Source organism: Rhinoderma darwinii, chromosome 3 (assembly GCF_050947455.1).
Source record: "Rhinoderma darwinii isolate aRhiDar2 chromosome 3, aRhiDar2.hap1, whole genome shotgun sequence".
In the NCBI taxonomy this organism is placed as follows: Eukaryota; Metazoa; Chordata; class Amphibia; order Anura; family Rhinodermatidae; genus Rhinoderma; species Rhinoderma darwinii.
The window spans coordinates 29,578,014-29,650,102 of NC_134689.1; the positions used below are offsets into that span (position 1 = coordinate 29,578,014).

The 72,089-nt window shown below is 44.2% G+C and overlaps 1 protein-coding gene across 1 annotated transcript; it reads right to left on the reverse strand.

Moving 5' to 3' along the window:
- Positions 1-7,832: 7,832 nt before the first annotated feature.
- On the reverse strand, positions 7,833-53,283 carry CANX (calnexin). The gene is made up of 15 exons (XM_075856202.1): positions 53,175-53,283; positions 34,434-34,640; positions 33,366-33,439; positions 32,830-32,888; positions 23,077-23,218; positions 22,083-22,164; positions 21,737-21,929; positions 21,183-21,372; positions 17,381-17,494; positions 17,144-17,300; positions 14,413-14,628; positions 13,632-13,751; positions 13,312-13,462; positions 9,013-9,134; positions 7,833-8,643 (listed from the first exon to the last, which is right to left on the reverse strand). The coding sequence occupies exons 2-15, from the start codon at positions 34,635-34,637 to the stop codon at positions 8,590-8,592; spliced, it is 1,878 nt and encodes a 625-aa protein (XP_075712317.1). The 5' UTR covers positions 34,638-34,640; positions 53,175-53,283; the 3' UTR covers positions 7,833-8,589.
- Positions 53,284-72,089: the final 18,806 nt, after the last annotated feature.

Here is a 72,089-nt window from a genome sequence, read left to right on the forward strand (position 1 = left end):
GCTAGGAAATGTGGACCTAGGGCCGTCAAAAACTTTTTATAATATTGGATTATGAATCCATCTGGGCCAGGTGCCTTGCCTGCTCGGGAGTGCTTTAAAGCGTATGAGAGTTCTTGTGTAGTAAGTGGTTCTTCCAGGCTAGTAATGTTATCTTCCGATAGGGCGGGTAGACCAGAGTCTGCGATATATTTAGAGATATTAGACCTGAATTCCCGGGATGCCACAGATGGATTAGTAGAGTCCGTATTATACAGGGCAGCGTAGAAATCCCGGAATGCGGAGGCTATGTCCAACGGCAAACGAAATCGTGTTTGTAAGGGGGATACTATCGAGGGTATATAATTCTGGGTTTGTTGAGTCCGCAAGGCTCTAGCCAGGGACCTACTACTTTTGTTGCCATATTCGTAGTAGTGACGTTTACACTTAGAAAGCGTAGCCTTGGCTCGGGCCATTAATAAGGTTCGCAGTTCCTCTCTTTTGCGGAGGAGGGCGATCCTACATTCCGGGTCATGGGAATGTTTGTGTGAGATCTCAAGGATCTCAATTTCGGACAGCAAACGGGCCGTGGCCACCGCCCGTTCTCTCTTCAGGCGGGCTCCATGTTTGATAACTATACCCCTGATCACGCATTTATGAGCCCCCCAGATAATGCGAGGATTGATGGTCTCAGTGGCATTAGTTGCGAAGTAGTCAGCTATATTGCGTTGAATATCAGCAGTAACAACTGAATCCGAAAGAAGTGTTGGGTTCAGTTTCCACTGAGATTGGCGGTATAGAGGGGAATGTAGAGAGGGGGTCAAGGTGACTAAAGCATGGTCTGAAAAGGAAATCGAGTCAATATCAGCAGAGCGTATAGAATGTAGCGAGTGATGTTTGACGAAAAAAAGATAAATTCTGGAGTATTTGTCGTGTACTGCGGAGTAAAAGGAAAAGTCCCTATCTGCTGGGTGTAGGAGACGCCACGTGTCCACTAATTGGTGTTCGTGAAATGATTTCATAATGCGGCGCAGATGTGCCCTCGAGAATGATGAAGAACCTACGGAAGTGTCTAGTGTGGGATCTAGCGCTACGTTGAAGTCCCCTCCCAGAACAATGGTACCCTCCCCAAACTCCTCCAGAGAATTCAGAAAGCCAACCAGGGCTGTGCTTTGACCGGAGTTGGGTAGATAAAATGAGGCAAAGGTGTACACTTGAGAGTCAATAGCACCTTTGATCAAGAGCATCCGTCCCGATTCATCTGATCTGGAGATCAAAATGCTTGTCCCCCTGGATTTCGTGTCAGGAGAAAAACTATGATATGCATCGGGGAACCATGCGTTAGAGAGTTTGAAAGATTTTTGCTGGCATAGGTGCGTCTCTTGGAGGAACGCCACCTGTATATGTTTGCCTTTCAGCAAATTGAAAAGTATGGATCGTTTTCCAGGGCTGTGTAACCCCTTGACATTCAATGAGCCTATTATCAGGTCCGTTTGTGTGTGTTGCGTCATATCTGCCCTGGGATGCGATGGAGGGGGAGGGGAAGGCGAAGGAAAGGACAAAAAGAGGACAGGTGAGGAAAAAAAAAAGGTTGTTAAATTTGTGGGGACCTGGAAAACCACAGGGGGGGGGGGGCAGGGGAGCCCCGGACCACAAACATAATAATCAAACAGTAAACCATTTCTTCCATCGCCTACCAATGGGGAGGCGATGGAGGCACAAACAATGACAGAACCGACGTGCATCTCTCAGCTTCTAATAGCCTGGGGTAGGTTAACCTAAAACCTGCGCTAAGAGCCATGGCCTCTTATGAATAACCTATAGAGTTGCAGCACCCTTCTGGATAAGTATTAAAGGCTGCTATAACCGCATATCAGACATAAATCCGTCCTTGTAGCTGTTAAGAGGATTTGAAAAATTGACATGCAAATGATATATACCTGGCATACAACGCATTTTAAAATTACCTGAAATACAGGCTAGAAGAATCATATGAAATTCCCCATACCCACCGTCGCAATCAGTTGTCTAATATATTGAACCAGCAAGAGGGAGGGAATGAGGGAGGTAACAGTAGGCTAAGTGCCTCATGCGCTGCAGGTGATAACACGCCCTCTAAACATCTTCGGACACTAACCCCTTATTATGTCGGCCTGTAATTGACACTTAAACTACTACAGTATAAACAGCACGCATTTCCTGAGGGCTAAGTAGAGACCTATAGCAGCCATTATATCTATACAGGAAACCTGAACATCTTATGAAAAAGCTGGGCAAAACATTTGGTTGCAAGAGAACCTTGTTAGGTACCTAGCAAAGCATTATATGGACAAAATAACATTTGGCGACATTGAGTCCCTTGAACAACCATGCTGCAGGCGGCCTAGCAAAACATTGATAAGTAAAAGGATATTAGCGGGAATGTCCTCTTTAGGCCTCAGGCGGGACCCGGTGGGAGAGGTCGATTAACGGAAGATGTGGTGCTCCCGGAATGGATCTGCTTCGGATGGGCTGGCCAGGTCTGTTGGGGCGACGACGTTGAGGTTGTTCAATTCTGTCCTGGGCTAGCCAGTCCGGAACTGGGAACAGCTCGATCTGAAGAAAACGAAATAGGCCCTCAAGATCCAAGGAGTGGCGCAGGAGGTAGAAGCCAGAGTTGTTCTTCACGACAACATGGAACGGGTGTCCCCATCTATAAGTGGCGCCTGCGGACTTGATCTTTTCAAGCAGAGGATGCAAGAGCCGTCTCATAAAGTGTCCGTGGGGAGACATCAGGGTATATAGTAACCGTACTTCCTTCAACTGAGACCGGACCATGTGACCATGCCCCCCCGAATAATTGCATCTTTGTCGGTATAATAGTGAAGGCGACATAGTACGTCGCGAGGAGAAGACAAATCGAGCGGGCCTGGGCGCGAAACTCTGTGAATTCGATCTAGGAGAAAAGTCGCTTCTGGTGGCCGATTAGTGAGTTTGTTGAATATAATAGAAACTCTGGTCGCCAGCTCATCTCGTGGGCCAAGGTCTGAAAGGCCCTTCAAACGTACATTGTTTCTGCGTCCTCTGTTCTCCTGATCATCTAACTGAAGCGCCAAGGATTGTAAATGTGTTCTAGTGTCCGTGGCAGCTCTTTCCAAAGCAGTTACTCTGGAGTCAATGGCAGACACAGTATTTTCAGATGTAAGAGCCCTAGAGTCTAGTCTGATCACATCATGACGCAGGTCAGCTATATCTTGCTGATGTGCCTGCTCTACCCTGGACACCAGAGAGTCAAGGTCCTGCCGGGTGGGGAGGGCTTGTATCGTGTGCGTGTGTTATAATCTCTCACTGAGGACATGTTGAGGGAAGAGACAGCGCTTACCGCATCCTGGGTGTTGCAGCAGGGAGGAATCGTGTCGGCAGTCGGGACCGCATGTGCTGACTGTAGCCGGGGAGCAGGAGGAGAGGGAGCCAGACGGACTGTGGCGGCAATACGTCCGCCATTGCTGCTCGCTGGTCCGCGGCAGTTTGCGAGGAGGAGAGGAAGTGCTCCATGCTTTTACAGCAGCCAGAGTAGCGAGGTAAGAACCGGGAAGTTCCAGGGCAGGTTCCCCTACGTTTTCCTGGCATCGCCTGCCGGGTTTACCCGGGAAAGATGGCTGGTATTCAGCTGCTGGTGCAGCGCTCCCCCAGAACGCATGCTCACGGCTCCATAGCTAAGCCACGCCCCAGGTGTATTTTTTTTAATTTAACCTTACTTTATATTTTTACTTTATTTTTAAACTTGAATGTACTGGCGTAGATTTATATGCCAGTACATTAGCCTGTGTACGGATATTACACAGGCAGTTGTTAGTACATACCTAAGTATGCCCTGACAGGAAATATGGTAAGACAGCCCTGGGGTCCTTCAATGGACCCTGGGCTGTCTGCCCATATATGGTATGTCCCTCAATCACATCACAGGGATTCCTGTGATACGATCCAAGGGGCATCCCCCCTTCTCACTTTCCTCTTGAATGCTAGTCATCTTTGATCGCAGCATTCAGGAGAATAGCGGCAGAGAGGAGAGGTTTCTCTGATCTTCGCTGTTATAGAGTCGGGCTGCAGCTTTGTAATACAACCATTGCCCCGCTCCTGACATTAAGTGCGCGCGCGGTCAGCATGATGTGATGCAGCCGGCACTGCACTAATGAGCGGTAGTTCAAGCACTGAGGACAGAACATGGGGGTGTTTTGCAGTGCGCCCATGTTCTGTCTTCAGTGCCACCGCTCATTAGTGCAGCGATGACCCCATCCTGACCCCAAGCACTTGTCAGGACTCCGGAGCGGGGCAGTGGCTGTATTACACAGCCACACCACTGCTCGCATACATTCATGTGTTACAATACTGAGCTGTGCGGCCGCACAGCTAAGTAACGAAATACATGAAATAACGGTATCGAACCGTTTGGGGATGCAGGGTATCGAAGTTTTGATGCATCGTGCATCCCTAGAACACATACCAGTGAAGAAGACAGAACAGAGGCAAGAAGTGTAGCCTTGAGACCCTAGCGGTAACATGTTATTGGGGCATGTTCCTTCACGGTCAGCACTGATTTAACAGTATGAGACTGTGTAGGGACATTAGGTATTGACTAGGGGAATGGTAACACCTGTAACACGAGAGGAAAAACAGAGAAACCACATAGTGCAGAGTTCTAAGAAAAGATTCTCCAGAATTGTATAGAGAATACAAAAGTATTTGCTAAACCAGACACGCCAGGAGCACTAACAGTGCCTCAATAAGGATCTTTACCTCACGTGCCACGTTTAAAAAATAAAATAAAAAATAAAAATTGTGGATGCCTTTTTATATTTAAACAATAGTGCTGGAAGAGTACAAGGGCAAAGCTTATGTCCATGTCAAAAGTGTCATGTCCCAGGCATGGAGATAGAAGGCAGATATGACATGGAGTGAACCATTATACAAGAAAAAGCGCTGGTTCAAAGTCCATGACTGATGGAAATAGCCAAGCCCTGTACTCAGCTACCAGTCCTATACACTTTGCATGGAGCTGCAGCGCGCATGCACAACCACTGCGCCATTCAACCTACTCATCACCATGGTCCTGTAATGAAAAGTGGGGGGTTCAGGGACCGCTTTCTAATAAATGGTGGGGCCCCCAGTGGTCATACATTTATCACCTACCTTATGAATAGGTAATAAATGCGGATCTTAACTCCTTAAAAAAAAGTTGACAGTATACATTTCAGATGAGTGAATAGCTCCATGGAATGCAAATGGTTCATGAAGACAATTCCTATCAGAGTCCCCCCTCTATTAGCCAGAGCAGACAGCCTCTAAATACACAGTCGAGTCACATTATTATGACCCCCAGCTAATATCCAGAGTAACCTCTGTGTGCAGCACGGACAGCAGCTAGACGGGCTGGGAGTGACTCAATAAGGTGCTGGTCGGTGGTCTCTGATATCTGGAGCCATGCCGACTGCAGTGCATCCCACATTTGCTGGAGGATCCATAGAGCGAACAAGATGATCGACGTGATCCCACAGATGCTCAATTGGGTTTAAGTCTGGCAAATTAAGGGCCAGGGAAGTACTTGGAAGTCTTGGTCGTGCTCCTCCAACCACAGTCTGACATTTTTAGCCGTGTGACATGTCACATCGTCTTGCTGGAAGATTCCATCTGACGTGATCTGCAACGATGGGTTCATACACAAATCGGTTCAGAGTGCCTTCCACATGTGTGCCCAGAGAGTGCCATGAAAAAAAAATTCCCCAGACCGTAACACTGCCGCCACTAGATTGTGTTCTTCCAGCAATGGTTGCAGGGTGTTTGTTCTGTTTCTTGCCTGACATGCCAACGTCCATCCGTTCGATGAAGCAGAAAACATGACATCGGAGAAGGCAACCCTTTGCCAATCATCGGTGGTCCCATTCCGATACTGCTGTGCAAATTGAAGCCTTTTTTTTAGCATAAAAGTGACCATCCTGCTTCGGAGCCCCATACGCAGTTGGTTTCACTGAACTGCTGTTTTAGTCACATGTCTGCTAGCCCCCTGGTTTATTTTCACGGTGAGCTGCCCTACCGTAGCGTGTCGTTCAGTCCTCACGCACCATCATAGCCAACTTTCACCTCTCACATCAATGGCACGTTGTGCTCCGCAGTTTCCACATCGGTAATTCCCAATGGTGCCATTTGTCCACTCACAATACACTTTCACCACAGCAGCACGCGAACAGTTCACAAACTGCAGTTTGAGAAATACCGCCACCCTTGGCCCAAAAGCTAATAATCATCCCTTTTTTTCCATCTCTGATAAATCGCCCCTTTTACCCATGGCAACAACGAGAGATATGTGTTCAGACAGCCTATCGCACACCTTATATACCCATCAAGCCAGTCCACATCACTTCCTTTATGGACCACGCACTGCCGACATCTAAAGTAGGAGGTGGTCATAATAATGTGCCTCCACTGTAAGTGTGGCAGCCCCTACTCTTGTGGACTTCGCACCCAGCCATTATACTAGAATAGGATGTCAACGTTTGATTGTGGGGGGCAGAACCTTCGATGATACGCACAATAAAGGGTAACTGTCCCCTTTAGACAAAAGGAGGAAAGCCGTAATAAAACCATAAAAGGTATTATATATGTATATTTTTTTTATAAAAGCTTTATTTTGTGTTCAATCTCTGAATCCCTACATCAACAATATAATTTATGATGCAACTCCAACAAGAGCAAATGAGGGAAAAACAACAAAATAACATAACCACACACAAAACTTCACATGGTTACAGCAAGTCTGACTGAGCAAGATCTACCCTAAATATCTGCTATGTTACAGCAAGGTTAAAGATTTTCTCTGCCACTGCACCACCACTAATATTTATATGGCTGTAGCCAATCTCAAGGTGTTTAGAGCACAAAAGGTAATAAAAAGTCAGTTATCAAAAATTAAACTACTGTCTATTCAGCCAAAGCAATGCTACAACAACAGTCATGTTACCTATACAGTACTAAGTGTCAACGCCGCTGTGGTTTGTACAGTTTGAGAGTAGATAGCAAAAACAGTTGGCTTAAATACTCGTACGCAGATATTTAGATTAGAACCTTAAAAACCTGAAGCATTACAGTGTACTCATGTCAGTGGATGGAGACTGTGGGCTGAACCAACATTCATAAAAAACACACTATTTAAGTTAATTCCTAGCTAGAAGTTGGCTGAATAATGGTTCATCCCAAATGATGGCCACCTCCACTATGTGTAAGTCACTGGTAGGAAACAGACCCAACAGTATAACGGTCTAACACTGGAAGCAAGTCTGTGTTGCTTTAACTCAATCAGGACCCATTTCTCTTCAAAGAAACTCAAGTAACAAGTAAAATCGATGATTCAATTGTAGGTTCACTTAAAAAATGACTTTATATAAATATCCGAATCGCCTAAAAATAAAGAAACGTGTAATATACCTAGATGTGTTTTAGCTTGTCTGTCCAGAAGACCTTGCATGTAACAGTTGGAAGAAAAAAAATCAGCTAGTTTCTGCACAGCAATGTGGATATGTAGTCTGTACCTCCCCCTAATTGCCTTCTAAGGCTAGTAGGGGGCGGTCCAGACTACACAGCCAGACTGAAGCGCCGCAAGCAACATATTTTTTTTTTTACTTCAACATTGACCATGAAATGTCGCAAGAAACAATGATCAAAAGCAAATGAAAGTATATTACAAAAAGGTCTTCATTTTAAGTCGTAAGTAATTTTTTTATGTGAACCTATACTTTGAGAGCAGTGTAAATTCACTATAAAAAGTGATCATGAAAGTACTAAACGCTGGACAACATCAGAATTAAGAAAGCACACAAAGCAAATAATATACTGTATGTATATATTTATATTTACATATGCGCGCGCACACACACAAGTGAGGGACAAAATTTTGACTCTGCTTAAAGACAACTTCATGGGTTTGTGGGTTTCTTTGTTTTGGTCCATAAGGCCAACTTTTATCAGACAGTGCAAGCGGCTTAACAGAACCCAAAGGCAGCATGCATGGAATCAGGGTAGACACATGCCCTCTAGAGCCCAATTAGCATGTACTGCATGTTTAGGGAGTACTCATATTAAAGATAGGACGAGCAATAAAAAAAAATAAACAAAAACTCAAGGGGGGCTAGATATAACATTAGAGGATAGAGGAACAAACAAGCTCTTTACAAGGAAAGAACCCCTGCATTTAATGGCTAACAACATTTCCTAATGTTCTCCATGATTTCTTTTTCTAGGATTAATACATATTACACTGACATTTGGAAGAGTTTGGCAATACTATATTGTTCTTTTAAAAAGATCTTTAAAATCAAAGTAACAAGACCGTTATTTTATCATACACTGCATATCCCCACAGAGAAGTCAACTAAGGTTAAACACAGAAATCATGGACTGGTTTTGCCACCATTGTAGACACGCTGAGTTCGGCTGTGACAAGTGGGTGACAGATCTTGTGGCTTTAGCATATGGAGAACAAGGGTGGTCATTTTTTTTGCAACTCTGTAGTAACCTTTAGCTTTTTATATTAAATTTGCCAAATAATTCAAGTTCGTTGGTGGATTTGTTTCCCATATTTTATTAATCCCTCCTAGGTTTTCGATTTCTTGGGGATCTTCTCATTATATCATCCTCCTGAAAAAAATCAAATATATTTTTTTTTTTAAGACCAAAACAATTCTGCCATTGGACAAAAAAAACAAATGCACCCGTTATTGACAACTAATGAAGATGTATAGATACTGGCCCTATTTAAATCTATTAAACGGACACATGCACTGTTCATTCTTGCCTAGATTTGCTTAACTTCTACTCGTGGATAGAAGTTTGGCTTTTATTACTCTTTTAGAACATCTATGCGTTGCCATCATGATCACATAATCAAAAACCAAAAGGTGTAAAACTAATTCTGATCATTGTAAGGTTAAATACCTTATAGTTTGGTAACATCTGTATCAATTCCCTTCAAACTTTTATATAGTAGTTAAAATTGCTATGGCTTACCTGAGGTTTGCTTTCCTTCTCTTGACCTTCCTCTTCCTCCTCCTCCACCTCTTCCTCTTCTTCCTCCTCCTCCTCATCCTCGTTACTTCCATGTCCAGCATCTCCCTCCCCTTCTTCAGGTACTTTTTTAAAAAAAAAAAAAAAATAATAAAAATAAATGATCTTTCAGCAAACACACAATTTCAAAGCAATAAAATCACTTCGAAAAATTCAATGAAATAAATATTTTTTGGCATTATTAGGCTCCTGACACCTGAACAGAACAGAGATCAAATGCATTGCCGGGGAAAACCAAAATGCAACAAATGACAAAAAACACAGCAAGAGGAGGCGGCACACTGCCTTGATCTGGAAACTATTCAATAAGGCTCCGTTGCCTGTCAGTGTGAGCCTCCTTTTATGGTTATTAAAACCATGGAAACCTTGATGGAACCCCATTATAAGTTAATGAGGTACATCGTGTACGGTTTGTTCTGTGTCCTTTGTACGACTGAGCCAGAGTCATGGATTCTGATATAAGGACTCCTTCACAGACACTTAGCGTTTTAAAATGCATATAAAGACCACATGAGTTAAGCGTTTTAAATATAGGGAAGACTGCAAAAACAGGATTTTTGGAGTACTCCCTGTAAAATCCTTCTCTTGTTCAGTCCAATGGGCGACAAAGACCATGTGTATATGCTGTTGCCACCAGGAGGCATGATACTAATACATGACCGTGCTTGATGTATGATAGACGGACCATATGTCGGCCGCATTTGCTGGACCGAGCACAGATCAAGGAGCCGGAGTTCCTAGCATCATAGTGATGTACGATGCTAGGAGTCCCTGCCTCTCTCTGGAAATACTGACCCGTACTGTAATCATGTTTTTACTACAGGACAGTATTCCCAGAAGCAGACGCAACGAGATGTCCCAAAGAGGCTCAAATGGAGCCGACTGCATTAAGAGAAAAGACAGACGCCAAGACAGATTTAGGGGCCGATAGGGTATACAGAGAGGAAGTAGAGGAGAAGATGTCGATCCTTACACCACTGGGGTTATGTCCTCAAAGTCTGGCGATAAATGCGGGCTGAATTAGGCTTCCGGGCCTTCATAAAGGTTTGGATCACCCACTGCGAAAAGCCGCGAGTAGTCAGTACTGAGGCTTCAACTGCTACGGCGTTAAATATGGAGACTAAACAGGGGTGGAAGAAAGGGCCTTGAGAGAGGGCAGATCGCACCGAGGAGGTAAGTGCCAAGGTATGTTGGCTAGTAGAGCCACCATGTCCGCATACCAGCAACAGCATGGAATCCGGTGTGACCAGGATTGTTGGAATCCCCTCTGCCGTGATCTTCCTGAGGAGCTTGGGAAGAAGCGGCAGTGGGGGGGAAAATCAGGCTAAATTGACGCCACTGAACCATGAGAGCGGTGACCACAAACCGGTACATAAAGAGGGGAAATCTGGAGATTAGGCCAGAAAATCCACGCGCAGCGTTCCTCACCTGGAACAGATTTGTTCAAACACCTCATGATGAAGGGCTTACTCCCCAGGGTCAACCTGTTCGCAACTGAGCTAGTCCACAACCTAATTTTGACCCCAAGAATGCAGACTGCCAAAAAAGAATTGCCATGGTCTGTCTGGACTCTGATTGGATTATCAGCCAGGAGAGCCATATAGTGACAGAGGTTAAACACCTGTAGTTCCAGAATGTTGATGGGAAGACTTGCTGCCTGGAAGAACCAGGGCTATGTGATTCCGGGAGCCCCCCGCAACCAACAACTTGGGTCCGTGGAGAGTACTTTCCATTAGATAGGAAGGAAGGAGTGGCCCTCGCAGGTTGCCGGGGAGGAGAACCACCAAAGTTAAGATTGGCAGACGGTCAGGGAAAGCAGGTTTCGGTGGTCCAGAGGATCCAGGGATCTGTTCCACTGATAGAATTGCCCTCTGAGGAGCGTTGGGAGTTTCGATGGTGCTGAGCACCCTCATGCAGAGGCAGAGCGAGTGCCATGTTGTAGGGCACACATTCCCTGTTGCAGGGTGGCCAGTTACACAGAGGGTAGGACACCCGAGCAGAGTGTGTCAAAAACCATCCCCAGGAGGACTGAACTCCGACAAGGAGTCAGACAGAGCTTGAACTGGTTGACAATCCAGCGGAAGCGAGTCGGGGTATCTAAAGTCATCGGTAGACAAGTTAAATTGTCCTAACAGGACAAGGATTTCCCTTTGATGTTCTCCATGCATGGGACACCTGAGATCTCCTGTGCCATCACCACAAAGAGGAACTTGAATACCGGAAAGCCAAATGGGTGCAGCACAAATTGATCGTGATGGGGGGGGGGGGGGGGGGGGAGTCTGCAAAAAGCATGAAGCGTTGGTGGGACAGGCAAAAAGTGCCAAGTAGGTACTTGTCCACTGAGGAGAGGAAACCTCCCTGTTCTATGGAGGTGATCACAGACTTTGACAAAGGCAAGGCATAACATCAAAGTAGAATAAAATCTGGGAAATTCCCATTCTGGAGGAACTTGGGCGATAAACTCCTTGACTCAAGAGCGAGTATGTTGCCTGAAAAGGACAGCTGCCATGGCAGGTGAAGGAGCAGAAGAGGACTGGAAAACCCGGATAGGTGGAAGTTATACTTGAGGAGACGACTTAGATATTTGAGATGTGAGAGCCGTACGTCCTTAAAAGATTTCTACCTCCCAACAGTGGACTATGTAGTGGCGCTCTTTCAGGCAGAAGAGGTCTTCCCCGATGCAGGCTTAGAGGCCTGGGGGCAAGGGTGCCAAGAGAAACTTGGCTTGAAAGGACATCGGTTGTTTAAGCCCTGATGGAGTTGATGACTGTATGCCCAAGGAATGTGTGAAAGTGACAAAAGGCGAGTGCTTTTCCACCTGTTGCTTCTGACATGATCTTATCCAGACGGGCTCCAAAAAGATGGGAGCCAGAAGGGAAGGGCCATCAAGGAGCATTTTCAAGCAGAGGTGGAGCCTGCCATAGGAAGAATAGTTGTCTTGGCTAGACGGGAGACAAGAGGATCCACCACTAAAGATTTAGGCCATTTTGAAGAACTGTCTTATGAAAATGGCACACAAGGTCGAGGTGACAGGTTTGAGCGTATTTCTTTTGAGGATGTTCCCATTCCTTGGAGACCACCTCTTCCCCACTCCGATGGTAGAGGCTTGTGAGCTCGTCTGGGGCGGTGAAAAGTGACTGCCTCTGCAGAGGAATTGGGTCCACATTAGCAATATGTAAGGTGTGTGACTGCAGAGAGGAGACTGTCCACTGAAGAGAATAGCTTGGAAATTTGCTTCTCTTCCAGGAACAGAGCAGCACCCTGAAGGAGGAGGAAAAACTGATGAGGCAGGAGATACTGAGGATGGAGATGTCCACACAGATCTGACCCGTTAAGGGGTTTTGCCACAAGAAGAGATTGTCCCCAGAGGATTGATCGGCGCCTATCATGGACTAGGTAACGCTGAAGAGGTCACCGACTACCCTGGAGAGGAAGTTAGAGATCTGCAGTTCGGCTCAAGCACCAGGCGTCAGCATTTCTGCAGGTGTATCCACAGATGCTAAGCCAGGAGGTCGGCATGCATCGCAGAGGAGGCTGTACATCTGGTGTCTGACATGGCAGTACAGGGGTCACCATGTTTGGCAATTACCCTGGGAGTGCAGGTGACTATAGGTACACAATACTGCATGGCTGTGCTGCCCCTAGAAGGGCGCAATGGCCGCCTGAGGGTACCTAGTGACTTAGGTATCTGCTCCTCTACTGTCATGTGAGGAGGCATCCCCACTGTGTGCAGCAGGGAGCGGGAGGTTGAAGAAATGCATCCTCGTGCAGCTATTGGCAGTCACCTGACTGTCACCCACCAATTACCATCTAGAAGTAGGGGCACGCGAGTGCCACCCCTGCAAGGAGCCTAACTATGGTGACCCACAGTGATGAAAATGGCGGTGGGTGGCACGGGATGGCCGATCCTGAGGGGGGACGGGACAGTGTTCCTACTTCGGTATATCCGTGGGGAGGTGTTTGCAGTGGCGCTGTAGTGAGATCGCCCAGCGCAGGAGGGCTGGGCAGTACGATCATGTGCCAAGATAGCTCCCATTGTGTACCAAGAAGCGTACACCATTGGAAGGGGGAAGAGGAGAGATTCACTCACCTGTCCTGAAGATCCTTTGAAATCCATAACGGATGAGACAAGTAGTTAAGTCTCCCCTGTGTGCCAGCTGTTATGAGGTGGGACACTGATTGAGCCGACTGCACACTAACTATAGCTGTATTGCACCTAACAAAGCACACCAGATATCTTACCCGGTTCTTCAGCTTGCTCCTCTGCAACTTCATCTTCACCCTCATCTTCCCCCTCCTCTTTGGTCTCTTTTTCCTGCTCTTCCTCCTCCTCTTCCTTTACATCAGGCTGTGGAGCATCTGTCTTTTTGTGACTTGAATCTGATGTCTGCTTCTGCAAAAATAAAAAAAAATAAAAAAATTCAATGTAAGCAGCTGTCAATTATACGCAAAAAAAAAAAAAAGTTACCAGGTTATAGTACTAGAGCTCAAAAGTCTATAATTTAGGCTAAAAACAACCTATACATTACATATTTGCATAACTAACTTACACCAACACATACCTTGCCTGAACAGCAGAACAGAATGATCAGGAAGACTGGCAGGGCCACAGTCAGAATGTAGACTATCCAAAGCCACGGTCTTTCCTCTGCTGCAGCCATCATTTGGCCGACAACACTAGGCTGGAAATGTAAAAAAAAAAAAAATGTAAAATTAAAGTTCGTACACATACCCTGAAATGTAACAAGTGAAACCTAATTATAATTAATGCTTTGATACATCTACTATATTCTTTACTCAAATAGATTTTAGTGCACTGAAAGGATTTCTGATAATCAAACATAAAAATTCAGAAAAACATTTATTAAAATTAGATTGATGGGGGATTGGTGCTGAAACCCCCACTAATTGGTAGTTGACTGGTGGGAATTTTTGCATGCATGTAGCTGCTCCTTACAAACTGAACTGACAGAAAGCCCAACGAAAACTTCCAAACTATTTCTATAACTTCCTATGGACTGGTGGTGCAGATGCTTCATATAAACGCCACCACTGTACGGCTCCCCTTGTGATCAGTAGTCTCAGTGGTTAGAACCAACATCAATCTAACATTCTTAAACTATAGCGTTTTTGGCTAGAATACCCCTTTAAAAGTGATTTGAGTACATTTTAATCCGTTAACTATTTACAACGTTTTTCTTCAAAATACAAGCTTATTTTCAGTAGATATAGAAGATCAAAATACTAATACAGATCAAATGGCTCTTATGGTCCATCAATAAACCAAATAAAAAGGGGATAATTTTCAGCAGAATAAGTTTATCATTGAACGTAGCTCCTTACCTCAGCAGCGCCATCAGCTGCTTTCTTCAGACCCCATCCAGCATTTCCCCAGTCATCAGCCACAACTCTATCTGAGCATATAATGAAGTTGTCAAAGAAAATATCAGAAGTCATGGACCACAATTCCAGACCCATAGCAAAGAACGGAGTCATCTTGAATGGTTCTAGGTCCTCAAAGTAGTCTGGATTCTGTATTTTGCGTGGTTTCCAGATGCCCTGAAATGAAAGTTGACAACATTGGTCTGTGTTGCTCAGGCTTTCTAAGCTTTGAGGCGGAGGTTTATATGACCCTCAATACATGCTGTAAAGTTTGCAGTAACCAGTCAGAAGAGCAAAGGGTCTATAATGGACACACTGTGATAAAGGTACTGATTACTGTTGATTTTAGTAGAGTTCGGCTAGAGCTACACAGCGACTTGTCACGACAAAGATCACATTCATATCTAATGACTGCCAATGTGGTTGTTTTACAACACACAACATAACGCACCCATGACACGACTGTCACCATAACGCCAAACCTGCTGGAATTTTGGTTGCACATGACTTTGCGGTCATAGACCTCTATGTAAGTTGTGTGACTACTTGATTGCGAGCGATCTGCGATTTGGTTGCTTTTTACATCCAAACCGCAACTTAAGGAATTTTTTTGGGTTGCATGACTGGTCTGAAACGTGAAGTCTCAACGTCATGTAGCCCTAGCCTTAGTCAAACAAGGTATACTATTGTACAATTTGTCGCTAGAATGATTTCAAAACTGTAGAGTGAACACCGTTGCATCGCAGCAATAGGTTCCTGGATTCAAACACAATCACGGCAAAAAATTGCATAGAATTTATATGATCACCCATTTGTCCTAAAGGAACACTAAACAGAAAATTCTGAAAAAAAGAAAATATCCCAAACTTGCAATACTGAGAAATATATCAAGAAATCTTCTGCATGTGTCCCAAGAGTTCAGCCATTTCTGCCTCCTTCTCCTCATTGTTCCGAGTCTGGCTGCAAGATAACTAGCTGCAGCAAGAGCCACCCCTCCCTTGGCCCCTTCTGCAGATAGTTAAGCCACACCCCTTTTCTAAACCCCACCCCATCAGCCCAAAATTAACCCCTATGTTCTTTGCAGGATTTCTACAAGACTCTTTCGGGAACATGCAGAACACAGTGAGGGCAAGTTTATAATTAATTTCTAACTTTAGTGTTCGAAAAAGCCCCATAAATTTCGCCACTTTTCTGCGTCTTAGATTTACACCGTTTACTGTATGGTATAAATGACACAATAACTTTATTCAGTGGGTCATTAAGATTGTGGCGATACCAAATTATTAGTTTTTGTATGTTTTCCTACTTTTACACAGTAAAAACACTTTTTCAAAACTATTTGTTTTTATGTCGCCATGTTTTAAGAGCCATCATTTGTTATTTTTCCACCGATGCAGCTGTATGACGGCTTGTTTTTTGCGGGACGACTAGTTTTTATTGGTACCATTTTTGAGTACATGCAACTTTTTATCACTTTTTTTTGAAGGCAGGATGAACAGAAAATAGCAATTCTGGCATTGTTTTTTTATTTTATTTTTACAGCGTTCACCATGCGGGTTAAATAACGTAATAGTTTTATAGGTGGAGTTGTTATGGACGCAGCGATACCAAATACGTGTAATGTTTTTAAGAGTTTTTTTTCATATTAAAGTATTTCATAAGGGAAAAAGTGGGTCTTTCATTTTTTTTATTTGAGATTTTTATTTATTTATTAACTTTATTAAACTTTTTGATCACTTTATTTTCAGTCTCACTAGGGGACTTCACTATGCGATCTTTTCAGCACTTTTAGAATACACTGCAATACTTGACAGGCACCTGCTAGGTCATGCCGCAGGCATCCACTATAGGCAGACTTAAGTACCCTTAACAGCCGCCGTGAAAAGGCGTATTGGCGGTGGTTAATGTAGATAACTACGGTTTTTAAAAAACATTTTTGACCAAGTTATGAACATTTTAAGATTTATGCAAATGTGTTCTTAATGCAAAACTGGCCGACCAATCAACGCCATACACTTCTCTTCAATCCAGCCCAGCTTGAGCCACAGCACGATCTCGCGAGATCACGCTGTGACGTCACTTCATCCCGCGAGTCCTTCATTGGAACCATGGAAGACTGAACAGACATCGCCTCCAGCCACTGACGATTCGGATAAACGTCCTGGCACAGAAGGAGGCGATGTCTGTTCACTCTTCCGTCACTCCGATAAAGGACCTGCTGGATGAAGTGATGTCACAGCATGATCTCGTGAGATCACGCTGTGCTGGAATGAAGAAAAGTGTATGACGCCGATTGGTCAGCGTCATACACTTTTCTTTACAACGCACACTTGGTGAAAAGTTTAAAAAAAACGCCCAGATGGGCATTAAGAACAAATTTGCAAAAACTTGGTAACAAATATTTTTTTTAAAACCAGTAGTTATCTACATTAAAGCGCCTATTAGATTAGGTAGGAGATAGGGCAGTTATAAACTGGTGACCGAGCCTCTTTAAGGGCACTCTAGCTTCAACAGCATAACAATTCAGCAAATTTTGTGTGCCTGACTTGGGAAAAATAGATTTTGAGCCCCACTCTAGACCGGGCATTGAGTGATTATAAAGTGTATACAGCAAAACAGAATATAAGGGCTCTATCTTAAAAATAAATAACCTTAGAAATAAAGCTCCCATGTAAGATTTAAAATACCAAACCTGGTAACTGGGGTTATCAATCATTGGTGCCTTCCATTTTCCTTTGTAGTTAGGATTGTCAATTGTTGGTCTCTGCCAGGCACCACAACCAGGTGCAGGTGCGCATTTGGGGTTTGCAACCTGTGGTGCCTCCCATTCGCCATCCATATCTTCATCCCTATTAGAGGAAGTGTCAAGTGTCAAAAAATATATATAAATAAATAAAAATAAAGAATGAGCATGTTAATAGGCACATACCAGTCTTCAGGCTTCTCAGCATCAGGGTCAGCAATGTACTCTGGTTCATCATCCAGCCAACCTTCAGGTTTCACTGCATTTTCATCTGGGATCTTTGCAGGAGCATCCTCATCCCTGGATTAATGAATACAACAGTGGCAAAATTTTATTTAACCCCTTAACGACATGTCACATACTGGTACGTGGCAGCCGTTAAAGGGAAGTATGGAGCAGGCTCACGGGCTAAGCTCGCTCCATACTCAGCGGGTGACGGCTGTGTTTTACAGCAGACACCTCACTGCAACGGGCGGAATCAAAGATCACTTTGTTTCCGTGCGTTTAACACCTTAAATGCCGCGGTCAATCGCGACCACGACATTTAAATTGTTAGAATCAGGGGGGCGCCCCCTCAAACACGCCATCGAGGCCCCCCAGGGACGCGATTGGCCGGTAAAAATGGATGTCATGGCAGCCTAATGAAGGCCCCTCCAGGTCTGCCATCTTTGTACTCCTTTGAAGCCCTTCAGAGGAGACGGTCAGCGTTACGATACACTGCAATCAATTAGTATTGCAGTATATATATCATGCAAGCGATCCAACGATCGCTGCTTCAAGTGAACTAGGGGAACTAAAATCTTAAAAAAAGGAACAGTTAAATAAAGGTTTTTTTATGTTCCAAAAACAAAAAAGTATTAAAAGTTCAAAAAAAACCTTTTCCCATTCCCTGAAGCAATGTTAAAAAAAATCAACGTTAACACAACTGGTATCGCCGCGTCCGTAAAAGTCCAAACGATCACAATACAGCGTTGTTTAACCCGCACGGTGAACGCCGTAAAAAAAATATATATAAAAAACTGGAATAAAAAGTGATCAAAAAGTCACATGTACCCTAAAAATTGTATCGGTGAGAACTACAGCTCGCCCTGCAAAATTTACGCCCTCACACCGCTAAATTTATAGAAAACTAAAATAGTTATGGCTCTCATAATATGGCAACACAAAACATTTTTTTTAACAAATAGCTTTATTTTTTTAAAAGTGGTAAAAACATAACAAAATATAAATTTAATATTGTCGTAATCGTATCAACCCGTAGAATAAGGTGAATATGTAGTTTTTACCGCCTGATGGACGCTGTAAAAATAAAACCCACCCAAAAATATTTTTTGCCCATATCATGCCACAAATATTTTTTTTCAGCTTCCCAGTACATTATGTAGCACAATAAATGGTGCCACGAAAAACTACAACTTGTCCCGCAAAAAACAAGCCCTCATATAGCTATGTCGACAAAGAAATAAAAAGAAAAATTTATGGGTTTTGGAAGGCGGGGAGAAAAATATGAAAATGAAAAAAGTCAAATTGGCCGTGTCCTTAAGGGGTTAACAAGCACAGTTAAAGGTGTCATTGGACTGGTAGAGACTGTAACCTAACCGGGGGTTCTTTACCCCACTGGACAGAGACCAGCTGCAGCTGCCTTTAGTCTAAGGCCTCATGCACACAAACGTGCTTTTGCGGCCGCAATTCCCCTGAAATCCACGGGAGAATTGCGTCCACATTCATTCCTATGGGGCCATGCACACGACTGTGGTTTTCACGGTCCGTGCATGGCCCAGGAACCCGCACCGCAGAGAGAACGGGCATGCCTTATTACGGCCGTGTTCTGCGGTCGGGGCTCATTAAAAATAATTGCCACGGCCATGTTCACAGCCCGCGACTGTCACCCTGTGGCCGGCCGACCCGAAAATCACGGCCGTGCACATGGCTACGGTCGTGTGCATGAGGCCTAAATGGATACGACTTAAATGCTGTAAAAAAAGAAAAAAAGAAGCTAATGCATTGTTCCTATAAAACCATGCAAATTTACTCAAAGTTCACAATGCATAAAGCTTTGTACTTAATTCAGTGAATGTTGATGGCCATATGAGGTTTTTTATTCATGCATAAGTAGGAGATTACTGCTTCCATCTCACTCACATAACACTACCAAAAATAAAAGATGTCCATGTTCATTCAGATTGGGTGAATTTTAAGAAGGAAAGTTAGGATAAGGCATTGAAGTTTTGGGGGTCTGCCTGCTTAGGAACTTAAAGAGGCTCTGTCACCAGATTTTGCAACCCCTATCTCCTATTGCAGCAGATAGGCGCTGCAATGTAGATAAGAGTAACGTTTGTTTTTTTTAAAAAAACGAGCATTTTTGGCCAAGTTATGGCCATTTTTATATTTATGTAAATGAGGCTTTCTAAAGTACAACTGGGCGTGTTTACAGTAAAAGTCCAAGTGGGCGTGTATTATGTGCGTACATCGGGCGTTTTTACTTCTTTTACTAGCTGGGCGTTCTGACGAGAAGTATCATCCACTTCTGTTCGTTAACACCCAGCTTCTGGCAGTGCAGACACAGCGTGTTCTCGAGAGATCACGCTGTGTCGTCACTCACTTCCTGCCCCAGGTCCTGCATCGTGTCGGGCACATCGGCACCAGAGGCTACAGTTGATTCTGCAGCAGCATCAGCGTTTGCAGGTAAGTAGCTACATCGACTTACCTGCAAACGCCGATGCTGCTGCAGAATAAACTGTATCCTCTGGTGCCGATGTGTCCTCGCTCTTCCGACACGATGCAGGACCTGGGGCAGGAAGTGAGTGACGTCACAGCATGATCTCTCGGGAACACGCTGTGTGTCTGTGCACTGCCAGAAGCTGGGTGTTAACGAACAGAAGTGGATGATGCTGATTCGTCAGCATCATACACTCCCATTCCTAACGCCCAGCTAGTAAAAGTAGTAAAAACGCCCGATGTACGCACATAATACACGCCCACTTGGACTTTTACTTTAAACACGCCCAGTTGTACTTTAGAAAGCCTCATTTGCATAAATACAAAAATGGTCATAACTTGGCCAAAAATGCTCGTTTTTTAAAAATAAAAACGTTACTCTTATCTACATTGCAGCGCCGATCTGCTGCAATAGGAGATAGGGGTTGCAAAATCTGGTGACAGAGCCTCTTTAAGAGCCAAACATTAGAGCAGTTTTACTCCTGTTCACAATGAAAGAGCAGAGTGTATGATCTCTCCCCATAAAAATTAATGGAAGTTACAGAAGCCGCCGAGTTTAACCAACGTTAATTTTAATAAGTAACCAAGTCTGGATTCATACGGGACGAAAATGCTGCGGTTTTATTGGCAGCATATCTGTGAAGTAGTTTATGTACGTATTTTGCTGCAGATCTCACCCGTTCTACATTGAAAGAGCCGAAATCCGCAGTGAACATCCACAATAAAATGAGAATGTGGCAGTCCAGAAAAACACAGTAAGCTCCGATTTCAGTCCAGAAAATGTTCAGCAGCATGTGGATAAGATTTGATTAAATCTCATCCACATGGCTGGGACTGTAATAGGCAGTGTATTTTCTGTGTGGAGTTTCCCTTTTTAAGAGAGTCCATACTTCCCTCCCTGGCATTGACAAAAGAAATGGCTCATTGTCCCCCCTGCTGTGCTCCGTGCTGCTGGCCTCCTGTGATGATGCTCCATCCCATGTGACTGCTGCAGCCAAATCAGAGAAGGCCGGGCTGCAAATAGACGTGGGGAGCAGGGATGCGTTACTATGGCAACGCCAGTGAGGTATTAATATTTATTGTCTCACCTCGTCCACAGTGGAGAACTTGGACGAAAATGTGCTCCACAATTTGGTGCGGACTTCAAAACTGAAATCCCGGCAGTTTCTAGTACGTATCCACTGCAAACGTTTTCGCAGCATATCCGACCTGTGTGAACATAGCCTAAAGGGGTCCCATTCCCCCTCATGAGTGTACTGCAGTCGCTTACCAGTCATCAGGCTTCACAGCATCAGGATCAGGTATTTTTGGCCTCTCATCCCAATCTTCAGGTTTCTGATCATCAGGATCCTCAATTTCATTGGGTGGGTTGACAGGGGGATTCACATCATTAAGAAGATTGCCACTGTTTACAACAGCTTGGTCAACCAGAATTTCGAAGGAGTTGTCTGGATTCAAAACTAAAGAGAAGAAAACATAAGGATATAGTTCAGTCTCTAAGTTTAAAACTCCTATCTTCAACATTTACATCTGATCGGTACAGGTCCCACATTTGGTACGCTCGCCTATCAAAAGGATAGGGGTATTGGGACCCCTCTTCCCAATTCATGCTGGCCGTTTTTCCCATAGAAGTGAATGATGGTCACTCTTGAGTGTGACCCTCGCCTTTAAAGTCCATGGGAGTTATATGATGCAGTTGTATTGTGCGCACCCGTATTAGGCTCGTGAGAATCCGCCCTTATGGTTTATAATTGCTCTGAGTTACGTTCAAAAGATGGTTAATTTTTTGCCAAGATCAAAATGTAAAATGTCAGAATCACTCACTTAAGGTATAAAGATGTGTTTTCTTATCTGTGAAGAAGGATTTCAGATCTGTATCTGGTTTCTTTACATGCTTCTCTTCATACTCTCCAGTCTTAGGGTTTTTGTGACGGAAGATGAAGTGCAGTTTGTAATCTTCACCACACTTGTCAGGCCCAAACATGATGGTGTAAGGAGTCTTATCACGGAACTGATCCTGAAACAAAAATAAAGACCCCTTTCAGTTTAGATCTTTTCAAAGGGAAAAGAAAGAACTTGAAATAGTTATTAGGTCAAGACCAAGGTCAGCAAATTCCATCGGTTTATCGTCATTTATGGGTTTTGTCAATTTTCCCAATTGTCGACTTACCAGATTCTGATCTGCAGTCTTGGACAGCAGCTTCACATACGCTCCTCCACACTCTATTCCACTCTGGAAATTCACTTCATACCTTAAAAAAAAGCAAAATAAAGCTTTCCATACGAATGCATAGAACATAATAGACTGAAGTACAGCCCTCGGCTGTTTCAGTCCATGCCGGATGCGTGACCGCTGCTCCATTCAAAATTCTCCTTACTGCGACTGTGCAGTAAGCAGGAAAAGGGGTTAAGACCCCTAGATCGGTGGGTGTCGCAGTGGTGATTCCCCCTGCGAACAAACAACCTGTGGATAGGTGATAAATGTTAAGGCCTCATGAACACGACAGGGATTGGTCCATGATATTTGGACCGTATGTTGGCCGTATTTCTCGGACTGACTACAGTCCACGGAGCCAGGCTCCCAGCATCATAGTTATCTATGATGATGGGAGTCCCTGCCTCTCCGCCGGAATACTGTCGTGTACTGAAAACATGATTACAGTACAGAAAAACATTTCCATAGAGGCCGGGACTCCTAGCATCATAGCTTACTATAATGCTATGAGCCAGGCTCCCTGAACTGTGGTCAGTCCAGGACATACGGTCCGAATATCACGGACCAAACACGGTCGTGTGCATGAGGTCTAATTGCGGGAAGACCCTTTTAAGACACGTCATAGCTGGAGCCCAATGACCAGTGGGAGAGCAGAGAACAATTTGCACAGGAGCAAATTACATGTGACTAAGTTACTGTGTGGTCCCAAGCAGCAGAAAAATATAAAATGATAAAAATACCAAATTCTAATCACGCCAATAACCAGTAATGGTATTCATGATGTAAATTTTCACTAAGAACACGGCTGACTATAAAACAGACCTTCTAAGATGGCGTTAACCTGGCGTTCTCTAACAAGTAAAATCATTAAACCCAAAGCGGACTCAACTTGACCAGAGTCTTTAACATAATCATCCGTCTCATGGGACAGAAAAACTGCTGTACTTACTGCACAATCAAGGGCTTCTTATCAAAGACAAATGGCTTTTTAAGCTTGATGGCAACGGCATGATGCTTGGCGCGTGATACCAGCACAAGTCCTTTGTCCCCAGGTAGTTTAGACTCTTTCATCTCAGCCACTTCCCAGTTGCCTGAAGAAAAAAAAAGAAAAAAACGCACAAGTCAGCAGTGGTTGCAGCTCCTTATATGCCCCACACAGTAATGCAACACCTGTAGAATATGTTATATATAATAATAACTCTAGTTGTATCATAAGTTATAAATTATATAGCCTATATTTATTATGCAGTTTACTTCAGGTTCTGGGGTAAAGTGCGACACAAAAAGGCTCAAACAGTGACAGATTTGTGACTTTTCTGGTCACATGCCAAATACGAAAAGCAGGCGTGATCTTCAGGGAGAAGTAGTTTGCTTAAAGGAACAGTGTCATCACAAATTATTTTTTTATATGTTAAAGATGTTAGTGCTTTATTAAAAACGTTTATATTCATTTGTGTGTTTGTGTCTTACTTTTTCTTATTTTTACACTTTTTCTTCCCTATGGGGGCTGCCATTTTTTGTTCCATTTCTGTCTGTGTCGATTAACGACACATACAGACATGGAATACGGCAGCCACAGTCCCATAGGGACTGCGAACGGCTCCCGTCCCATTGACTTCAGTGTACGGCGTCTGTGTGGGAACTGCGCATGCGCCGCTCCCACACAGTCCAATTCGAAATTGGCGCCGTCCGGCGCCATTTTCCTGTGGACCGGAAGTCGCGGCCGGACAGTAATATTACTACTTCCGGTCGCGGCTTCCGGATTTGTGCACTTGGACCAGCGGCAGCAAACGGAGCGGACGGGCCGGAGGGAGCCGCGGCGGCAGGAGCAGGTAAGAGATTTCAATGTATGTTCGTGTTTGTGTGTGTTTACTACTGTATGTAAACCTACTACACTGTGTGTTAGCTCCAAAAATGGCGACACACAGTGTAGGAGGTTACACCGTTCAAACCCCTCGTTTATCCCGGCACTAGCCAGGATAAAGGAGGGGGGGATGCTGAGAGCTCACTAGAGCGAGGGCTTTTAACCCAATGTTGCAATGCTGCAATTTTGGGAAATAGCTCCATCTAGTGACCAAAAATGGGTAGTATTATAAATTAGAAATAATTTATAATATTTCCTGACTCGTGAAAAAAATAAAAAAAATTTGAACAATGTTTAATCACCCACACACTAAATGTTTAATTAAAAAAAAACAAAACATGTTTTTCTGGCAACACCATGCCTTTAACCCCTTCCCTCTTTAGCCACTTTTGACCTTCCTGACAGAGCCTCATTTTTCAAATCTGACATGTGTCACTTTATGTGGTAATAACTCTGGAATGCTTTCACCTATCCAAGCGATTCTGAAATTGTTTTCTCGTGACACATTGGACTTTATGTTACTGGCAAAATTTGCTCGATATGTTCAGTATTTAATTGTGAAAAACACCAAAATGTAGCGAAAAATTGCAAAAATTAGCATTTTTCTCAATTTAAATGTATCTGCTTGTAAGACAGGCAGTTATACCACCCAAAATTGTTGCTAATTAACATCCCCCATATGTCTACTTTAGATTGGCATTGTTTTTTGAACGTCCTTTTATTTTTCTATGACATCACAAGGCTTAGAACTTTAGCAGCAATTTCTCACATTTTCAAGAAAATTTCAAAAGGCCATTTTTACAGGGGCCAGTTCAGTTGTGAAGTGGCTTTGAGGGCCTTATATATTAGAAACCCCCAAAAAGTCACCCCATTTTAAAAACTGCACCCCTCAAAGTATTCAAAACAGCATTTAGAAAATGTGTTAACCCTTTACACATATCACAGGAATTAAAGCAATGTAGAGGTGAATTTTACAAATTTCATATTTTTTTGCAGAAATAAATTTTTAGTACAATTTTTTTTATAACACATAAGGTTTTACCAGAGAAATGCAACTCAATATTTGTTGCCCAGTTTCTGCAGTTTTAGGAAATATCCCACATGTGGCCGTAGCGTGCTACTGGACTGAAGCACCGGCCTCAGAAGCAAAGGAGCACCTGGTGGATTTTGGGGCCTTATTTTTGTTAGAATAAATTTTAGGCACCATGTCAGGTTTGAAGGGCTCTTGCGGTGCCAAAACAGTCAAAATCCCCCAAAAGTGACCCCATCTGGGAAACTACACACCTCAAGGAAATTATCTAGGGGTACAGTGAGCATTTTGACCGCACAGCTTTTTTACAGAAATTATTAGAAGTAGGCCGTGAAAATTAAAATCAACATTTCTTCAAAGAAAATGTAGGTTTAGCGATTTTTTTTCTCATTTTCACAAAGACTAAAGGAGAAAAAGCACCGTAAAATTTGTAAAGCAATTTCTCCCGAGTAAAACAATATCCCACATGTGGTAATAACCGGTTGTTTGGAGACACGGCGAGGCTGAGAAGGGAAAGAGCGCTATTTGGCTTTTGGAGCTCAAGTTTAGCAGGAATGGTTTGTGGAGGCCATGTCACATTTACAAAGCCCCTGAGGGGACAAAACAGTGGAAACCCCCCACAAGTGACCCCATTTCGGAAACTACGCCCATTGAGGAAATTATCTAGGGGTATAGTGAGCGTTTTGACTCAACAGGTTTTTTGCATAAATTATTGGAAATAGGCCCTGAAAATGACAATCTAAATTTTTTCAAAGAAAATGTAGGTTTAGCTAATTTTTTCTCATTTCCACAAGGACTGAAGGAGAAAAAGCACCGTAAAATTTGTAAACCAATCTCTCCCGAGTAAAACAATGCCCCACATGTGGTAATAAACGGTTGTTTGGAGACACGGCAGGGCTGAGAAGGGAAAGAGCGCTATTTGGCTTTTGGAGCTCAAGTTTAGCAGGAATGGTTTGCGGAGGCCATGTCATATTTACAAAGTCCCTGAGGAGACAAAACAGTGGAAACCCCCAACAAGTGACCCCATTTTGGAGACTACACCCATTGAGGAAATTATCTAGGGGTATAGTGAGCTCTTTGACCCCACAGGTTTTTTGCAGAAATTATTGGAAGTAGGCCCTGAAAATAAAAATCAACATTTTTTCAAAGAAAATGTAGGTTTAGCTTATTTTTACTCATTTCCACAAGGACTGAAGGAGAAAAAGCACCACAAAATTTGTAAAGCAATTTCTCCCGAGTAAAACAATGCCCCACATGTGGTAATAAACGGCTGTTTGGAGACACGGCTTGGCTTAGAAGGGAAAGAGCGCTATTTGGCTTTTGGAGATCACATTGAGCAGGAATGGTTTGCGGCGGCCATGTCACATTTGCAAAGCCCCTGAGGGGAAAAAACAATGAAAACGCCCAAAAAGTGACACCATTTAGGAAACTACACCTCTTGAGGAATTCATCTAGGGGCGTAGTGAGCATTTTGACCCCACAGATGTTTCATAGATTTTATTAGAATTGGGCAGTGAAAATAAAAACAATCCTTTTTCTTCAATAAGACGTAGCTTTAGCGCAAATTTTTTCATTTTCGCAAAAATAAAGGAAAAAAAGAACCCAACATTTGTAAAGCAATTTCTACCGAGTACGGCAATACCCCATATGTGGTCATAAACTGCTGTTTGGGCACACGGCAGGGCTCAGAAGGGAAGGACCGCCATTTGGAGTGCAGATGTTTCTGGATTGGTTTCTGGGCGCCTGTGGGCCCAAAACAGTGGAAACTCCCCAGAAGTGACCCCATTTTGGAAACTACACCCCTCAATGCATTTACCTACGGGTGTAGTGAGCATGTTAACCCTGCAGGTGTTTTGTAGAAATTAGTGTGAACTCGATGTTGCAGAGTGAAAATGGGATTTTTTCCACAGATATGTGGACAATATGTGGTGCACAGCTTGTGCCACCATAACGAGACAGCTCTCTAATTATTATGCTGGGTTTCCTGGTTTTAGAAACACCCTACATGTGGCCCTAATCTCTTGCCTGGACAGTCGACCAGGCTCAGGAGTGAAAGGGTACCATGTAAAATTGAGGCCTAATTTGGCGATTTACAAAGTATTGGTTCACAACTGCAGAGGCTCAGATGTGAAATAATAAAAATAAACCCCTGGGAAGTGACCCCATTATGGAAACTGCACCCCTCAAGGCATTTATTAAGGGGTGTAGTGAGCATTTTCACCCCACAGATCTTTTCCATAAATGAATGCGCTGTGGATGGTGCAAATTAAAAATTTATATTTTTCCCTAGATATGCCATTCAGTGGCAAATATGTCGTGCCCAGCTTATGCCACTGGAGACACACACCCCAAAAATTGCTAAAAGGGTTCTCCCGGGTATGACAGTGCCATATATGTTGAAGGAAACTGCTGTTTGGGGACGCTGTAGGGTTCAGATGGGAGGAAATGCCATTTGGCTTTTGGAGCGTGGATTTTGCTTGGTAGTAGTTTTGTTTGGAGTCTTACTGGTGTTTCCGTTTATAATGTAGGGCATATGTAAGCGGGGCGGAGTATATAAGGGGCATAGTCAGGTGGTATAATAACGGGGTAAAAAAAAACAATAAAATAATCCATAGATGTTTGTTACGCTGTGAAGCAATCCTTTCCGCACCGGCCGGTGTCGCACTGATAAATGGTGTCATTTCTTATCCCCCTTTTGGTCCACACTCGGCACCTTTGTAGTTTGGGGAATTTTGCTGGGAAGTGTTGTCCTGGTATAATACGGGCACCGTCGCTTCCAGCGGATATGTTTGGGCTCTCCCCTTCCTGGTTCCCTAATTTTGGGTCCTTGAAAAATCGCCTCTTCAAACAGAAGAAATGTTCCCCTCGGGCACAACTGCATATTTTTTTATTTCCTGACTTATTGGAGCCATAACTAATTTTATTTTTCATAGACGTAGCGGTATGAGGGCTGGTTTGTTGCGGGACGAGCTGTAGTTATTATTGGTACCATTTTGGGGTACATGTGACTTTTTGATCACCTTTTATCCTATTTTTTGGGATGCCAGGTAAACAAAAAAATGCAATTCTGGCACAGCTTTTTTCGTTTTTTTTTTATACAGCGTTCACCACGCATTATAAATTACATGTTAACTTTATTCTGCGGGTCAGTACGATTCCGGCGATACCTAATTTATAGCACTTTTTCATGTTTTACAACTTTTTGCACAATAAAATTACTTTTGTAAAAAGAATGTATTTTTTCTGTCGCCAAGTTGTGAGAACCATAACTTTTTAATTTTTTTGTCGACGGAGGTGTATGAGGGCTTGTTTTTTGCGGGACGAGCTATAGTTTTTATAGGTACCATTTTTGGATACGTGCGACTTTTTGATCACTTTTTATTCTAATATTTGTAGGGCAAAGTGACCAAAAAACAGAAACTCTGGTAACGTTTTTTACGGTTTTTTTTACGCTGTTCACTGCGTGCAATAAATAATATAATATTTTGATACCTCCGGTCGTTACGGTCGTGGCGATACCAAATACATATGGTTTATTATTATTTTTCAATAATAAAGGACTTGATAAGAGTAAAAGGGGGATTGTGTTTTATTTGATTACTTGAAACTTTTATTGTTTTCAAACTTTTATTTTGTGCACTTTTTTTTACACTTTTTTATACTTTTTTTACACTTTTTCTCAAGTCCCACTAGGGGACTTGAAGTTCCAACGGTCAGATTTTTTTTTTTCTAATACATTGCACTACCTATGTAGTGCAATGTATTAGATCTGTCAGTCATTCACTGACAGCAAGCCGATTAGGCTTCGCCTCCCGGCGGGGCCTAAATCGGCTTCCGTAATGGCAGAGCAGGAGACCATTGTGTCTCCTGTTGCCATAACAGCAGTCGCCAGTCCCGATTGCCTGTCAGGGCTGGCGATCTGCTAGTAACCGCTACGATGCAGCAATCGCTTTCGATTGCTGCATCGAAGGGGTTAATGGCAGGGATCGGAGCTGGCTCCGGTTCCTGCCGTTACAGGTGGATGTCAGCTGTACAGTACAGCTGACTTCCACCGCTGATGACGCCGGATCAGCTCCTGACCCGGCGCCATCTTGCCGACAGCTACGGAAGCCGATCAGGCTCCGCCGCCGGGCGGATCTTGACCGGCTTCGGTGCTAGGCAGACCGGGAGGCCAGTATTAGGCCTCCGGTTGCCATTGCAGCCACCGGAACCCCGGCAATTTCATTACTGGGGTTCCGATGAGCTGAAAACACCTTAAGTGCAGCGATCGCGTTTGAGCGCTGCATTTAAGGGGTTAATGGCGGGGATCGAAGCTAATTTCGGTCCCCGCCGTTACAGCCGGATGTCAGCTGTAAGATACAGCTGAGATCCGGTGATGATGGGACCGGCTCAGCTTCTGAGCCGGTCCCAAACATTTGGCGTACATGTACGGCAAGATGCGGGAAGTCAGTACTTTCCATGACGTACATGTACGGCAAATGTCGGGAAGGGGTTAAAGGGGTTGTCCAGGAATTTATTTTTTTCTAAAAAGTGTCCCCAGCCTTGGTTTGCCTTCCCTAATACCCCCTATTAACCTCCTAACCAGTTTCTGTTTGATCTCCATTGTCACTGCTGCTCTCTGTTTGTTTACATCCCTTGCTTCTGGTCCTGGCTGTTTTCTGTCTTGTAACCTACCATACTCATAATCCCTTGCTGCATCTGAGGAGACAGTTGCATCCCCCCCCCCCCCCCCAGCTTCCTCCAAAGCATCTCAGTTATTTGCATACTGCCACGCCCCTCTATGTTCACAGGCCCTTCCCTGCTCTAATTCCAGGCAGCTCCCTCCCTGCACGCTGTCTTACACACTAATAATCATCATTACCCTTTGTGCCTCCATCTAGCCCTGATCTAAGTACAGGCACCCATCTCCCTCCCCTTTCACAGCCCGATAAATGTAAGTCTGCCCACTCCACCTATGTCAGACATCTTGGTACACACAATCCAGTCAGCACATTTTCCTCACCTGCTGCTGGATCTGCTCCAAGAGATCCTGTATTAGGCCCTGTTCATTCTGTCTGGAATTCCGAGGCAGATTTTGATCTGCCTGCAAGCCGTTTACCGCGTTTTTTCCCGCGGCCATTGAGCGCCGCGGGCAAACACACAGCAAAAAACACTTTCTCTGCCTCCCATTGATGTCAATGGGGGGTCAGAGACGTAAACGCACGAAAATAGGGCATGCCACTTTTTCCTGCGAGCGGTAAAACTGGTAAAAACGCCTCCGCCTCCCATTGAAACCAATAGGAGGCGTTTTCGGAAGTTTTTTGGCGCGTTTTCCGACGCGGTTTCCTCAGGATAGGCCATCAATATCTGATCTGTCAGGGTCCGACACCCCCGTCGATCAGCTGTTTTGAAGGGGCCACAGTGATCGTACGAGCGCTGCTTCCCCTCCATTTCCTTTACTGCTCACATTGTGAATCACGGACACACTTATAGCGGCGGTTCACAGTATTACAGCCTTCTCCCATTCAAGTGTATACTGTAATACTGTGAACCGCCGCTACAAGTGTGTCCGTGATTCACAGTGTGAGCAGTAAAGGAAATGGAGGGGAAGCAGCGCTCATACGAACATCGCGGCCCCTTCAAAACAGCCGATCTGCAGGGAGACGGGCCACCACCAATCAGATATTGATGGCTTATCCTGAGGATAGGCCATCAATTTGTGTGGACTGGAAAACCCCTTTGACACCCCAAATATGATTTCTTTATGGAAAGTAGACCCCAAGGTAGTAATTTAACGACAAAGATTTGAAAATCTGCCGTGTAAAATGTCTGCAGCATGCGGATGAGTTTTGTAAAATCTCATCTACTTGCCTTGTTCTCTGTGTGTTACATGGTGACTTTGGCCACGTCACAGGTTGTCCGACCAAAGATCGCTATGTCCCATAGCCTACACCGCAAGTAATGAAAGTCAATGTGGTCGCGTTGTGACCTGCAAGTAACTGCGACACGACAGTTTGGATTTCTTGCAACTGTCATGTCGTGGCAACTTGCGTGTTGCAACACAACCAGATTAACTTTTATTACATGCAATGTAGGCTACGGGACATAGTGATCTTTGACTGGTCGATCGGTGTCGTATGTGGCCAAAGTCGTCATGTAGCAGATACATTTATTTATAAAGGACATTTTTATTGAAAAAAGTTTTGTTTTTTTTTTACAGTACATTATTCTTCTCCCTCTCTGGGAGAATGCCTGAGAGGGAGAAGATGCAACTGGTGATCGCTGTGACAGCGATCATCTGGCCAGAGACCACTCTCTAGACAGCTGCATCATGGAGCTACTTACCGTAGGCACGTATGTGATCGCTGTGAAAGGCTGTCACAGCGTTCACATAGCTGAGCGCCTTACCATCGGCGCACAAGCGCTGCTGGGAGGAGCAATGTAATCGCTGTGACATGCTGTCACAACGATCACATGACCGGAGACCACAGTGAGTCGTCTCCGGTTGAAAGCTCCGTGATATCCGCTGTCTCTAGAGCTCCTCAGTCGGCACATAAGCGCTGCTGATGTGTGTGCGTACACACACACACACACACACACACACAACAGCTCTGTAACAATTAGTAGTCTTCTCTCTCCATCACCCTGGATCGCTGTGAGCGGATAAGAGGGCTATATTCACACGACATGAAAAAAAGGGCAGTTAACGGATCAACTGTCAGTTTTTCATGGCTGTTTTGAATCGTGTTTCAAAATTTGAATCCATTCCCCGGCCGACAGACCGTTTTTCACCGACATTTGCCATCCGTTTTTCATGGGATTTTTTTGTCCCAGCCACCTGAAAACACCAGTGCCCATGTAGATAGTGCCACATTGCCCACTCTAGATAGTGCCAATGGCCACATATATAATGACCATGAAGATCACGGCCTTCCTGTAGATGGCACCACTGTAGCTCCCTGTAGGAGCAGAATCCATCTGGCCGGGGACTCCGCTCCTAGAGGGAGCCCCTGATGTCTCTTTCTAACTCTAAAAGCGGAATCCCCAGCGATGTGGCCGGGAATTACACTCCAGGAGTAACCCCAGACGTCACTGTCCGTATATGGACAGTGACGCCAGGGGCTTCTCCAGTAGCGGAATCCCCGGTCAGACTGTCGACTGGGGATGTCGCTCCTAGAGAGCCCTGACGCCGCTGTCCATATATGGATAGTGACGCCACATTGTTTTCCAGTAGTGGAATCCCCGGTCAGAGTGTCGGCCGGGGAATCCTAGAGAGAGCCCATGAAGGTTGACAGTGGCCCTCTCTAGAAGCGGAATCCCCGGCACAGAGCCATTAGAGACCGGTGATTACGCTCCTAGTGGGAGTTTAGGTCGCGCTACAAGGGGTAGGGGGGGGGGGTTCGATGTTATCTACAGCAGGGGTGGCACTATTTACAGCAGCGACGTTGAGACGTCGGGGGCTCCCTCTAAGAAGGGAATCCACAGCCAAAGCACTGGCCGGGGAATTCGCTCCTAGAGGGAGCTTAGATGGCGCTATCTACAGGGGGTTTTGCGGGGGTTGTGTGTGGTGCTAGCTACAGTGGGGGGTATATTCCAGGGCTCTTAAATCCCTGGCAGACATGAGTGCAGCACTACTCACATTGAAGCAGCACTGCACTCCTTAAACCCCGTTCCAGGCTGCCAACTGCACGGGGCATCGGCAGTTGGAACGTATATAGCCGTATGGCAGTCGTGAAGGGGTTAATGAGACTATTGCATTCACAGAGCTCATGGGCCATATAAAACTTGGCAAATGCTTTGATAATTTAGAACATTTAAGAAATTCCTACCATCATATTTGGCAATATCATCATCTGTGTCATCCTTCTTGGCCTTGGAAAGAACCCACCTATAAGGAGATATGGATTGTTAATTATTCCTGTCAACATGAATACTCATCAGAAATAAAAGTGTAACTAAATTTTTTTTTTTTTTAAATTCTGACATGTCGAAGTGAAATGCAAGTAATTTTGATCGGTGAGGGTCCAAGCAATGAGACCCCCACAGATCACTAAAATTAAACGGTAGAAGTGCTCGGATGAGCGCTGTACCGCTTCTGAACGGCTTTCCTCAAAGCCGTGTACAGGCTCAATATAAAGTCCATGGGTCTGTACACGACTTTCCGAGGAGAGAAGATCAGAGACGTAGCGACACAGTGCTCACCCGAATATTTCTGCTGCTTCGTTTTAGCGATCACAGTGCTCGGACTATCAACCAATCAAACCTTCTGACATATCACTAGGACATGTCAAAAGCTTTTTACAAGTTTAGTTACCCTCTACTTAATGAAAGGTACAGCAATCACATGATGACAGTCATTCCTTACCCATCCAATGTTCCTTTGTCAAACGACTCCGCAACATAGACTTCACCAGTTGGGATCGGCGCTTTGTAAGTGACCTAAAAAGGATTAATGAAGAATTTGGAAGCTGCTGCAAAAAATCAAATGCACTGACAAGTCCATCAGCAAACAAACTCGCTAATACAGCAAATTCAACAAGGGGAAAAACAATTGAAACTTGTGAAGTTGAAAATGCAGTTCTATCTGTGGGCAACATGTTATAGCACAGGAGGAGCAGAGAAGATTGATATTTATATTTGTGGGAAAAGACAGATCCCCCCCCCCCCCCCCGTAGAGGATGGCGCACAGACCCCCCCCCGTAGAGGATGGCGCACAGACCCCCCCTGTAGATGATGGCGCGCACACAGACCCCCCCCGTAGATGATGGCGCGCGCAGACCCCCCCCCTGTAGATGGCACGCGCACAAACCCCCCCCTGTAGATGATGGCGCACGCACAGTCCCCCCTGTAGATGATGGCGTGCGCACAGAGACCCCCACCTGTAGATGGCACACAACTGTCCACAGAAAGCACCACCCCCCTCCCTATAGTAATCTTCCGGGACGGTCACTATAAATTCAGGACCGTCCCGAAAAATTCGCTACAGTTGACAACAATGCCCCCTGTACTAGCGCCACACTACCCTTGTAGTGAGTGCAACAATACCCTACATACTCACTGATGCAACGCTGCCTTCTTCATGTGTGGTTTCTTATCTGCACAAGATCTGGCAAGGTGGCGCAATGACGTTATCACGTCGCCTTCACAGAACACATGAAGACGAGAGACCACACGTGAAGAGGACGGAGCTGCATCAGTGAGTATGCCGCAGATAGCCAGCAAGGGAAATAGTAGTTCCCTTGCCAATCCCCATGTCACAGATCCGTTTTTATAGCCATTACATAGATCAGCAGAACACAACTCAGATAATGCCTAATGAAGTGAACCAGGGAAAAAAAAGGACCATAGCGATCTGTAGGAGCCGTTATATAAATCGGCTGATAAGAAACGGAGTCTGAACATTACATTTTAAGCTTTGACAATATACACACACCTTAGGAGCAGGGGGTGGAGTGCTGGCGTCTGGTTTTGACTCTTCAGCATCGTCAAGGAGATCATCTAGGTCATCTTCTATATCTAGTCCATCGTCATGATCGTGGTCATGATCGTGGTGACTATGGTGATGGCCATCATGAGCGTTTATCATCACAATACCAAGAACCAGAAAGGTCAGACAAAAAATCCATTTCAGATCCATGATCTAAAAAGAAAATAAAAAGGCTTCAGTTTTGAAAATTTGAAACAAACCGTAATTAATCCTCAGACAAAATGTTATTCACAATACAGGACCGTTAATAGACTGCAAGTGTAACCAACCAGCTCACCACATCAACAGAAAAGATGGACATGTATGGCAACGCAAATAATCAATGAAACCAAAAGTCCTACACAATAACTCAAAAATAAATTATGAACCTATGAAGAAGCCTAGCACGAAACATTAAAGAGGCTCTGTCACCAGATTTTGCAACCCCTATCTGCTATTGCAGCAGATAGGCGCTGCAATGTAGATTACAGTAACGTTTTTATTTTTAAAAAACGTGCATTTTTGGCCAAGTTATTACCATTTTTGTAGTTATGCAAATGAGGCTTGCAAAAGTCCAAGTGGGTGTGTTTAAAAGTAAAAGTCCAAGTGGGTGCTTAATATGTGCGTACATCGGGGCGTTTTTACTACTTTTACTAGCTGGGCGTTCTGACGAGAAGTATCATCCACTTCTCTTCAGAACGCCCAGCTTCTGCCAGATCACGCTGTGACGTCACTCACAGGTCCTGCATCGCGTCGGACGAGCGAGGACACATCGGCACCAGAGGCTACAGTTGATTCTGCAGCAGCATCGGCGTTTGCAGGTAAGTCGATGTAGCTACTTACCTGCTAACGCCGATGCTGCTGCAGAATCAACTGAAGCCTCTGGTGCCGATGTGTCCTCGCTCGTCTGACACGATGCAGGACCTGTGAGTGACGTCACAGCGTGATCTGGCAGAAGCTGGGCGTTCTGAAGAGAAGTGGATGATACTTCTCGTCAGAACGCCCAGCGAGTAAAAGTAGTAAAAACGCCCCGATGTACGCACATAATACACACCCACTTGGACTTTTGCAAGCCTCATTTGCATAACTACAAAAATGGTCATAACTTGGCCAAAAATGCTCGTTTTTTAAAAATAAAAACGTTACTGTAATCTACATTGCAGCGCCTATCTGCTGCAATAGCAGATAGGGGTTGCAAAATCTGGTGACAGAGCCTCTTTAAGCACCAAAACTGGTTCTTAAACCTTTAGGATTCAGTTAATGCTCCATTTTGGCAGAAACCGCTCAGGCAAAAACGTTACATCTAAAATTGCGATGTTCATCACATAAAAGGCGAGAAAAATGGGCATGGTCAATGAACTTTTAGACTAATTTATCAAAAGCAAATGTTAAATAAGGTTTAAATTAGTGGTGCAAATTTACAGCAGAAACTCAGACAATTTTCAAAAGCACCAGAACTATTAAGAGGCGTGCGCAATTCTGACCAACTACCCTCTCCAATACAATTGGTGTGAAATACTCCATTATTCATGAAGCACAAGCACATTTCCCGTCACCAGATTATAAATGCCCTATCACCTACCTAATCTGATTGCCGCTGTAATCTACATCAATGGTTTTTATTTTGAAAAATTATAATTTTTGAGCAAGTTATCAACAATTTTAGATTTATGCCAATTCGTTTCTTAATGCCCAAGTGGGCGTTGTAAAGAGAAGTGTATGACGCTGACCAATCAGCGTCATACACGTCTTCATTCATGTTTAGCTGTACTCGCAGCACAGCGTGATCTCGTATTACAATTTTGTGAACTGTCGCTACAAGTATATCAGCGATTCACAGTACAGAGCAGTGACAGGAATGAAGGAGACGCAGAACTTGCATGAGCGCCGCAGCCCCTTCAAAACAGCGGACTGGCGGGTGTGCTGAGAGTGGGGCCCCCATTGATGAGATATTGATGTATTTTCCTGAGGATAGGCTATCAATTTCTTCTCACGGGAAAACCCCTTTGAGAACCTTTCTTAGGATATTCAACATGGAAGCCTACGTCCTCTCGTACCACTCATCTAGGGATGTGCCGAGCCAAGAGAAGTTAGGGAGGACATCTGTACTACGCCAGACGTCTTAGCTAAACCTATAAAACATCATCCAGTGACAACCAATTTGGCAGATTTGCTCTGTAGAGGAGATACCTTTAATGGATTCTTAAGTTGATATTTAACTGTCTGGGGAATACAGTGAACTTGTTCTGCTATTAGCCATTGTTTGAGCACTTAGAACAAATCTGTGATCTAGCAAGACAAAGCATATACTGGAAATATTGCATTGGACATGTCTAAAATAATAAAGACTAGCTTTTTTTTTTATACCTGGAATTGCACTTCGAAATGTCTCGGTCTGCAACTACAGTAACTGGCGCTAAAGTACAGCCTTCCTCATGTACTGAAGTTTGACAGCAGCTTCTTAACCCCTTAATGACCGGCCTACTTTAGACCTTAATGACCAGGCTATTTTTTACGTTTTTCCATCGTCTCATTCCAAGAGCTATAACTTTTTTATTTTTGCGTCTACATAGCTGTATAAGGTCTTGTTTTTTGCGGGACAAGTTGTATTTTTTAATAGCACCATTTTGAGGTACATATTATTTATTGATTAACTTTTATTAACTTTTTTTTTGGGGGGGGGGATTAGAAAAAAAATCTGAAATTTCGCCACTCTTTTTTGCGTCCTAAATCTACGCCGTTTACCGTGTGATATAAATAACACAATAACTTTATTCAGCGGGTTGTTACGATTGCAACGATACCAAATTTGTATAGTTTTTGTATGTTTTACTACTTTTACACAGTAAAAACGCTTTTTTTTTTTTTTTAATTATTTGGTTTTGTGTCTCCATATTTGAAGAGCCGTAACGCTTTTATTTTTTCGCCGATGCAGCTGTATGAGGGCTTTTTCGTTGCGGGAAGACTTGTAGTTTTTATTGGTACCATTTGAGTAGATGCGACTTTTTGATCACTTTTTAATCACACAAGTCAGGATTCACAGAAAACAGCAATTTTTCCTTCGTTTTTTTATTTCATTTTTTACGGCGTTCACCGTGCGGGTTAAGCAATGTAATAGCTTTATAGTCGGGGTCGTTACGGACGCGGCGATACCAAATATGTGTAACTTTTTTACTTTATTTTGTTTTTTTAATACTAAAGCTGTTTGTAAGGGGAAAAAGTGGGTTTGTCATTATTGATTCACATTTTTTTTCCATCAACTTTCTTAAACTTTTTTACTAGTCCCACTAGGGGACTTTAATATGCGATCATCCGATCGCTATTATAATACACTGCAATACTTCTGTATTGCAGTGTGTTACTGCCTGTCCGTTTAACACGGACAGGCATCTGCTAGGCCATGCCTCCGGCATGATCTAGCAGGCATTCGCTACAGGCAGACCTGGGGGCCTTTATTAGGCCCCCGGCTGCCGTTGGAGACACAGACACTCGGCGATCGTATCGCAGGGTGTCGGTGGGGGAGAGAGGGAGCTCCCTCCCTCTCTCCAAAAACCACTCAGATGCGGTGCACGCTATTGCGCACCGCATCTGAAGGGTTAAACGGGTGAGATCGATACAAATATCGATCTCACCCGGCAAAGCAGGGATGCCCCCAGCTCTCAGCTACATCTGGCAGCGGGGAGCAGGGAGATTTGACAGCTCCCTGCTCTGTTTACTTTATTCTGATGCAGCGACGTAAAAAGGCATATGCATCAGAATAAAGCCCATTAGTGGCCGCCGTGAAAAGGCGGATTGGCGGTCACTAACGGGTTAATGTCAGACTGGTTCTTTAAAAGGAATGTATCACATTTTATTTTACTAATTAAAACCAGATTGTAAAATATATTCTTTTTTCTAATAGTTTAATATTTTCTGATTGTAGATTTTTGTATTCTATTATCTGTACATGATTATGGGGCGGCCATCTTGCATTAACCCCTTAAGGACGCAGCCTAGTTTGGGCCTTAAAGAGGCTCTGTCACCAGATTTTGCAACCCCTATCTGCTATTGCAGCAGATAGGCGCTGCAATGTAGATTACAGTAACGTTTTTATTTTTAAAAAACGAGCATTTTTGGCCAAGTTATGACCATTTTTGTATTTATGCAAATGAGGCTTGCAAAAGTACAACTGGGCGTGTTGAAAAGTAAAAGTACAACTGGGCGTGTATTATGTGCGTACATCGGGGTGTGTTTACTACTTTTACTAGCTGGGCGTTGTGTATAGAAGTGTCATCAACTTCTCTTCACAACGCCCAGCTTCTGGCAGTGCAGCACTGTGACGTCACTCACAGGTCCTGCATCGTGTCGGCACCAGAGGCTACAGATGATTCTGCAGCAGCATCGGCGTTTGCAGGTAAGTCGATGTAGCTACTTACCTGCAAATGCTGATGCTGCTGCAGAATCAAGTGTAGCCTCTGGTGCCGACACGATGCAGGACCTGTGAGTGATGTCACAGTGCTGCACTGCCAGAAGCTGGGCGTTGTGAAGAGAAGTGGATGACACTTCTATACACAACGCCCAGCTAGTAATAGTAGTAAACACGCCCCGATGTACGCACATAATACACGCCCAGTTGTACTTTTACTTTTCAACACGCCCAGTTGTACTTTTGCAAGCCTCATTTGCATAAATACGAAAATGGTCATAACTTGGCCAAAAATGCTCGTTTTTTAAAAATAAAAACGTTACTGTAATCTACATTGCAGCGCCTATCTGCTTCAATAGCAGATAGGGGCTGCAAAATCTGGTGACAGAGCCTCTTTAAGGCTCAGAGCCCATTTTTCAAATCTGACATGTTTCACTTTATGTGGTAATAACGTCGGAATGCTTAAACCTATCCAAGCAATTCTGAGATTGTTTTCTCGTGACACTTTGGGCTTCATGTTCGTGGTAAAATTTGGTCGATATATTCAGTCTTTATTTGTGAAAAATTGCAAAATTTAGAGAAAATTTACAAAAAATAGCATTTTTCAGAATTTAAATGCATCTGCTTGAAAAACAGACGGTTATACCACCCAAAATAGTTACTAGTTCACATTTCCCATATGTCTACTTTAGATTGGCATCGTTTTTTGAACATTATTTTATTTTTCTTGGACGTTACAAGGCTTAGAACATAAACAGTAATTTCTCATATTCTTAAGAAAATTTCAAAAGTCTTTTTTTGAAGGTACCAGTTCAGTTCTGAAGTGGATTTGAGGGGCCTATGTATTAGAAACCCCCATAAAACACCCCATTTTAAAAACTAGACCCCTCAAAGTATTCAAAACAGCATATAGAAAGTTTTTTAACCCTTCAGGCATTTCACAGTTATTAAAGCAAAGTGGAGGTTAAATTTGCAAATTTCATTTTTTCTGCTGAATTTCAATTTTTTTCAAAATTTTTCTGTAACACAGAAGGTTTTACCAGAGAAATACTACTAAATATGTATTGTCCAGATTCTGCAGTTTTTAGAAATGTCCCACGTGTGGCCCTACTGCGCTCGTGGACTAAAACACAAGCCCTAGAATCAAAGAAGCACCTAGTGCATTTTGAGGCCTCTTTTTTATTAGAATATATTTTAGGCAGCATGCCAGGTTTGAAGAGGTGTTGAGGTATCAAAACAATGGAAACCCACCAGAAGTGACCCCATTTTGGAAATTACACCCCTCAAGGAATTCATTTATGGTTTTTGTTATCATTTTGACCGCAGTTTTTTCACAGCACCTATTTGAATTAGGCTGTGAAATGAAAAGAATGATATTTTTTCCAATAAGATGTCATTTTTGATCAAAATTTCTTATTTTCACAAGGAACAACATACCCCATTTTGTTGCCCAATTTGTCCTTAGTGCGGCAATACCCCATTTGTGGTGATAAACTGCCGTTTGGGCCCATGGAAGGGCTCAGAAGGAAAGGACCACCATTCGGCCTACTGGAGCTTTTCTGGTGCTAAGTCATGTATGCAGAAGCCCCTGAGGTACCAGTAGAGTTGAAACCCCCGAGAATTGACCCCATTTTAAAAACTACACCCCTTAAGACATTCATCTAGAGGTGTAGTGAGCATTTTGACCCCACAGGTATTGTGTAAAAGATAATGCGCAGCAGATGGTGCAGAGTGAGATTTGCAATTATATATATATATATATATATATATATGGCATGTCAGTGTCCGATATAGTGTGCCCAGCATGCGCCACCGGAGATATACACCCCTTAAACTGTAATGTGGGTTCTCCTGGGTATGGCAATACCCTACATGTGGCTGTTATCAGCTGCCTGGGCATACGGCAGGGCTCAGAAGGGAAAGATGAGGGGGGTAAGCTGTGCGGAGTGCATCAGGGTAAATTAAAAATCAAGGGATGTATGATACATTTTAAAACAATCTTTTATACAGAGCCCTGGTTTTTCGGGACACGTGTCACATTGGTATATTGTGACTTTCCTTATCCCCCTCTTATAGCAGACTCTGCACCTCTTTTGACTCTCTCTTTCCACCGGTTTTGGGAACTTCTCCTGGAAAGTGTTGCCCTGGTACGATGCGTGTGGCCTCGCTTCCAGAAGTACTGGGTGCCCCCCCTTCCTGGTCCCTAAAGATTAGATCTTGAAATTCCAGGAAAGTTCCCCTCTGGACTGCACATCGACGTAGCACGTACGCATTGTACAAAGCCATCTGTATGATGTGCCCGGCCAGCTTCTTATACCACACCGCATGGCGCTGTAGGGCTTCAGGACTTGATCTTACAAGTCCATCCCTCCCATGTACCTATTGTAGTCCAGGATGCAGTCTGGTTTGGGGGTGGCCTTTCCTTCATATATCCTAAACCTGTAGGTATACCCTGATGCACTCGCACAGCTTATACATCTTCACGCCATACCTTGCCCTCTTACCCGGCAGGTACTCGCGGAATTGAACCCTCCCTTTAAAATGTACCAGGGACTCATCAATAGAAATACACTTCTCGGGGGTGTATGCTTGGGAAAACCGGGCTCTGGAACGGTCTAATAGGGGTCTCCGTTTATACAAACGGTCAAAACTGGGGTCATCTCGGGGTGGGCACTGCTCATTATCAGTATAATGTAAGAAGCGAAGTATTGCCTCATTTATTTATTTTTTTAGGTTCCAGTTCAGTTCTGAAGTTGCTTTGATGGGCCCATATATTAGAAACCCCAATCAAACACCCCATTTTAGAAACTAGACCCCTCAAAGTATTCACAACAGCATTTAGAAAGTTTATGAACCCTTTAGGTGTTTCACAGAAATTTAGAGCAAAGTAGAGGTGAAATTTACTTTTTTTTTTGTCAGAAAATCCTCTTTATACCATTTTTTTTATAACACAAAAGGATTTATCAGTGAAACGCAACTTAATACGTATTGCCCAGATTCTGCAGTTTAGAGAAATATCCCACATGTGGCCCTAGTGCGGTAATGGACTGAAGCACCGGCCTCCGAAGCAAAGGAGCACCTAGTGGATTTTGAGGCCTCTTTTATATTAGGCACCATGTCCGGTTTGAAGAGGTCTTGTGGCGCCAAAACATTGGAAACCCCCCAAAAGTGACCCCAATTTGGAAACTAGACCCCTTGAGGAATCCATTGTAGTTTTCTTGGGGTGCATGCGGCTTTTTGATCAGTTTTTATTCTATTTTTAGGTGGCGTGGTGACTAAAAAACAGCAATTCTACTATTGTTTTTTTATTCTATTTTTTTTACTGCGTGCACCGTGCGCTATAAATGACATATTCACTTTATTCTGCGGGGCGATACGATTACGGCGATACCAGATGTTTATAGTTTTTTTTTATGTCTTATGGCGTTTGCACAATAAAATACGTGTTGTAAACAATCATTCACTTTTTGTGTTACCTTATTCTAAGAGCCAGAACGTTTTTATTTTTCAATCAATAAAGCCGTGCGAGGACTTATTTTTTGCGTAACGAACTGTAGTTTCCATCAATACCATTTTTCGGTACATGCGACTTTTTGATCTCTTTTTATTCAATTTTTTGGGAGGTGAAGTGACCAAACAATTGTGATTCTGGTATGGTTTATTATTTATTTTTTTTACGGCGTTCACCGTGCGGGATAAATAACAAAATAATTTTGTAGTTCAGGCCGTTACGGACGCGGCGATATCAATTATGTATAGTTTGTTTGTTTATATATTTTTATTAATAATAAATGACTGATAAAGTAAAAAGGGGGATTTTTACTTTTAATACTTTTATTTTCTTATTTTTACACAACTTTTTTAAACTTTTTTTTTACTTTATTACTTTGTCCCACTAGGGGACTTGAGGGCAGGAGGCCCCGATCGCTATTCTAATACACTGCACTACATGCGTAGTGCAGTGTATTAGAACTGTCAGCTACTCACTGACAGCAAGCATAGTGGGTCCTGACGTTGTCAGGACCCACTAGGCTTCCGTCTATGGCATAGCCGGACGCCATTGTTTGGTGTCCGGTTGCCATAGTCACCATCGCCGGCCGCTATCGTGTAGCAGGCCGGCGATGGCGGATTAACCCCTAAGAAGCCGCGATCGCTATTGAACGCGGCTTCTGAGGGGTTAATCGGCGGGGGAGCTCCGCGACCGGTCCCGGCACATTGAGCAGTGATAGTCTGCTGTCGGAAACAGCAGCTATCACAGCTCATGAACGCGCCCCGCGCGAACGGCGCCGTGTTTACTCCATGACATACTATTATGTCATGGAGCGCGAACGATGCACTTACCATGACATAATAGTATGTCCTGGAGCGTTAAGGGGTTAAAAGCATTCAGAGATCTCCTTTACAGCAATAATCCGGAGAAGAACAATTTGGGGAGATTAAAACTGGTATTATGGAAAAATTAAATAGTTGCCCATAACAAACAATCAGGTCGCTGCTTTCATTTTCCAAAGGGCCTCTGAAAAATGAATGGTAGAATCTGATTGGTTACTATGGGCAACTACTTTAGTTTTGATAAATATCCCCTATCGACTTCTGTAAGAAAGTGTTGTGGGCATGCTCTGTGACCGACGCAGAGGTCACTGTGTAGGAAAGTGGAGGGAAACGGTGTTAACTCCCCTTTTGTGAACGGTAGATCCTGTGTTATCTATATAGAGGTGTTACCTATGATTGTAATCCTGCATGTGATAGTGAGAGGACGGAGACGTGATCTCTACAAAACAGGAAGTGTCAGTATATTGTGAGGCTCAGTGGCCAGAGTGAGAACTGCAACATTTTTGGATAACATTTTGATATAGATACAGGAAATTAAAAAAATGAAAAACACCTTAAATTCTTAATATAATCCCAATTCGAACATTTATAACATATCCAAAGGATAGGCCATAAATGTGTGATAGTTGCAGGTTCCAGCTCTGCAACCCGCACCTATATAGAGAACAGGGGTCCCCCACAACCCCTATGGCCACTAGCATCTAGGCAGAGACTGAATGGAGAGGGAACTGCACATGTGCGGGGCTTTGTTAATTTCGTTCTATGGTAATTCTGGAACACGTCAGTATTGTTAATGTGTTAGTATAAGACAGCACATAGCGATCTAAAAGGATCCCTATGTGCTGAGTAAATGAATGGAGAGAAGTGTATAACGCTGATTGGTCACTGATTGGTCAGCGTCATACACTCCTCTGTACAACACCCACTTGGTCAATAGTAAGACACGCCCAGTTGTCCATTGAGAAACTCATTAGCATAAAGCTAAAATCGCTAATAAAGTGGTGAAAATAGATCGTTTTTTTTTAAAATAAAAACCACTGCTGTCACCTACATTACAGCGCCGATCTCCTTATGTAGAAGATAGGGCACTTATAATGTGGTGACAGAGCCTCTTTAAAGAGGCTCTGTCACCAGATTTTGCAACCCCTATCTGCTATTGTAGCAGATCGGCGCTGCAATGTAGATTACAGTAACGTTTTTATTTTTAAAAAACGAGCATTTTTGGCCAAGTTATGACCATTTTTGTATTTATGCAAATGAGGTTTGCAAAAGTACAATTGGGCGTGTTGAAAAGTAAAAGTACAACTGGGCGTGTATTATGTGCGTACATCGGGGCGTTTTTACTACTTTTACTAGCTGGGCGTTGTGTATAGAAGTATCATCCACTTCTCTTCAGAACGCCCAGCTTCTGGCAGTGCAGACACAGCAGTGTTCTCAAGAGATCACGCTGTGTCGTCACTCACAGGTCCTGCATCGTGTCAGACGAGCCGGCACCAGAGGCTACAGATAATTCTGCAGCAGCATCGGCGTTTGCAGGTAAATCGATGTAGCTACTTACCTGCAAATGCTGCTGCAGAATCAACTGTAGCCTCTGGTGCCGACACGATGCAGGACCTGTGAGTGACGTCACAGATCTGCACTGCCAGAAGCTGGGCGTTCTGAAGAGAAGTGGATGATACTTCTCATCAGAGCGCCCAGCTAGTAAAAGTGGTAAACACGCCCCGATGTACGCACATAATACACGCCCAGTTGTACTTTTACTTTTCAACACGCCCACTTGTACTTTTGCAAGCCTCATTTGCATAAATACGAAAATGGTCATAACTTGGCCAAAAATGCTCGTTTTTTAAAAATAAAAACGTTACTCTACTCTCATCTACATTGCAGCGCCGATCTGCTGCAAAATCTGGTGACAGAGCCTCTTTAACATAAAAACTTGATTTAAACAATAAGTCATTTCCTGATGACACTCCCATTTTTTACTTTTTCAGATACAGCCTCTGTGTATCCTGTATATTGCCATCAAAGACTATTCCGTCAGGTCAGCCGGACTGACTGCTTGGCACAAAGCTGGTGCTGAGTGTTCGACACATAGGATCCAGCTAATAACCATCACATCTAAGTTATGTCATTTCAGGACTGATACAAATTATGCATTTAGGGGTTTTCACTGACAAACAAAAGCAGCAGATGGCTGTGCAAAAGAAATAATTTTCCATTGAAACTATACACAAAGTTGCATCAATGCAGTTTTGTTTTTTTTACATAAACCAGCCAAAATTAATCAGTCTAAGGGCTCATTCAGACGAGCGTGAATCTTGCCCGTCTGCGGTGTGTTGAAACAATGCACAACACACGGCCCCATTGTTTTCAATGTGGCTATTCACACATGTGAGTTTTCACAAATGCAGGTGTCCGTTGCGTGTAACTCACTGCATGTCCTATATTGGTGCGTTACCATTGAAGTCAACGGGTGCGTGAAAACTACGGACAGCACACGGATGCTGTCCGTGTTTTACACATCAATTACATTTGAAAAAAAAAAAAAGTGCTTGCGAGTGCATGAGAAACACCCGGCACACGCAGAGCACACTGATGCCACGGACAGGTTTTTACGTGCGTAAATCGGTCACTCTCGTGTGTGAATGTAGCCTAACAAGTTCCACTGCACAAAACCACACCTTATCAAGCTATGTACCTGGGCAAAGTGCGCAACAGCTCTAGGCCTAGAAAAAACGAAGGCCCTGTTCACATCTGCGTTTGGGTTTCAGTTCTGCTTCGCCAGAGGAGCAGAACAACGAAAATGCCAGAAGCGCAGGCTCCGTTGAACAACAGAGAAAACCTGCGCCCGACAGAACCCATTGACTTTAGTCGGTTCCGTCGGGATGTGTCCATGGATTACTGTTTTCCAGAATTTTTGGCTGAATCTGGAGGGACGGAGATGTGAACAGGCCCTAACTTGCTTATAAGACCAGAACGGAGTGTGTATACATAACAGAACACGTAAATGTGTACTAACCATTTGCAACAAATTGTTTTAGACCATCAATGCCAAACCAAGATGGGGAGAAAGGTAACCAGTAAATGGTGGCTTTTCATGGGTGAGATGCTAGTCCTAAATTTCCATGGTATCACACTACCTCACGCTGAGAGATTATGTGAATTACATAAAGACGGTTTTAATTAGCAATCATGCCGCAAGGTATTGAGCAGTATCGGCTAGAAATGAATCCACGGCGCAGACACCGAAGTAGGTTTAAAAATTCCCAAAAAATACATCAAACTCTTCTCACAGTAGAATAACATGCCCACCAACACCAAGGTCCCACACCAACGGCAGGTGTCATGATTAAGGGTTTCGCCAGTATGAAGCCACTCTAAGGGAGAGTCCAGACATGGTGGAAATTGGCGCGTTCAGACATTTATCTGAGGTGTATAGTTTTAAAAGGGCTCACTATGGTCACCAAACAAAGTCATTACTCACCTCACCAATCCCTAACCTCTTGCTTAAAGAGGCTCTGTCACCAGATTTTGCAGCCCCTATCTGCTATTGCAGCAGATAGGCGCTGCAATGTAGATTACAGTAACGTTTTTATTTTTAAAAACGAGCATTTTTGGCCAAGTTATGACAATTTTCGTATTTATGCAAATGAGGCTTGCAAAAGTACAACTGGGCGTGTTGAAAAGTAAAAGTACAACTGGGCGTGTATTATGTGCGTACATCGGGGCGTTTTTACTACTATTACTAGCTGGGCGTTGTGTATAGAAGTGTCATCCACTTCTCTTCACAACGCCCAGCTTCTGGCAGTGCAGCACTGTGACGTCACTCACAGGTCCTGCATCGTGTCGGCACCAGAGGCTACACTTGATTCTGCAGCAGCATCAGCATTTGCAGGTAAGTAGCTACATCGACTTACCTGCAAACGCCGATGCTGCTGCAGAATCATCTGTAGCCTCTGGTGCCGACACGATGCAGGACCTGTGAGTGACGTCACAGTGCTGCACTGCCAGAAGCTGGGCGTTGTGAAGAGAAGTGGATGACACTTCTATACACAACGCCCAGCTAGTAATAGTAGTAAACACGCCCCGATGTACGCACATAATACACGCCCAGTTGTACTTTTACTTTTCAACACGCCCAGTTGTACTTTTGCAAGCCTCATTTGCATAAATACGAAAATGGTCATAACTTGGCCAAAAATGCTCGTTTTTTAAAAATAAAAACGTTACTGTAATCTACATTGCAGCGCCTATCTGCTGCAATAGCAGATAGGGGCTGCAAAATCTGGTGACAGAGCCTCTTTAAGTGATAACGTGCCGACCACTGCAGCCAAATACTGGCCACAGTGGTAGCGAAGGAACGGGATCGGTGAGGGATTAGTGAGGCGAGTGTTTTTTCTGTCTGGTGACTATTGAGCGTAGTTTTAAAAATAAAATTTATTCCCCCGGACTACTCCTTTAACGAGCACCTGTGTTTTTATTCACTGGAAGTAGACAATGAAGTATTGGAAGTATTAAAACACAGCAAACAGAAATCCACGAAGAATTGATACAGAACGTATATTGGGAAATTTTGCAATTTTTCATTTCAAAATGAATACACCTTATTTTCTGAACCCATAATACCCCTTTTAAAAGCTATGTGCACCTTTGTAGCAATTGTTGTTTTTTTTAACACGGGACCAGCTTTCTGCCGAGCGGTCAGTCTATCTAGCCTGACTGATTTGGCTTTGACAGCAAGATACAGATTATATGTATACAGGATACATAGCGGTTTCTGAAAGTAATTTTTTTTAAAATAAAAATCTAATTAAAAAGTTGCTTAGAATTAAAAAACTGGGTCACAAAAGTGTTCATAGCCTTTAACCTGAATCCTTGCTTCCAACGACGGGAGTCCTCCAAGCAATTGCCACTTACGTGAACCCTAAGGCTTCGTTCAGATCTGCGTCGGGTTATGTTCATGGGTTCCGTCAGACTTTTGCGTCAGGGGAACACATGAACGAAAACCAAGCGGAAACCATAGCTTTCCGTTTGCATTACCAATGATTTCAATGGTAATGCTTCCATTGCTAATGGCTTCCGTTTGCTTCCATTCCGTAAGATCCAAACGGAAAGGATTAGCAACGAAAGCATTACCGTTATATCAATACCACTGACAGATTTGTGCAATAAGAAAACCTATAGAACTATAAGGCCTCACGCACATGGCTGTAGCCACGTGCATGGTCCGTGATTACGGCACGGACGGCCTGAGGAGTGTCATCTGCGGGCCGCCCACAATCACAGACTGTGTATACGGCCCGTAATATGCCTAGTCCTATTTTTTGCGGTCCTGGCTCCCAGACAATATACGGTCGTGAGCATCGGCCCATAGGACAGAATGTGTCCTATACTATCCGCAATTGCGGATAGTCTGAGGACCTTTATTTTTGCTGGGGTTTTTTCTCCATCATGAAATCGTGAGCTGCTCTCTGCATGAGATCTGCTGGCATCCCGCATTCGCACGTGCTGATGAATGGAATGTGACTTTTCAGAAAACAAGTGTAAGATATAGGGTGTTAAATGCCATAGTCTGACATGACCCTTTTGACCTTGGAAATGTTAGATTGGTTAGAACTTTCTGAAGAACTCTACATTGTGCAGTATGGACAACTTATGTGCCAAAGATTTCCTTGTAACAGAAAAATAAACAGAAAATTTAACAGCGAGCGTTCCCGGACCATTTAGCAGCATCAGCGTTTGCAGGTAAGTAGCTACATCGACTTACCTGCAAACGCCGATGCTGCTGCAGAATCATCTGTAGCCTCTGGTGCCAATGTGTCCTCGCTCGTCCGACACGATGCAGGACCTGGGGCAGGAAGTGAGTAACGACACAGCGTGATCTCTCGAACACGCTGTGTGTCTGTGCACTGCCAGAAGCTGGGCATTGTGAATAGAAGTGTATGATGCTGACGAATCAGCATCATCCACTTCTGTTCGTTAACGCCCAGCTTCTGGCAGTGCACAGACACACAGCGTGTTCGAGAGATCACGCTGTGTCGTCACTCACTTCCTGCCCCAGGTCCTGCATCGTGTCGGACGAGCGAGGACACATTGGCACCAGAGGCTACAGATGATTCTGCAGCAGCATCGGCGTTAGCAGGTAAGTCGATGTAGCTACTTGCCTGCAAACGCTGATGCTGCTGCAGAATCATCTGTAGCCTCTGGTGCCGATGTGTCCTCGCTCGTCCGACACGATGCAGGACCTGTGAGTGACGTCACAGCGTGATCTCTCGAGAACACGGCTGTGTCTGCACTGCCAGAAGCTGGGCGTTCTGAAGAGAAGTGGATGATACTTCGTCAGAACGCCCAGCTAGTAAAAGTAGTAAAAACGCCCCGATGTACGCACATAATACACGCCCACTTGGACTTTTACTTTAAAAATAAAAACGTTACTGTAATCTACATTGCAGCGCCGATCTGCTGCAATAGCAGATAGGGGTTGCAAAATCTGGTGACAGAGCCTCTTTAAAGTCTCAAATGGTAAAAGATCCTATAGTGAATACAGTATATCCAGTGTCAGCTCTCCGTAGTAGACCACAAGTGCTTGCAAGTATACCTGCGTAAGGTGTCTATGGCATGTAATAAACAATGCCGCAATATGGGCTAATAGCCGGTTTTGGGCTCAGACTCCATATTACCAAGATGTACAATAAAAGGGGTTTTCCACTACCAGACAACTGGTGACCTATCCGCCGGATAGGTCATCAGTATACGATTGATGCGTGTCTGACACAATGCACCGAACAGCTGCTCCTGCCGCCTCCTGACGTCCATGCTGGAAGCAGATGGCTCCGGTCACTTAATAGCGGCAGATCTGCAGCACGGCCGCTACGTGATGTACGGAGTAAACTGCTTCCGTCTCCGTACAGTGCATAGTGTGCAGTGACAGGCAGCCGGAGAAGCTGATCGGTGTGGGGTCCGGGTGTCAGACACGCACAGATCATATACTGATGACCTATCCGGTGGATAGGTCAACAGTTGTCCGGTAGTGGAAAACCCCTTTAACATCCATTATATAGCTTTGTGTATGATGCCCACGAATAGAGAAGCATGAAGGAATGGACAAATCATTTTAAGGCTTCGTGCACACTTCCTTCACCGTTTTAGCTGCCATTTTTAACGGATCCGTGTGCACTCCCGTGTGCACGTTTCCGAGCATGGTACTGTCCAAGGTGCTGAAAGAGCAGGGTTGTTCAGCGCTAGTCACTGTACAGGGTGCTGAAAGAATTAATGGGCTGCACTGATCGGCGGTAACTCTTTCAGCCCCCTGGACAGTGACTAGCGCTGAAGAATCACCATGCTCGGCGCTCGCAAAATACAATTTGAATGATAAAACAAAAAAAAACAGTTCATACTTACCCAGATTTCCCTCTTGTCCAGCCTCCTGGGATGACGTTTCATCCCATGTCACCGCTGCAGCCAATCACAGGCTGTAGTGGCGGTCACGCCAGACTGGATAACGTCATAAGGCCGGCCTCCTGGGATGACTTGATCCCACGTGACCGCCTCTGCAGCCAATCACAGGCTGCAGCGGCCACATGGACTACCGCGTCATATAGGAAGGTCAGACTGGAGGAAGAAGAGGGACTCGTCACCAAGACAACGACCGGGGTACGTATGAACTGCTTTTTATTTTATTTTTATCAGCAGCCTCTTCTCTCTATCAGTGATGGATAGAAAGAAGTGGCTGCCGATTAGTGCAGTATCTCAAATGTACTTCTGCCCGCCCGTTGCTAGGCAACGGCTCCGTCACACACGGACAACACACTGATGCCTTCTGTGTGCCTTCAGGTTTTTTTGATGGCCCCATTGACTTTCATGGGCCACACGGTCACGTAATCTTGGACCAAAGTAGGGTATGCTCTACTTTTGTCGGAACGGAGCAACAGGACCGTCAAAAAAAACTGAAGTGTGCATGGCCCCATTGAAATGAATGGATCAGGATGCTAGCCGTCAGAAAAAGAAAAAGACTGAAGTGGGCACGAAGCCTAAGCTTTAAAAGGGGTTGATCCATTAAGAGAAACCCTGCCTGTATGCCCTATTATGTCAGAGAGGGTCCCCCACTTTGGAAACCCAACTATGTGCCAGAGCCTCTAATTGGCTCCCACCCTGGCAGACTCAACCAGTCCATCTATCACATGGACGGCCATCCTTCAGCATGGTTGCCATGAAATACTACCTTTCCCCTTCTGTGGCTGGAATGCCTGGCTGACTGCGGTTTCTCCCTGTAAAATCAGTTGTTTGTGGTGGGTGACAAAATATAATCCAAAGACCTAACCCACCAGAGGCAAATTTCTGTAGAATTGGTTACCAGGATTTTGCAAAAAAACCTGGCTTACATAGAATGAATATAAGACTACGTTCAGATGTGATGTAATAGCCCCAGATCTGCGGTTCAGATTCCACACCACAATTCGGTGGCAATGTACAGTACAATACATGTAAAGAGGGTTATCAAATCCCAATTCACACAGTAAAAAAAACTCCACACTGAAATTTGCAAATCTGCAGCATGCCCATATTGCTGTTGCAAAAACCCATCTGCCATCATTCCCACAGGTGGCTGCCATGAATAACCGGCGACCATAACTGGTCATCTCATGATGATCCCAGGAAACCGAGACCTGGATTAAAAGGTCATAATAGAAAAAAAAACAACAACATAACATCAGCACGTGGTAGAAACACTGAACACGTAACCTCCGGCAGAGCTCCACACACATCCGCAGATCTATATTACACACACACACGTTATGTTGCGGTTTCTTTTAACCATTTAGGGACTCGCACTCAGATCAGAGCAGCGTTTCGCGCTGGTGTTTTTGAATCGTAACAGGAATGAGTCAGCAGGGGGCGGGGATCCGAGGATGCCATGTGTGGAGATAGGGCTTCTTGCCTGGTTGTAGATAACCAGTAACTATTAGACATCCCTTAGTTGGATATGATTAGAAGGAGGTCACAATAAATACATCTCATTGATATTTCCTGGAGTGAAATTGCACTTGACATCAGATGAGTATTGGGTTCTGTATATTATTGCATCATTTCTCACAGCAAATAATATAAGGAGGATGAAGAGAACGGTTCTGTAGGACACTGGCTGGACGCAGGTTATTCTAAATAGACCCCCAATATCCCCTGCAGCAACTACTCATGGGTGTGTCAGAGCCCCCACAAGATCAACTATTATCTGTGGAAAATCCTCAATGTCAGACCACACACTGAATCCAATGGTTGTCCATTGTTCCAGATGGTCATTGTTTTCGGATGTGGTCGTCCGCTTTGGCTTTGAGGGGGAGGGGTACCCCTACTATTTCATTACTCCACATGCTTTAATACAAGGGCAGCACATTATATCAGTGACACGGGCGACAGGAGGTCAAATGCCAAGAAACAATACAGGCGCCCAAGACTCCTCAATGTGCACCCTACGTAAAGGAATTATGCAACTGCCTGTGACAACCACCAATATAAAGGGGGCGTGGCTAAATGGTCATACATAGAACCGCCTATTAAAGTGATACACCGTTTACCAGATATACGTCAATGACCGGCAGGACTAGTAATGATCGCGCCTGACCGCAGACTATATACGGTGTCAGCGTTATTTACAATAATATGGTGAACAAAAGGCTGGTACTAATTTAGAATGACGGATGACCCCCCCACTGATTATATATAGACAAGTGTCATGGCAGCAGACTTGCCTTATGCCGGAGGATAAAGATAATTTCTATAATACGGACGTGTTACAAGGATGAATGACACTGAATGAGCTGCACCGTGTATGTAAGGCCTAGTGTTATGGCTATGACAGGATAGACAGCCGGTGTATCCCTGAGTCAGGCGGCCTAGGCCCCACTACATGATTGTACTAGAGTGCCGCCGCCATTGTCTCCTCTCCCCCCAGAAACACAAGACTCACTCACCGCCGGTATACGGTTCACTCCTCCTCCTCCACAGACACCCGCTGCCGCTGCACCAACCGCTCCGTCACGTGTCCTGCCGGGAGTGAAGCAGAGTGGGAGGAGTCACGCACACTAAAAAGAAGGACACAGCCTCCCCGAACCCCCACACTGGCCACGCCTGGCACTCGTTTCACTATTGGCTTCCAAACGCGTTGGGGCGAGGCTAAGGATATATCACGATATATCATTGGCTGGAGTAGCCGCTAATCATTTACTGGGCGGAGACCTTCCAGGACCTTCTCTTCGTGGATCACTAGGATTGGTTGACAGGGTCGTAGAGAGAGGTCGTTGATTGGCTTCAGGGAGAGTCGGCTAGCGTTGAGGAAAGAGGAAGTGAAATAGTAAAAGAGACCTAATAATAATCCATTCATTCAATCCTCACATGACCGGGTGTAGAGGAGCGGCAATAATCTGTGCTGCCGTACAAAGGTCTTTATAGTGTAATGGAGAGAGAGTTTCGGGGCTTTCTGGGGGTGATGGGAATATAAATCGCAGCGTTTGTAGTTTTACGGGGTTTGAGGTTGGGTGGGGTCGAAGAATGTCCCTGCCCGTTATCATTTCACTATGGAGAAAATTGTATTCCTGCAAAACGACCCCATAGAAGTACATTTATCAGATCAAGGCCAGGCACTCATTTAGTGAAGAGCCCCTTTAAGTAAACCCTTTATGATCTAGGTGTGTAAGGCCTTGTTCACATGGTGCTAAAAAAAACAAAAACGCGAGTCACTGCACATGTTTCAGTACGGGACAGTAGTCCCACGGAGAGGCAGGGACTCCTAGCGTCTACATAACTATGATGTTAGGAGCCCGGCTCCCTGCACTGTGTTCGGTCCGGGAAATGCGGCCGACATGCGGTCCGTATATCACGGACCAATCAGGGTTGTGTGCATGAGGCCTTAGGGCTATTCACGTCTGCGTTGGAGGCTCCATCACAGATCCAGCCGAAAACAATGGAAACAATAACGCAGCATGCTCTGCTATTCCTTACGGTAAAACCACCGACACCCTGACAGAAACCCGGCAGAACCCATGAAAGTGCATAGGTGCTGTCGAGCACCAATGATGTCCATCGTACAACAGGACTGCCATTTCTGCCATTGTTCTGCTGCTCTGACGGAGCAGAATAACGGAAACGCCAACCCAGGTGTGAACCGGGCCTTGCAAAATACTAACCAAAATACACCTGTCTGAATAAGACCTTGGGGTACATTCCCACAGGCAGGATACCCTGCAGAATTTTCGCAACAGAATTCTATGCTGAAATTCCGCAGTATTTTCAGTAGCAGCAAAGTGGATGAGATTTCTGTAAATCTCCACATTATACTGCAGAAAAAAAAATGCAGAAAGTTGTGCGGCTTTCAAATCCGCAGCGCGAAACACGGGCAAATATAGGACGTGTCATGAGTTTCACGCAGCGCACACACGCTACGTGAAATTCACTGACAGTCTGAACGGCTCCATTCACTAGCATAGGTTCGTGCGACGCGCGTAGCACGGGCGTATTATACGTTTGTGTGAATAAGCCCTAAGGCCTAATTCACACGAGAGTGTTTGGTCCGTGATATACGGTCCGTACATCGGCCACATTTCCCGGACCGAACACAGTGCAGGGAGCCGGGCTCCTAGCATCATAGTTATGTACGACGCTAGGAGTCCCTGCCGCGCTGCGGGACAACTGTCCCATACTGTAATCATGTTTTCAGTACGGGACAGTAGTTCCGTGGTTAGGCAGGGACTCCTAGCGTCGTACATAACTATGATGCTAGGAGCCCGGCTCCCTGCACTGTGTTCGGTCCAGGAAATGTGGCCGACGTACGGACCGTATATCACGGACCAAACACGCTCATGTGAATCCGGCCTAAGGGTCAGTTCACACGTAGCGTAAATATTGCAGAAAATCCGCAGCGTAATACAATAGCAGCAAAGTGGATGACATTTGAACAAATCTCAACCACACGCGGCAGAAATGACGAGCAGAAAAAAAACCTCTTAGATATTGACCTGCCGTGTTTTTTTAGACCGCAGCATGTCAATTGTATTTGTATAATCGCTGCTTTTTAGTTGTGGATATTCCGCAATGGGGAGGTAAAATTCGCAACAAATTGATGTTATGATTTTTGCAACGGAAAAGCTGCGATTCCTGCCACAAAAATCCCAACTAAAAAACAACAACTTATACTTGCCCAGAATTCTGTGCTTTCAGACCGGCCTCCTGCGATGACGTTTCATCCCATGTGACTGCTTCAGTCTGTGATTGGCTGCAGCGGTCAGATGGGATAAAACGTCATCCCAGGAGGCTGGCCTGCAATACCGCAGAGGGATGTGTCGCCATATCTAGGTAAGTATGAAACATTTTTTTATCTACAGTTTTCCACAGTGGACATTCCAGCCGAAAAACTGCACCCCAATTTGCTGCAGATCTTTGGCCGGAATTCCCGTTGACGCCCAGGGTGTTTTGTTTTTTAGATTCCACTGCAGATTTTTTGTAACAGAAAATCTGAAGCGTCTCCTGCCTGTTGGATCAAACCGTTGTATTCAAACGTGCGGCTTTTGTGGTGTATTTCTTGTGTAATTGCGCTATTTTTGCAGAGGTGTTGTAACGAAGCCACAAAACTGGCACATGTGAATACACCCTTAGGCTATGTTCACACAGCTTATTTCCAGCCGTTTTCACCCCGAAAAATGACTAAAAATATGAAGGCTGAACGCCTCCAATCATCTGCCCATTGATTTCTATGGGAATAACGGCATTTCGTTGCCCCGTAAAAAAACGCCCCGTAAAAAAGAAGTGCATCACTTCTTGAGCCGTTTTTTGGAGCAGTTTTTCATTGTCTCAACAGAAAAAAGCTCCAAAAACAGCCGTAAAAAACGCATCAAAAAACGCTTGATGCATAAAAAACAGAACCTGGTTTCCCTTGAAAACAGCTCCGTATTTTACACCCGTTTTTGCCGTGTGAACATACCCTTATAACAATTAACTGTCTTCCAATGAAATTACTCAATGCATGATACTTCATTAACCCCTTGAGAACCGGGCCAATTTTGGCCTTGAGGACAAGAACAATTTTGATTTTGCATTCCAACTTTTTTTTTCTTAAATATGTATGACAGAAATTTTGGTTTAATATTTTTATTTTGGCAAAAAAAGCAATTCCTTCAGTTTTTATTTTATTTTTTACGGCATACACCCGTCATCATAATTAATGTTTTTATAAATGTGCAGGTTTTTAGGGTGAGTATAGGATACATTAACGCGCGTGAAAAACGCTCGTGAATCTGGTCCGTTATGTATCAGTGTGCTTTCGAGTGGCATGCGTTATTCACGCACTCGCAAAGCACATCTTTTTTTATTATTATTTTCAATTGAATTGATGCATAAATCACACACAGCACACGGATGTGCATCAGTGTGCGGTGCGTGATTTTAACGCACCGATTGACTTCAATGGGCGATAGGTGAGTGAAAAACGCACCACTATAGGACATGCAGTGAGTTTTACGCAAAGCAACCTGGGCTGCCATAACACCTCAGCAGTGCCACAGGCTGATCGCCTCCATGCCACGCCACATTGATAACCACTCAGCAGTGCCACAGGCTGATCGCCTCCATGCCACGCCGCATTGATAACACCTCAGCAGTGCCACAGGCTGATCACCTCCATGCCACGCCGCATTGATAACACCTCAGCAGTGCCACAGGCTGATCGCCTCCATGCCACGCCGCATTGATAACACCTCAGCAGTGCCAAAGGATGATCACCTCCATGCCACGCCGCATTGATAACACCTCAGCAGTGCCACAGGCTGGTCGCATCCATGCCACGCCGCATTGATAACACCTCAGCAGTGCCACAGGCTGATCGCCTCCATGCCACGCCGCATTGATAACACCTCAGCAGTGCCAAAGGATGATCACCTCCATGCCACGCCGCATTGATAACACCTCAGCAGTGCCACAGGCTGATCGCCTCCATGCCACGCCGCATTGATAACACCTCAGCAGTGCCACAGGCTGATCGCCTCCATGCCACACCGCATTGATAACACCTCAGCAGTGTCACAGGCTGATCGCCTCCATGCCACACCGCATTGATAACACCTCAGCAGTGCCAAAGGATGATCACCTCCATGCCACGCCGCATTGATAACACCTCTGCAGTGCCACAGGCTGATCGCCTTCATGCCACGCCGCATTGATGCAGTAATTCATGCAAAAGTTGCCCTGACCAAGTATTGAGGGCATATAATGTATATATTTTTCAGTAGGCCAACATTTCGGTATTAAAAATCATTTTTGAAATTGGGCTTATATATTAAAATTTTGTGAGACACTAAATTTGGGGTTTTCATTAACTGTTAGTTATACTCATCAATATTAAAAGAAAAAAAATGCTGGAAACAGATCACTCTTTGTGTAATGACTCAATATAATATATGAGTTTCACTTTTTTAATTGAATTACTAGAATAAATTAACTTTTTGATGATATTCTAATTCATTGAGAAGGACTAGTATATTTAATAAAGTTTATTCATTGTAAATTTAATGTTGGTTTGTGTCTTTTTTTGAAGGCAGCAGCTGTGTATTATTTTAGGTCCAGTATTGTAACTGTAAGGCCTTATAAACACGTGTGCGTTTTGCACGTGCAAAAAACGCTGCTTTTTTGCGCGTTGCAGTTCCGTGTGTCATAAGTGTTTGCTGCGTGGCTGCGTGATTCTCACGCATATGCCATCCTTATCACACACGTGGTTTTGATGTTTAGGAAATGAAATGAAGGAGGTGATTTAATTTTTCCCTTCATTTCTTGATCTACTGTTGTGCGAATCACACGCGGCACACGGAAGTGCTTCCGTGTGCTGCACGTGATTTTCACGCGCCCATTGACTTCAATGGGTGCGTGATGCGCTAAAAAAACGCCCAAGTATAGACATGTCATGAGTTTTACGCAGCGGACACACGCTGCGTGAAAATCACGGAATGTCTGAACGGCCCCATTGACTAACATAGGTCCGTGCAACGTTCGTGTGAATAAGGCCTAAGGGGAAGGATAAACGTAGCGTCCTCCATCAAACCGAGTTGCGGTTTTACCTTATAAGGGCTATTCCCATCTCGGACATTTATGGGCTTTTTTGGAAACAGACAGTTCATGAGGCCTTAAAAGGGTTGTCTCCATCAAAGACTACTGAAAGGACGATTTTTACCATTTTCTGCAGTCTGTCAGCGCCTTTCATGACACGAACAAGCGTGACAGATGCCAACCAAATAAATATCTGTGGAAAGGTTAATCTGCCATGTTGGATTTTTTCGGTCATTGTCAGGTGCAGTCTTTCGTATCAAATTACAGATCTGCGTCTCATCAACAAATGATTAAGGCCCTTTTTCACAGGCCAATAATAGGGCAAACGCTCGTTCATCGGCTGATTGCATCCTTTGCAGCACTAAATATTAGCACATTGTCAACATCCATAGCACAGGGAGAAAAAGTAAGTGAACCCTTGCATTTAATAACTTGAAGATCCCACTTTAGCAGCAATCACCTCAACCAAATGTTTCCTGTAGCTGTAAATAAAAGTTGCACAACCTTGAGGAAGAATTTCAGACCATTCCTCACTTCAAATCCCAATAGAGTTAACAGGATTCTGCCTTGGCTCTTCCAAAACACAAATCATCTTTTTCAACCATTCTTTAGATGATTTACTTGTATGCTTTGAGTCATTGTATTGTTACATCACCCAACGGCTCTTCGGCCTGAGGTCATGGACTGCTGCCCTTACATTCTCCTGTGAAATGTTATGATACAACTTGGAATTATTTGTTTCTCAATCGTAAAGGGGTCCAGGCCATGAGGCAGCAAAACAGCTCTAAACCCTGATGCCCCTTCCACCATGCATCACAGTTGGGATGAGGTTTTGGTGTTGGTGTAGAGTGTGTCTTCCTCCAAACATAGAGTTGTGCATTTGTGTAAAATGTTCCAATTTTGTTTTGTCTGTCTATAAAGCATTCTCTCAGGAGCATTGTAGATCATCCTGGTGGTCTTGGGCAAACTTAAGACAGGCCGTAATAGCTTTGCTGGACAGCAGTGGCTTCCTTTGTGGTGTCCTTCCTTGAAAACCATTCTTATTCAGTGTGTTTCTAAGGCCTGATTTACACGAGCGTGTGTGTTTTGCTCGCGCAAAAAACGCTGCGTTTTGCGCGCGCAAAAGGCATTTGACAGCTCCGTGTGTCATCCGTGTATGATGCGCAGCTGCGTGATTTTCGCTCAGCCGCCATCATAGAGATGAGGCTAGTCGACGCCCGTCACTGTCCAAGGTGCTGAAAGAGCTAACTGATCGCCAGTAACTCTTTCAGCACCCTCGACAGTGAGTTCCGATCACAATATACACCAACCTGTGAATCAAAAAAAGACGTTCATACTTACCATGAACTTCCTGCTTCCTCCAGTCCGGTCTCCCGGCCGTTGCCTTGGTGACGCGTCCCTCTCTTGTCATCCGGCCCCACCTCCCAGGATGACGCGGCAGTCCATGAGACCGCTGCAGCCTGTGATTGGCTGCAGGCTGTGCTTGGCCTGTGATTGGCTGCAGCTGTCACTTGGACTGAATTGTCATCCCGGGAGGTCGGACTGGAGGAAGAAGCCGGGGAGTTATCGGTAAGTCAGAACCTCTTGTTTTTTTTACACGTATATGTATATTGTGATCGGAAGTCACTGTCCATGGTGCTGAACCAGTTTAACTCTTTCAGCACCGTGGACAGTGACTGTCTCCTGCCGTCGCGTACACGAACATTTTTTGCCGGGTTCGGTCAAAACGAGTTCGGCCGAACCCGGTGAAGTTCGGTGCGCTCATCTCTAATTTGACACTCCGTTTGGATGTTTGTAAACAGAAAAGCACGTGGTGCTTTTCTGTTTACATTCATCCTTTTGACAGCTCTTGCGCGAATCACGCAGTTCGCACGGAAGTGCTCCCGTGCGGCATGCGTGGTTTTCACGCACCCATTGAGTTCAATGGGTGCGTGATGCGCGAAAAACGCACGATTATAGAACATGTCGTGAGTTTTACGCAACGCACTCGCGCTGCGCAAAATTCACGCATCGTCTACACTGCCCCATAGACTAATATAGGTGCGTACGACACGCTTGAAAAGCACGCGCGTCGCACGTGCGTATATTACGCTCGTGTAAATGAGGCCTAATAGTGGGCACATGAAGAACTTTTTGCGATTTGTAGAGTCTTTAGTAGGTCTTTTGCTGTTACCCTTGGGTTCATTCTCACCTTTTTCAGGATTCCCTGTTGTGATCTTAGCAGAACGCCAACTACTACGAAGAGTAGCAAGTTTTCTCAATTTGTAGACAATTTGTCTAACCGTGGAATAATGTATACACAGGTATTTATTTAGCAACGCTTTTGTACCCTTTTCCAGCTTCATGCGCCTCTATAACATGTTTTCACAAAGCCATGTGTCTTGAGGCATAGTTTACACTGGCCAACCTTTCTTGAGAACAGATTTGTCAGTAACTAGGCTTTTTGTGCCTTTATTTAATGAGCAAAGCACCCGTGAAACCCACACTTCCAATCTCGTCTCCTTAATTGAAACACCTTGTGCCACTTAGCTCCTGGTGAAATTATTAACACAGAGGTTCACTTACTTTTTCTCCCTGCATTGTGGATGTTTGCTCAATGTGCTCCATATAAAAGATGAACTATTTATGTATTATTAGTTTAGTTAGGTTGTGTTTGTCTAGAAATTGTAACTTAGATAACAATCAGACTACATTTTAATAGTAACCAATGCAGAAATCCTGGTAATTCCAAATAGTTCACTTACTTCTTATTGCAACTGTATGGCTGACCGAAGTCCCCCTCAATAACACCACTGGACAGTGTGACTGTGGAATTGGTTACAAAAGTATAAAACACCAATGTAAGGAGCAAAATATCTTAAACCTTAAATGTAAAAGATGAATGCAGATTAAGGGCTCATTCACACAAGCGGGAATCTCATCCGTGCGCTGTCCATGTTTTAGACATCAATTACATTTAAAAAAAAATTCCATTTGAGTGCGTGAAAAACAAATGTGCGTAAAATCTGTCATGCTTGTGTGAATTTAGCCTAAGTAAAATCTACATCCAACAGGAGAAGGTCTTTATATTAGGGCTCATTCAGATGTCAGTATAAGGCTATGTTCACACACTTAAAAAAAACGGCTAAAAATAGGGAGTTCTTTTCAAGGGAAAACAGCCTCTGCTTTTCAGCCGTTTTTAAGCAACTTGCATTTTTTATGGCCGTTTTTGGAGCTGTTTTTCTATTGAGTCAATGAAAAACGACTCAAGAAGTGACATGCACTTCTTTTTTATGGGGCGTGTTTTTTACGCGCCGTTTTAACAAACGTAAAAAAACACCCGTGGGAACGAAATGACGTTTTTCCCGTTGAACTCAATGGCCAGATGTTTGGAGGCGTTCAGCTCACGTATTTTCAGCCGTTTTTAGGGGCGTTTACGGCGTGTGAACATACTCTTATGGTCAGAATTTGGAAGCCAAAGTCAGGAGTGGAACCTACAAAGAGAAAAACAATAATGGAAAGATTTGTAAATTTTTTCGGGTTGTGGACCCACTCCTGGTTTTGGCATCCAAATACTGAAGCAAAATACTCTCCTAAATACTATCATCTGGGGAACGGGTATTCCGCTCCTTCAGGGAGCTACAGTGGCGCTATCTGCAGGGGGCACTATAGCAGAGCAGGGAGGTATCTCCCTGCTCTGCTGTCTACTAGCGCCACTGTAGCTCCCTGAAGGAGCGGAATCCCTGTGTGGCCGGGGATTCAGCTCCTGGAGCGCTGCTTGATGTTTCTGTCCATATATGGACAGTGACATCAAGCAGCGCTCCAGGAGCGGAATCCCCGGCCACACGGGGATTCCGCTCCCTCAGGGAGCTACAGTGGCGCTATCTATACTGGAAGGGGGGTGGGGTTGCTATCTACAGGGGGGCACTATAGCAGAGCAGGGAGGTATCTCCCTGCTCTGCTGTCTACTAGCGCCACTGTAGCTCCCTATTACTCAGACTAAATAAAAGTTATATCTTAGTTTATTTCCACACATTTATTTGATAGCTGGGAAAGCTGGGTATTTTTTGTGCTCCTGCACAGTTGTCCTTTTTTGAATGTCTATTGCCAGCCAGCTATCAGGGTCATTTCGTAGTCCTTGCACTACCTACAAGGGGGCTGTGGGCAGTGTGGCACTACCTACCAGGGAGCTGTGGGCTGTGTGGCACTACCAACCAGTGGGCTGTGTGGCACTACCAACCAGGGGGCTGTGGGCTGTGTGGCACTACCAACCAGGGGGCTGTGTGGCACTACCTACCAGGGGGCTGTGTGGCACTACCTACCAGGGGGCTGTGTGGCTCTACCAACCAGGGGGCAGTGGGCTGTGTGGCACTACCAACCAGAGGGCAGTGGGCTGTGTGGCACTACCAACCAGGGGGCTGTGGGCTGTGTGGCACTACCAACCAGGGGGCTTTGGGGCACTACCAATAAGGGGGCTGTGGGGCACTACCAACCAGTGGGCTGTGTGGCACTACCAACCAGGGGGCTGTGGGGCACTACCAACCAGGGGCTGTGGGCTGTGTGGCACTCCCTACCAGGGGTCTTTGCAGCTCTCCTTACAGGGGGCTGTGCGGCACTCCCTACAGGAAGCTGTGCGGCCCTCCCTACAGGGGGCTGTGCGGCGCTATCTACAAGGGGGCTGTGTGGCGCTACCTACAAGGGGGCTGTGTGGTGCTACCTACAAGGGGACTGTGTGGCGCTACCCACAAGGGGCTGTGTGGCGCTACCTACAAGGGGCTGTGTGGCGCTACCTACAAGGGGCTGTGTGGCGCTACCTACAGGGGGAATCTGTGAGTGGGGGGGCTGATGGTCATTTTACTGTGAGTGGTGGGCTGATGGTCATTTTACTGTAAGTGGGGGGTTGATGGTCATTTTACTGTGAGTGGGGGGCTGATGGTCTTCAAGTGGTTTCCACCTCTGACCTCCAATTGAAATTAATAGGAGGCAGAAAATACCTGCGGCGCCCGTTTGGAGCTTTTTTTTCCAGCGTCTTTTGCATTCGCTTCAACAGCTTAAGAAAAAACAAAAAAGGGTCACCCAACGCTGTCAGTTGCTGAAGGAATTTGGAGGCAGATTTTTTATGCCTTACAAAAAACGTGTGTGAACATACCCTATGAGTGTAGTGCTTGTTCTTAGCCGTTTTCTGTCTTTCTCAAAACAATTTTTGGTAGGGGGGCCCTGAGGAAATGTTGTTTTTCCAGTGCTGCCTCGAGTCCGAAAAGGTTGTGAAATTCTGTACTAGGCTGAAGGGTCCCGTCATGGAGCAGCTAAGTTCGTCATGGGAACGGGGCCTAGGTGAGTACAATTTTTGTTTTTGTTTGGGGGCACTGTCTACAAGGGGGAGGTGCGGGGACTGTATGGCACGATCTACAAGGGGGAGGTGGGGGACTGTATGGCACTGTCTACAAGGGGAAGGTGGGGGACTTTATGGCACTGTCTACAAGGGGGAGGTGGGGGGCTGTATGGCACTGTCTACAAGGGGGAGGTGGGGGGCTGTATGGCACGATCTACAAAAAGGAGGTGAGGAATTATGCCAATGTCTACAGGGACCCTGTATGGCAAAATCTACAGGGGGGCACTATACTGTGTGAGGGCCGCTAAACGGACATTATACTGTGTAGGAGTACTACAGATAGCATAATACTGTGGCCACAATTAGAGGACAAAATACTGTGTCCTTGAAGGGGTTGTAATATATTATATTATTAAATGTTGTTATTATTATTATACTGTATAAAGGGGCATTTTAATTTTTTTATGGGGCATTTTTTTTTTAATGATGGGGTGGGGCGCCGAAAGATCATTTCGCACAGGGCGCCATCTATCCTAGGGCTGGCCCTGTCCTTATGTACCTCCTTACCTAACCCTCCTTGCCACATCCTACTATACTTCTACTCCCACACCTGCTTACTACTCAACCCCTTTACCACCAGATCATCCAGTAACCCCTTAATTCCCAGGGCCTCCAAACCTAGCTATATTGTCCCTTCCCGACTGCTATGTAAGTTTTATTCTCCGCATAGTGATGTAATGAGTTTCTTGATATATACAGTGAAGGAAATAAGTATTTGATCCCTTGCTGATTTTGTATGTTTGCCCACTGTCAAAGACATGAACAGTCTAGAATTTTTAGGCTAGGTTAATTTTACCAGTGAGAGATAGATTATATTAAAAAAAATACAGAAAATCACATTGTCAAAATTATATATATTTATTTGCATTGTGCACAGAGAAATAAGTATTTGATCCATTTGGCAAACAAGACTTAATACTTGGTGGCAAAACCCTTGTTGGCAAGCACAGCAGTCAGACGTTTTTTTGTAGTTGATGATGAGGTTTGCACACATGTTAGATGGAATTTTGGCCCACTCCTCTTTGCAGATCATCTGTAAATCATTAAGATTTCAAGGCTGTCGCTTGGCAACTCGGATCTTCAGCTCCCTCCATAAGTTTTCAATGGGATTAAGGTCTGGAGACTGGCTAGGCCACTCCATGACCTTAATGTGCTTCTTTTTGAGCCACTCCTTTGTTGCCTTGGCTGTATGTTTCGGGTCATTGTCGTGCTGGAAGACCCAGCCACGAGCCATTTTTAATGTCCTGGTGGAGGGAAGGAGGTTGTCACTCAGGATTTGACGGTACATGGCTCCATCCATTCTCCCATTGATGCGGTGAAGTAGTCCTGTGCCCTTAGCAGAGAAACACCCCCAAAACATAATGTTTCCACCTCCATGCTTGACAGTGGGGACGGTGTTCTTTGGGTTATAGGCAGCATTTCTCTTCCTCCAAACACGGCGAGTTGAGTTAATACCAAAGAGCTCAATTTTAGTCTCATCTGACCACAGCACCTTCCAATCACTCTCAGAATCATCCAGATGTTCATTTGCGAACTTCAGACGGGCCTGTACATGTGCCTTCTTGAGCAGGGGGACCTTGCGGGCACTGCAGGATTTTAATCCATTACGGCGTAATGTGTTACCAATGGTTTTCTTGGTGACTGTGGTCCCAGCTGCCTTGAGATCATTAACAAGTTCCCCCCGTGTAGTTTTCGGCTGAGCTCTCACCTTCCTCAGGATCAAGGATACCCCACGAGGTGAGATTTTGCATGGAGCCCCAGATCGATGTCGATTGACAGTCATTTTGTATGTCTTCCATTTTCTTACTATTGCACCAACAGTTGTCTCCTTCTCACCCAGCGTCTTACTTATGGTTTTGTAGCCCATTCCAGCCTTGTGCAGGTCTATGATCTTGTCCCTGACATCCTTAGAAAGCTCTTTGGTCTTTCCCATGTTGTAGAGGTTAGAGTCAGACTGATTAATTGAGTCTGTGGACAGGAGTCTTTTATACAGGTGACCATTTAAGAAAGCTGTCTTTAACCCCTTCCTGCTCCTTGACGTACTATTACGTCATGGCAGCTGTATCGTTCGCGCTCCATGCCGTAATAGTACGTCTCGGGAGTAACGGCCGTTTCGGCCGTCCTCCCGACACATACAGGAGCTGTGACAGCTGCTGTCTCGTACAGCAGCTGTCACAGCTCCTACAGCGGGGACCGATCGCTGTGTCCCCGCTGATTAACCCCTTAAAAGCCGCGTTCTATAGAGATCGCGGCTTTTTAGGGGTTAAGCTACCATCGCCGGCCTGCTACTCACTGTCAGTGAGTAGCTGACAGTTCTAATACACTGCACTACGCATGTAGTGCAGTGTATTAGAATAGCGATCAGGGCCTCCTGCCCTCATGTCCCCTAGTGGGACAAAGTAATAAAGTGAAAAAAAAGTTAAAAAAAGATGTGTAAAAATAAGAAAATAAAAGATTTCAAAGTAATAAAAGTAAAAATCCCCCTTTTTCCCCTATCAGTCCTTTATTATTAATAAAAATATATAAACAAACAAATAAACTATACATAATTGGTATCGCCGCGTCCGTAACGGCCTGAACTACAAAATTATTTCATTATTTATCCCGCATGGTGAACGCCGTAAAATAAAATAATAATAAACCGAACCACAATCACAATTCTTTGGTCACTTCACCTCCCAAAAAATGGAATAAAAAGTCGCATGTACCTAAAAATGGTGCTGATCGAAACTACAGTTCGTTACGCAAAAAATAAGTCCTTGCACGGCTTTATTGATTGAAAAATAAAAACGTTATGGCTCTTAGAATAAGGTAACACAAAAAGTGAATGATTGTTTACAAAACGTATTTTATTGTGCAAACGCCATAAGACATAAAAAAAAACTATAAACATATGGTATCGCCGTAATCGTATCGCCCCGCAGAATAAAGTGAATATGTCATTTATAGCGCACGGTGAACGCTGAAAAAAAAAACAAACGTACAATTGCTGTTTTTTAGTCACCACGCCACCTAAAAATAGAATAAAAACTGATCAAAAAGCAGCATGCACCCCAAGAAAACTACAATGGATTCCTCAAGGGGTCTAGTTTCCAAATTGGGGTCACTTTTGGGGGGTTCCCAATGTTTTGGCACCACAGGACCTCTTCAAACCGGACATGGTGCCTAATAAAAAAGAGGCTTCAAAATCCACTAGGTGCTCCTTTGCTTCGGAGGCCGCTCCTTCAGTCCATTACTGCACTAGGGCCACATGTGGGATATTTCTCAAAACTGCAGAATCTGGGCAATAAATATTGCGTTGCGTTTCACTGATAAATCCTTTTGTGTTATAAAAAAAATGGTATAAAGAGGATTTTCTGTCAAAAAAAATATGTAAATTTCACCCCTACTTTGCTCTAAATTCCTGTGAAACACCTAAAGGGTTCATAAACTTTCTAAATGCTGTTGTGAATACTTTGAGGGGTCTAGTTTCTAAAATGGCGTATTTGATAGGGGTTTCTAATATATGGGCCCCTCAAAGCAACTTCAGAACTGAAATGGAACCTAAAAAAATAAATAAATGAGGCAATACTTCGCTTCTTACATTATACTGATAATAAGCCGTGCCCACCCCGAGATGACCCCAGTTTTGACCGTTTGTATAAACGGAGACCCCTATTAGACCGTTCCAGTGCCCGGTTTTCCCAAGCATACACCCCCGAGAAGTGTATTTCTATTGATGAGTCCCTGGTACATTTTAAAGGGAGGGTTCAATTCCGCGAGTACCTGCCGGGTAAGAGGGCAAGGTATGGCGTGAAGGTGTCTAAGCTGTGCGAGAGTGCATCAGGGTATACCTACAGGTTTAGGATATATGAAGGAAAGGCCACCCCCAAACCAGACTGCATCCTGGACTACAATAGGTACATGGGAGGGATGGACTTGTAAGATCAAGCCCTGAAGCCCTACAGCGCCATGCGGTGTGGTATAAGAAGCTGGCCGGGCACATCATACAGATGGCATTGTACAATGCGTACATGCTACGTCGATGTGCAGGCCAGACGGGAACTTTCCTGGAATTTCAAGAGGTGATTATGAAGAACCTAATCTTTAGGGACCAAGAAGGGGGGGGCACCCAGTACTTCTGGAAGCGAGCCCACACGCATTGTACCAGGACAACACTTTCCAGGAGAAGTTCCCCAAACTGGCAAGAAGGGAAAAAGTCAAAAGAGGTGCAAAGTCTGCTATAAGAGGGCGATAATGGATGACACAATATATCAATGTGACACTTGTCCCGAATAACCAGAGCTCTGTATGAAAGTGTTTTAAAATTTATCATACATCCCTTGGTTTATAATTTACCCCAATTTTACTTACCCTGATGTACTCCGCACAGCTTATCCCCCCTCGTCTTTCCACTCTGAGCCCTGCTGTGTGCCCAGGCAGCTGATAACAGCCACATGTAGGGTATTGCCATACCCGGGAGAACCCACATTACAGTTTATGGGGTGTAGGTCTCCGGTCAAAATGCTCAGTACACCTCTAGATGAATGTCTTAAGGGTGTAGTTTTTAAAACGGGGTCACTTCTTGCGGGTTTCAACTGTACTGGTACCTCAGGGGCTTCTGCATACATGACTTCGCACTAGAAAATCCCCAGTAGGCCAAATGGTGGTCCTTTCCTTCTGAGCCCTCCCATGGGCCCAAACGGCAGTTTATCACCACAAATGGGGTATTGCGGCACTCAGAACAAATTGCGCAACAGAATGGGATATTTTGTTTCTTGTGAAAATAAGAAATTTTCAGCCAAAACTACATATTATTTGAAAAAAATAATTTTGTTTTCATTCCCAGCCCAATTCAAACAAGTTCTGTGAAAAAACTATGGGGTCAAAATGGTCACAACACCCATAAATGAATTCCTTGAGGGGTGTAGTTTCCAAAATGGGGTCATTTGTCGTGGGTTTCTATTGCTTTGATACCTCTGGGGCTCTGCAAATGCGACATGGCACCCGAAAACCAAACCAGCAAAATCTGTACTCCAAAGAACACACAGCGCTCCTTCTCTTCTGAGGCCTCCCATGGGCCCAAACGGCAGTTTATTGCCACAAATGGGGTATTGGTGCACTCAGGAGAAATTGGGCAACAAAATTGAGTATTTTGTTACCTGTGAAAATAAGAAATTTTGGTAAAAAATTACATCTTATTGGAAAAAATGTCATTTTTTTAATGTCACAGCCCAATTGAAATAGGTGCTGTGAAAAAACTGTGTGGTCAAAATGCTAACAACAACCATAAATGAATTCCTTGAGGGGTGTAGTTTCCAAAATGGGGTCACTTTTGGTGGGTTTCCATTGTTTTGATACCTCTGAGGCTCTGCAAATGCGACATGGCACCCGAAAACCAATCCAACAAAATCTGGACTCCAACAAACATATAGCGCTCCTTTCCTTCTGAGCCCTCCCATGGGCCCAAACGGCAGTTTATCACCACAAATGGGGTATTGCCACACTAAGGACAAATTGGGCAACAAAATGGGGTATTTTGTTCCCTGTGAAAATAAGAAATTTTGATCACAAATGACATTTTATTGGAAAAAATGACATTTTTTTCATTTCAGAGCCCAATTCAAATACGTGCTGTGAAAAAACTGTGCGGTCAAAATGGTAACAACAACCCTAAATGAATTCCTTGAGGGGTGTAGTTTCCAAAATGGGGTCACTATTGGGGGATTCCTACTGTTTTGACACCTCAACACCTCTTCAAACCTGGCATGCTGCCTAAAATATATTCTAATAAAAAAAGAGGACTCAAAATGCACTAGGTGCTTCTTTGCTTCTAGGGCTTGTGTTTTATTCCACGAGCGCAGTAGAGCCACATGTGGGACATTTCTAAAAACTGCAGAATCTGGACAATACATATTTAGTAGTGTTTCTCTGGTAAAACCTTCTGTGTTACAGAAAAAAAAATGAATAAAATTGAAATTCAGCAAGAAAAATGAAATTTGCAAATTTCACCTCCACTTTGCTTTAATTCCTGTGAAATGCCTGAAGGGTTAAAAAACTTTCTAACTGCTGTTTTGAATACTTTGAGGGGTCTAGTTTTTAAAATGGGGTGTTTTATCAGGGTTTCTAATACATAGGCCCCTCAAAGCCACTTCAAAACTCAAGAGGTACCTTAAAAAAAAGGCTTTTGAAATTTTCTTAAAAATATGAGAAATTGCTGTTTATGTTCTAAGCCTTGTAACGTCCAAGAAAAATAAAAGAATGTTCAAAAAACGATGCCAATCTAAAGTAGACATATGGGAAATGTGAACTAGTAACTATTTTGGGTGGTATAACCGTCTGTTTTACAAGCAGATGCATTTAAATTCTGAAAAATTAAATTTTTTCAAAATGTTCTCTACATTTTGCAATTTTTCACCAATAAACACTGAATATATCGTCCAAATTTTACCACGAACATGAAGCCCAATGTGTCACGAGAAAACAATCTCAGAATCGCTTGGGTAGGTTTAAGCATTCCGACGTTATTACCACATAAAGTGAAATATGTCAGATTTGAAAAATGGGCTCTGAGCCTTAAGGCCAAAACTAGGCTGCGTCCTTAAGGGGTTAATGCAGGCACCAAGTTGATTTGGAGCCTGTAACTGGTCTGGAGGAGGCTGAACTCTTAATGGTTGGTAGGGGATCAAATACTTATTTCTCTGTGCACAATGCAAATAAATATATATCATTTTGACTATGTGATTTTCTTCTTTTTTTTTAAAATATAATCTATCTCTCACTGGTAAAATTAACCTAGCCTAAAAATTCTAGACTGTTCATGACTTTGACAGTGGGCAAACGTACAAAATCAGCAAGGGATCAAATACTTATTTCCTTCACTGTAGTACTAGTAGATGTTTAGTTCTAGTACTACGCATCTTAATGAAGGCAACTATTCTATGGGATGTGGAAGTATTGATTCATTTATAAAAAAAACGGTTGCATTTATTTGCAATGTTTAACCCCTTAATGACCAGCCTATTTTGGACCTTAATGACCAAGCTATTTTTTAAGTTTTTCAATCGTCGCTTTCCAAGAGCTATAACCTTTTTATTTTTGCGTCGACATAGCTGTATAAGGTCTTGTTTTTTGCGGGACAAGTTGTATTTTTTAATAGCACCAATTTGAGGTACATATTATTTATTGATTAACTTTTATTAACTTTTTTTTGGGGGGGAATAGAAAAAAATCTGAAATTTCGCCACTCTTTTTTGCGTCCTAAATCTACGCCGTTTACCGTGTGGTATAAATAACACAATAACTTTATTCAGCGGGTTGTTACGATTGCAACGATACCAAATTTGTATAGTTTTTGTATGTTTTACTACTTTTACACAGTAAAAACGCATTTTTTTTCTAAATTATTTGTTTTTGTTTCTCCATATTTGAAGAGCCGTAACGTTTTTATTTTTTCGCCGATGCGGTTGTATGAGGGCTTTTTTTTTTGCGGGACGACTTGTAGTTTTTATTGGCACCATTTTGGAGTAGATGCGACTTTGATCACTTTTTAATCACATTTTTTTAAAGTCAGGATTCACAGAAAACAGCAATTTTTCTGTCGTTTTTTATTTAATTTTTTACAGCGTTCACCGTGCGGGTTAAGTAATGTAATAGCTTTATAGTCGGGGTCGTTACGGACGCGGTGATACCAAATATGTGTAACTTTTTAACTTTATTTTGTTTTTTTAATAGTAAAGCATTTTGTACTGGGAAAAAGTGGGTTTTTCATTTTTTTTTCACATTTTTTTTAAATTAACTTTATTAAACTTTTTATTTTATTTTTTTACTAGTCCCACTAGAGGACTATAATATGCGATTCTGCGATTGCTATTATAATACACTGCAATACTTCTGTATTGCAGTGTATTATGCCTGTCCGTTTAAAACGGACAGGCATCTGCTAGGTCATGCCTCCGGCATGATCTAGCAGGCATTCGCTCCAGGCAGACCTGGGGGCCTTTATTAGGCCCCCGGCTGTTATTGGAGACATAGACACTCGGCGATCGTATCGCCGGGTGTCGGTGGGGGAGAGAGGGAGCTCCCTCCCTCTCTCCAAAATCACTCAGATGCGGTGCTCGCTATTGAGCACCGCATCGGAGGGGTTAAACGGGTGAGATTGATACTAATATCGATCTCACCCGGCAGAGCAGGGACGCTCCTAGCCCTCAGCTGCCTCTGGCAGCTGAGAGCAGGGAGATTTGACAGCTCCCTGCTCTATTTACTTATTCCGATGCCACGACGTAAAAAGTCTATGGCATTGGAATAAGGCCCGTTAGTGACCGACGTAGAAACACGATGGGCCGGTCACTAACGGGTTAATACTTGGTACAAAGTATTTCATTTTCTTCAGAAGGCTTTTTTGTTGTTGTAAGTTTTCCCATTATTTTACCAAGCCCTTGCTGAATGG

Bases quoted from the DNA above. Each gene is read 5' to 3' on its own strand.
- CANX (XM_075856202.1), bottom strand. From the start codon at position 34,637: ATGGATCTGAAATGGATTTTTTGTCTGACCTTTCTGGTTCTTGGTATT. The intron at 17,301-17,380 runs GTATGTGCCTAT...TTCCTCTAATAG, and splicing joins GCTGAGAAGCCTGAAGACTG to GGATGAAGATATGGATGGCG. The intron at 13,752-14,412 runs GTAAGGAGCTAC...TTACATTTCCAG, and splicing joins CAGCTGATGGCGCTGCTGAG to CCTAGTGTTGTCGGCCAAAT.